The 60,948-nt window shown below is 40.3% G+C and overlaps 2 protein-coding genes across 2 annotated transcripts in view; one reads left to right on the top strand and one right to left on the bottom strand.

Moving 5' to 3' along the window:
• Window positions 1–6,734: 6,734 nt before the first annotated feature.
• Window positions 6,735–43,258, bottom strand: jph2 (junctophilin 2). Its single transcript, XM_042341721.1, has 6 exons — window positions 42,820–43,258; window positions 36,156–36,945; window positions 18,252–18,370; window positions 11,414–12,357; window positions 8,547–8,641; window positions 6,735–8,420 (listed from the first exon to the last, which is right to left on the bottom strand). Exons 1-5 carry the CDS (start codon window positions 43,196–43,198, stop codon window positions 8,561–8,563), a joined length of 2,313 nt encoding a protein of 770 aa, XP_042197655.1. The 5' UTR covers window positions 43,199–43,258; the 3' UTR covers window positions 6,735–8,420; window positions 8,547–8,560.
• Window positions 43,259–49,403: 6,145 nt separating this feature from the next.
• Window positions 49,404–60,948, top strand: part of gdap1l1 (ganglioside induced differentiation associated protein 1-like 1) — a 24,775-nt gene continuing 13,230 nt past the window's right edge. Inside the window, exons 1-2 of the mRNA XM_042341763.1 lie at window positions 49,404–49,450; window positions 54,871–55,063. Coding sequence (XP_042197697.1) covers window positions 54,958–55,063 — 106 coding nt within the window. The 5' untranslated portion in view covers window positions 49,404–49,450; window positions 54,871–54,957. The remainder of the gene's footprint in view (window positions 49,451–54,870; window positions 55,064–60,948) is intronic.

Here is a 60,948-nt window from a genome sequence, read left to right as displayed (position 1 = left end):
CAGTTACCTGTTTTGCCCAGAAAGTGGAGCAATGGCTAAGAAGTTATATGATATTCACCCACAAATATAGTCAATTCACTTTACAGTATATTCTGTGAAGCGTTTTGAGACATGATAAGGCGCTATATCAAATGCAAGGATTATTATTGTTATTAGATAGAAGTTGTGCTTGTGCAGACTGAACTGATATCCTCTGGAACCATTGCAATTTTTTGAATCTCTCACTGATACTAAAAGAACCAAATATTTTTGCATAATTTCAAGGCAAATTATTTTTAAAGAGAAATGCGTTTTTTTGTATATACACACACACGCAGCAATTTTTGTTTACTCTGACCCTAATTAAGATGCAAAGATTGACCGCCCAGTCTTTTGTGAGGTCGTAAAATGTTCCGAAATGCAATCTGAATTCACTTCAAGAAAGGAGAGATGGCGATCACCATCCATCAATCCAGGTGTTTATGTTGAGTTACACCAGCTATTTTAAAAAAATAATCTATTTAAGAAGAGCTAAGTATTTATTGGTATTTATTATAAACTTGAGATACAGATCAGCTACATCTTATAGTCTGGTGGAGCAGGCTCGAGGAGCTCAATGACCTCCTCCTGTGTTTCTAAGCGATGAACTGCTTTCAAGTCAGCGTGTATGCGATTCTGATCTATGAATTAGACTGGAATCTGAAGGCCATTGACAGGTGGAAATGAAAGGATGGGTGTGTGTTTAAAATAAAATAATCTCAGTATTGCTTTCCTTTTACAGAATGGAAATTTACAGCAAAATTAGAATCCATTTGACAGTAAAATTTTGCCAGTGTATGCATGCATCTCTCTCATATATATATATTAATTTCAAATAGTAATTGCAAATCCCACGCAGTAGTTCCTTTCTTTTATACGAGGAAGGATAATAATTCTCAAGGCACTATGTAAGGGCACCGGTATATCACTATTTTGTTAAAATTATAGCTATTTAAATCTCTCTTGCTGCCAAGTGTTAGCTGCCCAGCAGTGTTTTCTTGACAGATGGCAGCAGGTGGGATTGTGACCTCTTGTGGCTCGTTCTGCAAGAGCAGCTGCCTGTGCCGCCTCAGCTACTCCCCAAAAAACAGAGCTATTAATCTTTTTCAGTTAAGTTGTAAGACAAGACTGTCTGTCGCACATGTTAATCGCACATGTAACTGACATAACGCGAACTCTGGTGAAGTTTCAGCGCCTTGGGACGTCCTCCCGACGTGAAAGGCGCTCTATCAATGTAATTTTGTTGTTTTTGAAGCAATGCATCAAATTTGTGATTTTTTAAAAATATAGCTTGTGGACCTGGTAGTTTAGCACATAATCCCACTAATAATTCAGTGTTTCACTCATAAATCCAATTGCAAGGGACTCAGAAAGAAATATGGCATCCTGCACATAGTAACATTTTTCTAGTGTCTCTCTCTCTCTCTCACTGGTGATGCTGGTTGATTGAAGGCAAAGGAATAGCGAGAACCTAGTTTGGCAATTGGCAAATGACTAAACAAGGCATCATTAATGGTCAATATATCACAAACAACTAACAGCGGTGCTCAGGGAACTGTTTGTGGACAATGAGCACAATGGGAATTAAAAAAAATACCCTCCACTATAAACAAAGACCATTTCCATCCTTGCATGCTCTGTTGTAATTTAATGGGTACTGTAGGGTAGTGTATTCACCATGTTACAGTGGAATGTTTAGGTATCACATTGCAACATATAACGTCCTGCATCACACGCCCAATCTCTGCAGGCAGTTCCTCTTTTTCCATCTGGCGCATCCGATAATCCAAGGAAATGTAAAGAGCCCAAGGCAAGAAATGCCGCAGAGTATCATTGCCAAAGGGTCAATCCCCAGTACTGGCCGGAGGTGCCAAAAAGACATTAGCCACAGTCAGAGTTACCCAGGTAGGATTACAGGTTTGCTTGTATGCCAATGTTGTTTCTTTGACCTTGTCACAGCTGACTTGTACATGTTGAAAACTCCATTCATCAATCCTATTTATGTTTCAATGAGTCTTTTTTAAAAAATTACATAAACTTGTTATTGAAACAAAATCAAACTCATTGATCCAAGGCTCCAATTTCAGCTGCTAATACCCAAGATTAAAAAAGTCGTTAACTGATGTAAACATACATTAAACTTAAACATGACTTATAAGTTACTACTAATAATTTAGTAAAAACTGTTTTGCTTTTTGCTATCTACTAGAATGTACAATAGTGTTTTGCATAATTGAAATATATCAAAGTAAAAGTACTAAAAAGTTAATTGTCAATTGCAGTATTAATTCTGACCTTTTGTTTTAAAAAAAACTTTCAGAAACTATTTAAAATAAAACAATTTACCACTACCCTTAGACAGACTCTTGTAACTACATCATCCTCCATGTAGATATTTACATAGCCATCCTTTTCTTAAGGTAATGAGGTTTAAATTCTGCAAATACTACCATCTATTCAGAGGGTTCGAAAAGTCACTGCAATGGATTCACATGAAATAAGATGTCAAAACTTTATTTTCCTCACATCGATTCTCTTGTACCTTACCTCCTCTCCCCTGAATAGTCCTTGTTTTCATCTCCTTTGGGGTTGGTTTCCCAAGGTGTTGCACTGTCCTCTGTAACCACACCTAAATGCCTATTATTCACAGCTGAGTCTCAACAATGATTGCCTGCTGTGTTTTTTAAGACCAGAGAGAGTTGAAGTTAACCACTTCAATCCCAAATTGTTGCTCAGGCTCCATATTCGGTCTCAGCTCTGTGTTGTTTGTTCCCCCCACCAAAAAAAAGTTAGCAAGACTTCTTTTGAATACTGCAGAAAAATTGGTTTGACTTTTTAGGGATGCAGAATAAAAGCTTAAAAATTTGCCTCCTATTTTCCATCAGTCAGAAGGTCTCTCTTCCTTCCAAGTTGTTGAATGCCAAGCACATAATTTGTCTTGTAGAAAAGCCCCTTTTTTAATAGTTTACACATTCAATTACATATTAAAGGAAAAGCATTTTAACATTAGATCCCACATGCAGAAACATTCAGTGTTGAGTGACACAGGTGACATTTACTTTCATCCAGGTAACCTGTGACAGTGTTGCTTAACAAATGCTTCTATCAGTTCATCTCCAATAACTATTACTGACACTGAACATTCAAACAGTTCCTTAATTTTTGGGGGAATGGGGGGCAATCACTAATATTAAGTTGTGCTGTATTTTATTAAAGAAACCCATAATGGTAAAGAACACATCATAAATTAAATATATAAAGTGTCCAATTTATTTTTTTTAAAAAAAGCTTTCGGTAAGTGTGTATCTATGTTATAGCCTGATACTATTCCATCTCATTCGATATGGAGATGGACAAACTGAATATCTTTTTCCTGGTTCCCATATTCTTAATTCCTGTAACTTGAGACCCTAGAGAATGAATTACCTATCATCACGCCGTACTAATGAAACCGATAACATTGGGTGGATTCAGCTTTCAGTTTTCCCCCCCCCCCCCACTTCATTGGTTGCTCTGCGTAATAAATGTTCTGCACTGGCATTACATAATCAATCACTTGAGCGTTCTACCTTCAACATGAGCTCCCAGTCTTTCCACCAGGCTCACATGCTTAAGTCATGATAATAGTGGAGCATGTTTCAGTCGTACACTGTCACCTCCTGTAAAATCTAATGTATGACAGACCTAGATGTGACTATAATAAATAATAATCCTTGCATTTGATATTTTGCTCTTGATAAAATGTTATACTGATGATACCTATATTCCAGATTATATAAGCTATTTACTGTAAAACCTGATGTATGTCATGCCTAGTGCATATCAGATGTGAATACAGGATTTGACTGTAGACTGGAGCGAAATTGCAGTCAAAAATTGTACACTGCTTATGACCTATATACCAGATTTCGAATGCAGGAAACAAAAAGGATCAGCTGGATTTTATTTAAGGTGAATCATTAAATAATTTTGTTGTCTTAAAGAATACAAATTAGAAAATTAACCAAATTCATCTCATTAACAGGTGAATGAACTGACATCAAAATGTTTCTGAAACATTTTGCAATCCATTACTGTCTCACAACTCAAAACAATCAGAAAAGGGAAATAGATGAGTCTCACTTCTATATCATTTTTGCTTCGGAGACAATGTAGTCACAAAAGGTCAGGTTTATCAAGATGCTGACACAAATTATATTATAATTTATATCACACCAGGTTTGCTAGAGAAATTAAAGACACTGCAGGCAAATTTCATGTTTAAGATTAAAGCAAAACTTTTACAATATCGACAATGTAAGCAAAATGTCGCAAGTTCTCTTACAGGAGCAGGAATGAAGGATGGCAACTATTGAGTTACTCCAGAGCCTTGCAGCTATCTTTTACGTTTTAATATAAATACATTAAACCAAACTTCGAAAGTGTCACTTTCTCTCACAAGATCAAAAGCAACGAGGCACGGTGTTCAATTCATCATTCAAAAGAACTGTTGCTTCAGCGTTCAGCAAAGAAAACCAGTAAATACAGTATCGTGATACACAAAAATGATTTTAAAAAAGTACCCCTTGTGCTTTGTTAGAGTAAGAGGTGAAGTTAACTGACTAAAGAAATGCAGTCATGTTTTGGTATAATCTTTGGGGTCGGAGAGGGAATTTTAAGAAGACCACGAAATTGATGAAAAAACAAAAAAATGAAGAATTTTCCTATTGCAAATAAAAAAAATCATTCCTGCTGTGTTCAATGTTGGGAGTGAAATTGCTTTTTGCCAAGCAAAGAAAGTGGAGATGGAAACTTGTTTTCCATGTCCTCCTTCCACACTAATACTTTTCTTTCACGTCAAAGCTGTGGAACAAGTAACACCCTATTCTGTAGTTCTGCATTTACTGTACATCTTAATACAATCACAGAACACTCATACCCCTAGTCTTGACATTTATGATTGCTCAGAATTTTTGAAAATTTGACTAAAGAGTTTTTGGAAACTTCTGTATATCCGTCTTAATTTCCCCAGTTTTTTTTTCACAAAAAAAACCTTTTCTCAATGGTGACAAAAGATTTTTTTCTAAATTTTCTATAATGTATTTTTCTTTTCCTTTTAAGAATGGATATAACTGAACACTGATATGCTTATTAAGGCTAACTTATACGTTACCCGTCTAATCCAGTGCATCTGTTGTATTTTTTCCATGTTACTTTAAATTTAGAAGTTCATTTTTTGTGCATTGTGGACAATATCAACTTATCGCTTGAAACATAACTTCTCAAATAAACTTGCAGTTTATTGCTACACTCATGTCATTATATCTGAGATTTCTTTTCACAAGTAGGAATGATCCACAGGTGGCTGAAATACTAGTATGTAAATCTTTTAAAATGAAACATCCTTAATCCCCGGTGTGATGTCCAACCCATTTAAAAGTTACGATTTTAAGATGAATAAACTTTTCATACATCGCAAGAGAGGTATGAATGAACAAGATCCTTCAACCCATTTAATCTCATCTTTCCAGAATACCCAACGATCACCTTCCCATTACAACATCAAGCTTCTTCCTTAAACTATTCCAGCATCCGGCTGCTACCAGCCTCTATGAAAACATAGTCCAGCTGTTGCCAACCTCCATGTAAAACTGCAACTCATTACACGATTACGGGTATTATAGATTCTGCAATCTATTATATGTGTAGTTTAGAATATATCCCAGGTAGTGTATTTACTAATAAGCTACAACTGGAAGATGCTACAGATTCTGTTGTGTTCCCTAATGCAGCCTCAGGTCTAAAATCATAAAAATGCAATTCCACTTTGTCCAAATTGATTCAGATTTGAACCCTGGTAGCATCTGCATTATCTACTTTATCCCAGCAGCTCTAAGAAAAAAAATATTTTGAATAAAATCATTCCTTGGAAAATATTCTAAATAATAACACCTCCATTCCATCCACTTTGTTTTAATTCTCTCCCACTCCTGTCCTCAAAAAGCTGACACTTCTCCAGCGCCTTAGGACATCCTCCCGACGTGAAAGGCGCTGTACAAATGTAATTTGTTGTTTGTTGTTGTTGTTCTCTTGCCCGAGTCGATTTACCCGAGTAGCTTTTCTTCAGAAGTGAGTCCAGACAGAGTGTTGGCAGGGAGTGTGGAGAGGGAAAGGCATCCTAGTTGAGTCCAACCTTTCTCTCACTTGACATTCTCAGCCAAAGTCAAGGTCATTCGATCATGATTAGAAGCAGGAACCCTCCCCAGCTCAAGGACATGGAATACCAACTATAGCATCCCGAATACCAGCTTGAGATCAGCACAGTATAGAACACGGAAGCTTTCTGGTCTGTATTGCTCAGTTACACACTAGATGGTGCACTTACCAACTAAATCATCAGTGGAGTTTAATACCTACAATCTCAGAAGCATTCTATATCAGATATCCTGTAAAACAGCATCTAAGCTTTTCACATGTGATTTAGAAAGGCATCTAAAATTGCTTAATGGGACTATTGTTTGCCAATCACTTACCTGATAGCCGTTATTATCCATTAATTTAATTTCACTTCATTAATCCATCGCTAGACAGTGAAAGAAACTGCGTCCACCCCAAAATAATATATATTATATTATATATAATGCCTCGGAGTATTACATTTATGATATTTGTGGTTTTTTTTAAAAGAAACGTGGTACATTGTTGGTTACAAATACATTCTGCTTCTCTTAGTCGCATTCCTGAAAAAATGTTAATGCTTTGATCAGACAGCATTCAATAACACTTATAGAAATGAATAATTACCTGCACAGGAATTGTTCATCACTGGCTAAATGATTCACATTGTCATAAGACATAAAAAGACTAAATAAACATTTTCAATTCATATTTTGGAAAAGCATGCACTTGTGAGGTAATTTTATCTCTTTTTTGTATAAATCTTACAAAGCCAAAAAAAAACAGCCCTGAATATTTTTTTTAATCCCGTACAACAGCATCCATACCTGGTTATAGATAAAACAAGCTTTTTTAAAAAAAACTATGAAAACACTCTACAAAGTGCATACATGCAGAAAAAGAAGGAAAAACAGATCATCATTACCTCTTACATTGGCACACAAGAAAAGGAAAACACTACTTGTTGCAAGCAATTTATATTGTTAAACTCTATTGCATGATACCGTTGTTTTAAGCTGATTAACTCTTCAACTATGTTGGCAGAAATACTGTTTTTTTTTATGCTGGACATGAGGGGCTGAAATTCCATTGTTTATATGTGATCAGCAGCTCGAATGGCATACAGCTCCTCAAAATGCGGCCAATGTCCTTTTCAAAAATATATAGCTACAAAGTGTGGGTATAGAAATATCTGTCACTGTTCTGGCTTTCAAAACATAGAAAAAAGTTGCCGCAAGAAAGGGCCGGCCTTCGGGGAATTTTAAATGTTCCTCAACTAGTTTTAAAACTGTTTCCGAAAATTGTTTCAAAAAATTGTGCATTTCCTTTTCATCTCAGTTTATGACAAAGTTGCTAAATATGGGTTGAGTGCTCTTAAAGTACCATAAGATGGTAGAATAGGGTTAAAAACAGCTTATCTTAAAGCAAACATGCAACAAGCATGAATCATACCACCCTTCAGGTTAGTAATATACACTGAGAGTAAAATGTGTTAAAAATCCAATGCAGACCAATATTTTCCGAGCCAACATATAAAACCATCTATGAATGCACTAAAAGTTGAGCCATGGTTGAGTTTTAGGACAGAATCTCCAAACTTTGTTAGGCCACGGCGTAATGTATGTACATTAATATTATCCGTATTGGATTTTCTTTTCTTTTACTCAGTTTGACCCATCAAAAGAAATTCTCAGACTATAAAAATATGTGCCATAGATCACTATGAGCCGATTCGCAAGTCTTATTCTTTTTTCTCTTTACGAAATAAAACCATAAGAATCATATTTTTTTCGCTCTCTATTCGTCTCTTGTTAATCCCTTCGCCACACCCCCATCCCATCTCCAACCCCATTCCCCCTCACCACCACACACCCATCTCCAACGCCTGTCTATTTGTACAAATAGAATAATTCGAGAAACAAGCACAATCCTGTGCAGGATAAACACTGGCTAGCAAAATGTAAGGCAGCTGTTAGTTTAGATAAACACAATCATGTCAGTTCTACAACTTCCAATGTGTCTCATTGATGGAAGATGTAGGGCACAAACTGGTGATGGAAAACAGATCAGGGAGATCTAGCCTGCAGCACTGGATTCAGTCTTTGCACCGTTCTGCAGGTGACATCTTGCAGGATGAACGACAACTTTCCCCGAAGCCCTCTTCCTAGATTCCCAGCAGGAAAATTGTCGTGGGGGCTTCTCCCGTGACCGTAAAGAGTTTGTGCTGCATCACTCGTCTTCTCGGTCTTACACATGAAATTCAAAAGAAGCATTGATAGCAATGAAGGGTTAGATTTCGATTTATCGCTGTAATTAAATTAATATTATTTTTTAAAAAATCAGAGACCAACAGAACAAATTCTACCTCTTACCTTGGCCACATGTTTCATGTGAGAAAGTGTACGAACAGGATTGCTAGACCAATGTTCAGTAACATAACCATGGCAATCATAATGGTATTGGGTCCCTAAAAAGAGATACATCGGCTGTCAGGACTTTAACAGACGAACATTTTTACAGCAATTAGACGACAACATTATTTTCCCCAAAATTGTTGTTTTCCCAAATCAACAAAAAATATTGTTACATATTATAAAAATGTAATGGTTTATGCAAGTATTCCAGTAATTCTCAAGACCACGTTTTAATGATGTTTTTTTTTGTCCTGGTATGGAACAACCACAGTTTGTGCTGAAGGGATATTTTTTGAATGATGTTTGGCAATGGTTAAGATGGAGCTATTTATGAATAGACCTATGGATTGGAACCCGATCTATTTTAGTATGATTAAAAAAAAAATTTGGTCACTTCAATCCACGACTGTCTGTGGGACACTGTTGTGCGCAATTGGCTGCCGTGTTTCGCTCACAAAATATACGGTCAATTCCCTTCACAATATATTCTGTGAAGCGCTTTGGGAACGTCTCGAAGATGTGATAAGGCGTTACATCAAATGCAAGCATTCTTCTTATATTATTATCATATTATTATTATTTCGAGGACACAGAGGAGATAATTAACTCTTCACCAATGCTTTTTGAATTGCTATCATTGCTCACTTTTGGTTAGATGAAAATTTCTCACGTAAATGAAAACGAGCACAATCAAAGAAACATACAAAGAAACAAACAAATGCATTATTTTCATGAATCGCTCAGTATGATAGCACTGTGCAGTTGGTGTAACTGCTAGCTGTGCCGAGGGCTGCTAAGCAGGCCTTGCTCACATTTTCCTTTGCGAGTGAGTTCCTGTGAGCGGTCCGGCCATCGGTGAATGTCAGAGTGAAGTCGAGGCACTTTGGCTCAGGAAAGGGGAAGCAATTGGCAAAGAAAGTCAACCCCAGCTGCTCACACATATAGAGCAACAGACAGATAAGCAGCGGGACTGGCAGAGGGCTGGGTCAGATTGCCTGTCCACCCGTGGGTGGCTTGAAAGGAACTCAACAATAAAGACAGTCAGCAATGAAGCCTAAAGCAAAGCATCCTGATTGTGTATTCATTGTGTATCTTATATACTAAACACTTCGGTAACACTCTGCTTTAACACATGACAGGACTGAAGAGGGTCAGATTGGCCTCTTTCTGCTCTTTCTTTTCTCTCTCTCTTTCAGATGTACCATGAAAATTCCGTCAATAAAATGTCGTGAAATTATCGCAAATTACTTAGGACACTGAGCAATGCTACCCAAAATGCCCCCAAAGGAGAGGTCTGATTGAGGAAGTTTAGGAGCTCTTTCAAAAGACAAAATAAGCGAACGTTCACAACAGCAAGAAACTAGCTACAAATATTGTCGGACTTTGTTCTGTTTAGTTAACCTTTCATAACCCGACAACAGTTTATCTCAACAACCTCTGTGTTGCTGACTGAGGAAGAACTGGTAAGATTTTACTGCTGAATAAAGGGCCAAAAGCAGAGACTCACGCAGTTGATTTGTGGCCTCAGCTACTACATGCTCAAACTTTCTACAAAACAAAAGTTTTACTGAGATCAGTCCTATGTATAGCAAGGTCAATGTTTAACTTGAACCTTTCTTAATTCTTCATTGTAATCTCTAACCAACTGTATGCAATGAAAATAATGAGTTTTTTTTGGTATAACTAGTATTTCAAAACCTGCCCATTGGATCGACTTTAAGCTCCTACATCATTTCGTGCCTTAGTACCTCTCTGTGATCTTCTCCTACCCCAATTTCTCTGTCCATCCCTTTCACTTGGGGAAACTTTGATTTGCTGTGTAACCCCCTCCACACCATCAACAACAGCCGAGCTTTCAGCTACTATGCCCCAACCTCTGGAACTCCTTCCCTCCACGCCTCTGTCTCACCACCCTCTCTCTCTCTGTAAATCCCACCTGAAACCTAATCTCTGATATTGTCATCTCCCCTCGCCCTCCCTCTTTTCCCTTGCTCTTTGTTTGATCCTGTCTTTGTAAAGTGCAGTAAGATGTTTTCCAATGCGAAGGGTTCTACAAAAACGCAAGGTGTCTTTAATAATTTTTGTTCCCTCTTTCATTACCATTCCTAATTGCTGCTTTAAATATTACACAACTGAAATTGACGGTTTGAGATTTTGCCAGTAGGTTGCTAAAGGCTTTGTTTAACTGAATGCCTCATACTTACCATTATAGGAAATGGAGCATTTTACTTGGAATAGTACTGCATAATCTTTGTCAAAGTAGTTATGAAAAGAAGAAGAGTTATGCTTGCTTATATTGCCAAGTTGTTCCTACTAAATCAAAGAACTTGATTTTATGAGTAGCTACAGAGCAAGAAAAAAAACATTTTAGGTCCCAACCAGCATAATAGAATTAGTCATTGCAATTCCCCCCAATCCCGAAGCTACTTTGAAGTGCATGCATTGCCATAAAAGACAGCATTCAGCAGGCATGGGGATATGGAGAACGAGATTGTATGTGGGAGCTTGGCACTTTCGCTTCGAGACATTAAGCAGTCACAGTCTGCTTTGCATATCTGTCCCAGTCATTTCTGCCCTGGCCATCCTTTAAGCAATTTTTTCAGGATCTAACTTGGATCCAGTTCATCGCTATGTGGTTCTAAAAAAGGAGTTAAAAGAATTGACAAGATCAGGCATGGACCCATCTCAACTGAGGCCCCGCTGGTTTGTTGAGGGGAGTCCATCCTAATGTACACTTAGATGGATATTTATATAGATAATGAATTTGCCTGATCTTGACACAGAAGCAACAGATTGTATAACGCGTCCGTTTGTAAATCTCTCACCTGATCAAACTTCGATGCTTCTTCTAATTCTTTCCCAGTTGATGTCGGTTTGTGCACTGCTTTCGATAGTGGTTTAGTGACTGCTTTAGGCGCAGGCTTCAACTCGGCCTTGGGTTGTGGCTGCTTTTCCTGTTTGGGGCCCGGTGCAAACTCTTGCACCTCGGGCTCTGACTTTGGTTCCTTTACCTTACTGACCTCCGGTTTGGGCTCCGGGGTTGACGGTTTCACTGGCGTTTCAGGTTTTGCTGGCACTGGTGGAGCAGGGGTTTCGTCATCCATTAAATCTAGTGGCTGTGGCCCTGACTGCATCCGCACAGGGTAACTGTGGTAGTTTGAGTGGAGTTCAGCACCGTGCTGCAGCTGGTGGGGATGGTGGAGCAGAATGGGCTCTGGAACAGGCTCTCGTGATCTGCTAGTTTGATTTGTTCTCGATTTGCCTTCGATCCTCTCCAGGGGCTTTATGTCCAAATCATGGTTGTTCGCAAGCTGCTCCTCCAGTTTTGTGGGTGTCCTTCTGTTGCTCTGGTGACTCGAGCTCCTGGATGGAGTTCTGCTGTTCGTGGCTGATCTATTCTCGAACTGCACCGTCAGTACGCCAGAAGGGGTGGTGGGCCGGCTGTTAGGTCGACTGCCTGCACGGCTCCCGGCTTTACTCTGCTCCCCGTTCCAGTTGCCGGGGCTTAGGTGGCTGGAGCTGGAGACCTCCTTCTTGATGTTCGATTCTTTAACCTTTCTCACCTCCGGCGGCGTCTCAATCGGAGTTGGTGACGGGGTCCCTGCGGGGGACGACTCGATCGAGGTTGGGGCTTTCTCGTGCAGGCCAGGACTCTCTGGCGGGGTGGGAGGAGGCTCCTCTATTGACGGGGGTTCCTGGTCTGCTTGCTCCACGCTCGCTTCACTTTCCAACAGTTCCTGTAACAGTCGCCGCTTCTGATATTCAGGACCTAGAGGAGAATAGACTTGTGTTACCATGACAGCGAGCTAGAATAGAACAGGAATGTGATGCTGTAGTACAATTTCAAGGAATGACACAGCACCATATTCACGCCATCGAGATGTCTCAAAGCACTTCACAGGATATACTGTTAAGTGTAGTGACTGTGTATGTTATGAGCGAACGCAACAGTCATTTCGACTGTTAATAAGTATCCATCAGCAAATGACATTTACCCGTTTGAGAGGTTTCTCACCTTCTGGTTTAATATTATTTCATATAGTCGGACATCACACAGCGCTCGGTACACAACCAATAGTTTCCTCGCGGCTGTATCACGCAGACGTAAGAAAGAAGGGAACAGAGGGAGGCTTGGATGGGTGGAGGCTCATGTGGAGAATACACACCAATACACCAAGAGTCGTTGGAACAAATGGTTTGTTTTGGTACTGTAGATTCCACGTAATCATTTGATACAAGCCATCAGCAGACTACAGTGCCGTTGACCGATGGCTTGACTGTAAATCAGTGAGTTCGCACTGGATTTGCACAGTACAGAGAATCGGAAGTTCCTATTCTCGTTAAACCTGAACCTACATGTAAAATGCAGAACTGTTTAAAGCCAAGATATCAGCCGTGAAGTAAATCTTCTCATGGGTGTCATGGTAACTAACACATGCAATTTTGTTTTGCTCTCCCAGCTTCTTCTCCCCTGGAACAGTACTTAAACAGTCGGTGCTGACAGGAGCATGTTGTGACAACGCTTTGGCTCATATTGAAGAAGAAGAAGAAGAAGAAAAAAAACAACACCCAATAAACAAATACTGAAAATTCCAACAGAAGAGGATGGTGTGGAGAGACAATGAGAGCATTTTGTTTCAACCCGGATAAAGAAAGAAATACAAAGCGTTGTATTCCAAATAAGAGTCACCATTAAACTTATAAACATATAGGGGGTGGGGGGAGGGGGGTGGCGGGGGGCAAATTTGCAGTTTATGAAGTGATGATAACAAATGGTGATTATCACATCATGTGCCACAAACGTTCCCCCACCCCCCACCCAACATTGTAATGTTCTTTTGTTTCAGGCACCGCCTTCGCTTTTCAGTCAATCGGTGTGTGAGACGGAATTGCACCAACTTTCTTCTTTTTTTTAAAAAAACTGTCAAACTTTCAACCAATGCACAGCAACTGGGAGGGAACAAAAGCATTATGTGCTGTATACATGACACCTAATGCACTGCCAACAGCTATTATTACCATTCTATGTATAACCTAAAAGCAGCTTAAGAACTCTCGATTCACAAGCCGCTCAGTAACTCAAAAGCTTGATATCTTGACTCCCAATCAGGATCACAAGCTTGCCTGCCTCAATTGGATTAGGCGTGTCATTTTCCAACAGAGTCCTGCGCTGAAGGAAACTGTTCGCTGACATTCTCTGTATCGAGGCCGTGTGAACTCACACTACGCCACTGTCAAGTTCTCCGAGACGCTGCCCTGGGTGTGCGCAATCGCAAGAGAGGTACAGATGAAGAAAGCCTTCCGACCCATTAAGAAAGAGCAACGCGTCTTTTTCGAGATTGGTACTGCCGTGGCGATTTTAGTCTCAAACGTGCATTTGATACTGAAAATCATTAAATAATTATAATTAAACTCTTTGCTTTTGAGGATTTGTTACAATTAACATTGTTGGATTACTGGTGACACGACAGGTGTGTTGGAACTGAATTAGTATCCGAGCGAGTAAACTGACAAGACAATATTGTTTCAATTAATGACTCCAACTAGAGGATTAAAATGGCTCCCTCACACTATCGGGCTCAGCAAACCCTGCCATTCGAGTCCCCTAATAATGTAGTCAGCTCTCACCATTTCAACTATTCTTTTAGAAACAATCAGAGAGATGTACAGAGATAAAAGATAAACAATGTTAATGTTATTTACAGATCTTTGTAACCATCCTACAGTCAATACAATTTACAGTATATTCTGTTCGGACATCCTCCTGACGTGAAAGGCACTATACAAATGTAGTTTTGTTATTGTTGTGAAGCGCTTTGAGACGTCTCGAAGACATGATAAGGCGCTATATCAAAAGCAAGGATTATTATTATTATTGTTATTAAACAGGATAGTGGTTTGCATGATTTACTCTACGAGGAAAGATTTAACCTTTCATTTTTTGGTAATCTAACTCGATTAAATCTGGATATTTAAAACTGCTCAAATTTCCAAGCCTGTGATCTGTAATTACATCAAAGAAAGATCAAAGTGAGACTATTGATTTTCTTAATTATTATCGTAATTCACTAATCTTCCTAATCATAATTCCTGCAAGTTTTGCATCACCACAGTTGTCTGCAGCAGAAGTCAGCAACACATTCCTTATCTGAAGCCACTAAAAATTCTTAGCACAGCTTAGCAACAATTTCACCAGCACTATAAACTGAAAAATCTCTTTTCCAGTACGGATACTTACACTCTAATTCTAAAGCAAATTATTATGAAGAATAAGGTGATTTATTATCTTGTTACTCAATACATGTTTGCATACACTTCGAGTGTGGATTAGGCTTTGAGCAAGCTTTAGAGAAGTCAACGTTTCAAGCATTAACATAATAAAGAAGGGAAAGTGAGCTCAAACATTTTGTTTTCGTAGATAAGTGGTACTTGTTTTGGAGTAAAAGAAATGGGCCTTGTTCAACCAGTAACTATGGCACTGGGAACTCTTAAAGACTCCTTTCCTTGAAAAAAAACAGCCAATTTTCAACCCTTGGACATGTTGAACAATCCTTGCCAAGGTTACCCACTGATTCCAACAACAAATTACCTTTGCATAGCGCCTTTCACATCGGGGGGGACATCTCAAGGTGCCGGAAAATCAGGGATTTGAACTCAAGCAGGGGGCTGGGATCAGGAGGGGTGGAGGGCAGGGAGGGTAGGGGTAGGAGGGTGGCCATTGACCCTTCACTTGAGAACTGGATCAGTCTTTGCAGGGGAACAGCTGTAATACGCCACATTCCAGTTACAAAATGCCTAGGGTTTTAAAGTGTTAATGTCTAAATGCCCTGCCTGATATGCTGAACCATGCAGGACTGAAAGCTCCCAGGTTTGTACGCATGACACAGAGCAAACAAAAGTCAGCAAACATTGGAACAAAACAGAAAGATATCATCTCATTCCTCCAGGTAAATTAACTTAGTTTCCGCCTACCTCTGCCCACCTATCTCGCTTCCTGCTCAGGCTCCCATGCTGTGAAGCACTTTGAGGTGTTCTCCGATGTGAAAGGTGCTATATAAGTGCAAATTGTTGTTGTTGTTGTCGGTGAACTGGCCCTCTGAAGGTGCCAGAGAGAACCGGAGTTTTACACAAAGTTACTGGACTTCAGAAACAATTAAGCTCAGATTCATATGACTATTTCAATACTATTGTCAATAAAACCTAAGTGAAAGTTTTTGAAGTGTAAATTCTACATGAGATTTACATTTTTGGAGTAAAATAAACACATTTCACTGTGCAGGTGATCACACTTTTCCCCCCAGTTGCTCAACGACTGGAAATCTGATGTCAAATGCTATCACTGCTGTGGCAGATACAACAGCTAAATGTAGTTGATTTAAAATCAATACAGAATACGCTGGACATGGGTAGCCTGTCAGCATTCGAAGGAGAAACGAATGGTAAAATAGCGCTTCAGGTACCCTTCCTCGAGAACTGTTTGAGTTCTGATGAAAAGTTGTTGAGCGATGCCAATGTTGAGTGATGCCATAGATTCCCTCCAACACACTGTGTTCACCATCTCAGCCATGCATTGGAAAGATACTGAGCAGAAGAAGTTCACTGACTTTTATTGGCACAAGCTATGTTAATGACCTTTATTGACATGAGCTTTCCATGGTGAAATCCCATTTTAAACCAAGGCTGCTAACTTTGCCAACTAACAGAATTTCATCCTGTGGGCACCTCTTCACGGAGAAGTAGGCAAGTCTGACAGCTGAGCCATTCTTTCGTGTTTCTCCCTGAAGTCAGCTCAAGAGTGGCAGTGGCAGATGTTTGGGAGCAGGTCATTTGCGCTCGCACCATCAAACAGGTGGAAGGATAAATACAATTTAAAAAATGCGGCTAAAAATTTTTTTTTTTTTTTTAAAAAAGTATTAGACCGACAATTTGTAAACCGTACAAGTTACGATCGTCGCCTAGAAAGATGTTGGTGTGAAAGATTTCCTTTCGCGAGCCTCTGATATCTGCAGTGCGGTGTTTTTTTTTTTGCTGCTTGAAATTGACTGAACACAGATTGATTAATCAAACCCCAGTTTTCCAGTCAAGACTCTTTGTGAAACCAAGTGAAGCTCCAATACTGATACTGTTGAATGAGATGTCGTCTCTATTTCAGATGACTGTGTGCTTGGGATTCACATACATGCCAGTCATGAACAAACCATTTGGCCGCTGCTAAAATTGGCCACTCTAGATTATAAAGCTACTATTATTACACCAGCTGTCCGGAGCGCTCAAAGTGTAGCAAGCTGGCTGAAGATTGCAACTTTCTGTCTCTTTTAATTACTGTACTCGGAATTTTAATAGATATTGAATGCATCAAAGAATTCAGACTTCATTTACCCATCTGATTGATAGTTGATGTGAAATAATCTGATCTTTCATTGTGCTTCATGTTCACCCGTGGTGGGCTATCACAGTGATTCAGAACCAAAAATCAATGCAACACAACAAAACTCCGTTACTGTAGAATACTCAGAATTAAAATCTCAAGATTAATTAACGTGAAAAATAAAGTCACGATAAAAAGTCCTGCATCTGCCCTAGTGGCATAGATTTGGTCATATGATACTATGTGCCACTAACTACCTAGTTAAGTGTAACCCAGTAACTATCTGTATGGTTTTGTTTAAAGGGACCATATAATTTCCAGTGAAAGTATTGACGTCATAACAATCCCCCAGATAAAGCTGGTCAGTTACTTCATGTGCAAATTGCCATGTTTGCCAATACACAGTCACTGCACTTCACAGTAAAATCCAGGCCACTGAGAAGCAAATCTGCTTTTTTCATTTTCAAACAGAATTTGAAACAGATCTGAGTGGCTTTTTTCTGTTACAGTGCATGTTATTCCAAGGAAACAGCTTCTTAACAGCATCCGTTTCATAAACAGTCTACGTGTAGAGTAGATAGTTGAGTTAAGTGACTGCTCTTTGTTTTTAATGTTTTAACCTGCGTTTACTTTCCGTTTAATGGGCAAAACCTTAGGCAAGTTTCCTTAGTCCACACGCCTCAATTTACCTAGCTGTAAATATGAACTCGGTTGTTAGTCACTTTACCCGGGATAATAATCCCTTCAAAATTGTTTTTAAAAAATGATCATTTGATCACTCAATCCACGACTGTTTGTGGGACACTGCTACGCGCACTTTGCTGCCACGTTTTGCCCACCAAAATACGGTCGATTCACTTTACAGTAATTCTGTGAGGCGCTTTGAGACGTCTGGAAGACGTGATAAGCCTCTATATAATAATTCATTCCATTTGATCTAGCGCCTTATCACGTCTTCTAGACGTGTCAAAGCACTTCACAGAATATGCTGTAAAGTGAATTGACTGTATGTTCTGTGGGCGAACCGCGGCAGACAAATTGCGCACAGCAGCGTCCCCACAAACAGTCGTGGATTGAATGACCAAATAATTTTTTTTTTGGAGGGAGGATTATTACCCCTGGAAAAGCGATTCATCAATCGACTAACAACCGAATTCCTATTTACTGCTAGATAAACATAGGCATGTGGAGTAAGGAAACATGGCCAACTTTTCGCCCTATAATCAAATCCAAGGAATATTATTATTTTAGTTATGTTACTGATACAATAGCTCACCGCAGACTAATAAAAATACCTGGTTGGTAAAAGGTCGGTGACAATTCCCTGGCAATCGCTCTCGCAATACTGGACTCATTGCTTGCAGCTTGTGCGGCCTGGTCTGCTGTTTCAGCCTTGGTTTTTGCATGGGAACACCTGAAGGAGAATGTCAGAAATGCTTAGAAACTTGTTGGTATGACAAATTTCTCACAGTGTTTAAAACAAAACAGCCATTGGAAAGTTTCTGGAGATGTGTTAAGACCTCACTCTTCGACTCTTCGTGCTTTCAGGCATCTTTCCCTTCCCCTCCCCAGCCAACAACAACAACAACTTGCATTGATATAGCACCCCTCATGCAGGGTAGCGTCTCAGAGCGCTTGACAGTGCCGGAGCCCTCCAGTTCAGGCTACCAGTCACTGCTGTGAAGTGCTTTGAGATGTCCTCCTGACATAAAAGACAGACACTGCTGTTTTGTCAATGTTTAAACCTCTGAACTCTTACATGGATTGCTGCTGCACCTCGCTGCTGTGAGGAAAATCTCAATTTTTCATACAGTTTTCTGCCACCTTTTAAATTAAGTTTATTTATGGTCCCCGATAGCTTACGCCATTTCCCTGCCAAAAAGGCGAGCGCACAATCTGCTGCAAGGTCTCTGCCAATTCATCGACTTAAATAAATGCAACAGGAGGTACTTAATTCCATCCCAGGTTGACTGTGGTCAACACCAAATGCCCACACACACCCACACACTTTCCAGCAGGGGTCACTGAAGAGAAAGGACATCCCTGATAGATCGTTCCTCTCCCTGGCCAAACCCACAAAGAAATGAGCGTTGATTCAACTGCTGCCCTAGCTGAGATCAGCAAAGTCAGTGCAGATCTGAAATTAAACCTGAAATTCTGATCTTTATGGATTTGCGCTACACTAGGCAGTGGTTTTAACCACTGGGGCATCAGTGAGCTTAATATAACTTCAATTTATTCTGAAGGGCACATACCAATTCATCTAAAGATTTACTTACTGTTTAAACCTTCTGGATAAAGTTACTATTACACACAGACCAGTATTTTCTTTCATGGCGTCTTATCATTTTTAGTTTTTAAATAGGAAACCTAGTAGCCCATCGAAGCAGCCGAGGCAGACCTGGCTGTTGAGCTAATGAGAGGAGTAAGTTTCCATTCAGTTGGCTCGAGTCCACAGCCGAGCCTCTACTGACATCTAAACCCACTGCCCTAAAAAAAGACAGGATCACTTTCTATGTGAATGAAAAGATTTGAAAAACTCAATAGATGGGAGAATATGTGGACATTTTGCCCACAAAATATACAGTCAATTCACTTTACAGTATATTCTGTGAAGCGCTTTGAGACGTCTCGAAGACGTGATAAGGCGCTGTATCAAATAAGAGAATTATTATTATTATGATTAAGCAGAAAAAGGATTTGGATGATTCTCTGGAAAATTATAAATGAAAGCAAGATACTAATTGTTGCACTCAATCCCTCAAATAATTCAATGGTGTAAAACAGATTTTTCCGTGATGTTGGCCACCCAGTATATATTTGGCTGAAAGCAAAAGCCAGACATAAATTAGCTCGTATTGAATGTCAATGTTCAAGACTTCCTCCTTGTGAAAGTATTGCTAATCAAGTGGTGATTTTGCTTTCGTCATTACTGCATCCGCCAGTATTTGATCACCTACACGACCGTAAATGAATGGTGATGACTGAAGCAGCAACTTATGTTCCATTTTTATTTTGCATGACATCTGTCAGCACATAAGTACACCTCGAGGTCTCTCGGTTGACCATGGTGGTGACAATTATTTTCAGGACATACTGATCCTGACAGTGTCGACAGTAATGCGCGGCAATCCCACTGATGGTTGCAAATTAGAGAAGCGGTTTCACTGAGCTCTCTACTGGCTTCACTGTGAGGTTAAGAATCTGTGGTATCAACTCGCAGAGGTAGTGCCCAAAACTCCACTGTGTTGGAGTGGGCAAAAGGCAATAAAACCTTCTGCCTAACCAACGGGTAATGAGATCAGAAATGATTGGATTTCTACACTTAACAGGAACCCGAAAGAGCCAATTGACTCACACCACTAGTACGCTAGAAAGAAACTCAATGATCTGATCGTTGATGCTTTAAAATTGGACGTCGGTACTTATGCACACTCTGGAAAGTTGTATTGCTTTAATTCTGTTGCAAATAAGCAGTCCCGAAACATTCATGTTCCTTCACAGTACGATGATGTGCCCTTCACATCACCAGCACCGAAGGTAAATACCAACTCAGAGAGATCGCGGGCAGCTGATGTAGACAGTGATGAGGATGCACCGGTGAGCCTATTAGCAGAGGTAAAGATGTGGGAACAATGATGGAGGGAGCCAAAACGCTTGTCTTTCAAGGGAGGAGACTCGGCTATTGAAGTCAAGGAACACAGAGGAAACCCAGTAGCCCATTTATGCCCAGTTAATCCTCCCGCAAGTAATATTTTTTTTATTACTCTCAGATCATTTGTTATCCAACAACAAAGTGACATTTGTAGAACGCCTTCCACGTCAGGAGGGTGTCCCAAGGCGCTGGACAGTCAGTGTTTCGGATTCCGAGCTGGGGGTTGGGTTCGGGGGAGGGGGCGGAGGGCGTGACTATTAAGTATATATTTTTAAACAACAACAATTTACACTTATAGAACGCCTTTTGTGTCAGGAGGACGTCTCAAAGTGCTGCACACAGCCGGCAGTGGGGAAGGGTTTGAAGGTCAAAGAGCATCCTTTTTGGTCACCCTCCTACTCCTACCCTCCCTGCCCTCTACCCCTCCTGATCCCAATCACCAGCTCGGGTGAGATCCCTGACTGTCCAGCGCCTTCGGACGTCTTCCTGACATGAAAGGCGTTGTGTAAATGTAACTTGTTGTTGTTACTTGATGTTAGTGCTGTTGCCACATGGGAGCATTAACCTTTCTTTTGTGTAGTCTTGGAATTTTAAAGTTGCAGAGATTCAGAGCACTGGGGCTTAAAACAACAACAACATTGCATTTATACAGCGCCTTTCACGTCGATGTTTCTGAGTCATTTTGATTCCCCCTCACTAAATTGTGGCTTCGACTGCTTATCGTTGCGAGACTTGTGTATTTTGTCGCAGGTCCAAACGTTCATACCAGCTGCATTACTCAGAAGCATAAAACTTGATTCTTTATTTCCACTGAGCTGTATTTCAACATCACATTGGCTTGCAAGACTAAGCCTTCGCATCCCCAAAATATGTTTTGTTTTAAAAATTAAGAGCCTGTTCAAGATCCTAAAAATGTTTTTGAATAAAAGAGATAGAACCTGGGTAGTAAGATAATTAAAGTAGCTTTACGATTACCGCTCCGCTCTTTTGTATAATCTTCAAATAAGGGCCCCGAATGAAGATAGAATGCAGCAAATACTAGCACCAATGGCTGGCACCCTATTCACATACAGTTATACACCAGTTAAACTAGATTCGTCCTTGTGCATCAAATGAGGACCATATATGTATCGCTGCATGTAATGTGACAAGCTGACTTTTGGCACGTTTCACTTACATGTGGAAAGGTTCACTGTTCCAGCTGCACAAGAGCATTCCACTCACAGGCTCCAACAGTGTACATGGCTTTAACCTACGTACCTCCAAAAGTGACCGCATCTCTTGACTTTTTGAGCTGCTAATTCGGCTCAACCCTTTCACAACCCTGTTGCGATCAGTATAGCTGCTACGAGCCGATTTACAAGGCAGCCATACAAGAAAACAAAATGCAGGTTAGTCTTGCCTATAGTGCAATTTATTAAAATTGCAAATAAAGGTTTGCGCCAGTGAAAGAGTTAAAATGGTTATTCCCAGGGCTTGACTAATGGCAGCAGCCGTGCGTCAGTGTTTAAAGTACATCCGAGTCTTTACTATTTTTGTGCATATTTATCAGTAGGGTTATAAAAAGACATTCTGCAGTTCTGAGTTCTTCAAAGTTTCGGACTATTTCTGAGTTTCAAAGCTAGAATGTCTTTGCGCTCGGAGTCAGGGACCGTGAGAAGTTGGCTGGAGAAGTCTAGCAGAGCCAGGGGGATAAGAAGTCTGGCCACTAACAAATTCAGAAACTCAATGTAAGAAAATCCATGTCAGTTCCATGTCAATCAACTACATTTGCAAATGGAGAAGTGATAATTGGTGATTGTCACTATGACGTCCCCACATTTCTACATCATCTAATGTTCATGTATTTCTCAGGTTAGGTGTATATTAGAAGGAGATTTGTTCCCATATTTTTCCAGCCTTGATTTTGATACTCGACGTTAAAGTTACGCCTGTAGGTTTGGTCGGAGGACCCAAACACTGTGGTGTTTACCAGCTGAGAACAGAGTATGAGAGAGAGAGAGAGAGAGAGAGTGAGTGTGAAAGAGAGAAGGTAGAGAGCGAGCAAAAGAGAGAAAGTAGGAAAGTATGATGGCTCTTTACAATAATGATGTTTACCAGAGTATTAATGAAGCATCATGGCCTACGATGCAGTGACTTGATCTTGGGAGTGGCTAAACTAGACAGACAAGGAAGTTCTCAAGTTTGATCCCCATTTTATGCTGATTTAACTACTCTTAATTTGTGTGACATCAGCCAGAGATGTATGTGTGCATGGGAGGTGAGGGCAGAAGCAGCCATCTTGCTGACACTCACTGTCAGAGCTGATATATAAATAACGCACATTTGGAGGAAGTCACCAGAGGGCAAACTTAATGGTGGGACTGTATCCTTAGAAAGAAATGTGGAGAATATTGATAAGAAATGCAAAGTTGTAGAAATATGTAGAAAAGGCAGGTTCGTGTAATGGAGAAATTATTCAGCACAGCTCCCTGTATTAAACAAAACACTCCCGAGTCTGATAATAGATAGAGTCAGAATTAACATTAATATTCACAGCGTGAGCCAAAATGTCACTGATACAACTCCCTGACGTTTTTTTTTAAACTCAAATATTTTTAAGTTTGTGTTTAAATATAGTGGCGATTTTTTTGTATTTATTAGGTAGGTATTGTGATTATATTTAGCTTCATTCCATAAACAGCATTATATGTTGCAATAAGCAATAGCAAAAAATTAAACAGGTTTAAAATTGTATCTAAAAATAATTGCTATATAAAAATAAATTGCAATGTTTCGCAACTGTGCTTTAACAACAACATTATGGAAAAGGCTAAAGACACTGTTGAAATAATAGCAAACGTTTAAATAAGAACATTGCCCAAGAATTGGTACATGACACAGATACAATGAGTGACCAAATTCTGTGTTGGCTATTATTATATTTAATTATTTCAAAGACTATGATATGTTGCTCACTAAAATAAGGCATCAACGGCAACTGAGAATACAATATATTTGCAATTTCTACAACTGTTCTCATTTTAAACAAGAAAAATAAAGGTAAGACAGCTAGTAGTATATCTATCAGGCAGAACTTCTTTATGCAGAATGCAGTGAGCATGTGGAACTCAATGCCAGAAGATTTGGTTCAAGCGAAATGCATCAATGTCTTCAAGAGAAAGCTTAATGCATACACAAGGGAGAACGGAATAATAATAATCCTTGCATTTGATATAGCGCTTTTCACGTCTTCTAGACGTCCCAAAGTGCTTCACAGAATATACTGTAAAGTGACTGTATATTTGTGGGCGAACGCGGCAGCCAATTGCGCACAACAATGTCCCACAAACAGTCGTGGATTGAAAATGACCAATTTATTATTGTTTTGTTTTGGAGGGATTATTATTAGAAGAGTGTAGGAGAGTATATGGAGTATAAACACAGACTAGGTGGACCAAATGGCCTGAACCCATGCCGTGACCCTCCATTTAACTCAATGTAGTAAGTTATCAACATTTGCAATAAGCACGTTCAGTCCTTCCACTCAAAAAATGTTTCAATCCAAATCTGAGTTTCAACTGCAATTGCCCATCATGAAATGCTACCCTTTTAGCTTTTTTAAGAAGCCAGTTAAAGAGAAATACACAAACTTTAATTAAAATAAAGAAAATAAGATAGACAAAATACTTCAAAAGCAACAATTCTGGTTCTCAAAAGTGTTTTGCAATTTAAATTTTTCAGATTTCCCCCAAAAATGTGGCATTGTACACCCGAGCTAAATGTAGTCCATCTATTGGAGTTTAATATTTAAACCTCAGGAAAAGAGTAAAAAAGGATATTATGTTCAGGACTGATGGGTGTGATAAGACCAGAATTAAACACCACGGCTGAATTAGAGATATAAAGAAAAGAATTGCATTTAGCACAAGACAACAAGCTCAGTGTCTGAGAATTTTCACATTCTGAGATGTATGCAGCTGAAAGGTTTGTTTGAAGCAACAATTTCACATAAATAATACCCCGATGAGGACAATAAGCAGAACAATAAATCAAGCTGTTTAACAAATACAAGTGCATAGCTGTAAAGTGAGCAGAACTTTACTCTCCGAGGATAAACAGCAAATGTGCCAAAACATTCAACAGAATTGCAAGACCAAATTAGTCTAGTTATTTGTCTAACACAGAATACGATTACGTTTGTCTGGATTCCTGTTCTGTGCCTTTCCTGTTTGGAAGCATAATGTAATCAAATACTTTTACAGTTTCTTTTTTTTAAAAATACTGCACAAAATGGGATCCAGATTGCATGATTCCCAAACGTGTTCTGTTTCTTAATTATCCCGGGGAGTATTAAGAAACAGAGTTTAAGAATACCATCATTTTGAGTTCCTCGTGTCACTCAAGGAGGCAACAAACGTGCAATAATTAATTAACCTTAGTTAATCACCAATCAAAGCAGATTTTGAGTCGCAGTCACAAGAGGGCTTGAAAGAGGTAATCACCACTATCCATAGCACTGGTGCTTTGCCAGAAAACTGCCCCAGAGTAGGCCTCGTGACATGTCAATGTCATGATGTCATGGTCTGTACATGTGCTCACACATATGGGCAGGCAGTTTCCGGATCAGCTATTACAGTATGTCGTGAGGTACATCAAAGGGGTCAGTGGTGTTCGAAGGCTTTGAAATGGAATTGGCATCTCATTCCACCACATCGTTAGTTATATTGATTGCGAAGTTTCATTTTGTATTTCTTTGTAGAATTTTGTAAACAGTTTGCTTTCAAACCATGAGGGTGAATCGAAAGCTACGCAAAAGACAAATGAAACATACGTGACATAAGTTCACACTTTTTGTTCTTTCTCAGTGACACTCTTCTCAAATTTCACAGACACAACTAGTATACTGTATTGGGCATTAAATTTATTTGAGCAAAAGGAAATGTAAGCTATCAAAGAGCAGAGAGAGAGAGAGAGATGGTGCAAATTCATATTACTATCTCTTCACATGTTTCTTCCATTGAATTAAACATCTTTAAATTGTGTTACAATGAAACTGGATGATTAAAAAAAAGGTTCTCAGATGTGTTGTAACTGGAATGATTTGACCAGTGTAATACAGTCCAGAACAAACTAGAATCTGGCCAACTTTTACATCAAGAATTTACTTTTATTAGATTTGCCTCCAGTTGACTTTGCCTGTATGTTTTCAGATTTACGCTGTAATTCTCCTTAGCAGTACAGCTTCAAAATCCTATTCCTGTAATTTGCTTGGCCCACAATTCAGGTGGTAAGATACAAGTTAGTGCACATCACAAGGAGGAGAAAAAAAGGGCACATTGTATGTTTTGCGCATGAAATGGTATATCATTATTTTACCATAATGCAATCCTGAATATTTTCAATAAACCTATGAATAAGTGATGGTCAGCAAGGGATTGTGGATAACTAAAGTGGATCCACATTGAAATTTGGGGATTTTACCTGATTAAGTGTTTTTTTTAGCCCCAGTGTCATTACCAAATAACCCCCCTCCCCCAGTTAAGTACAGCAGAGTACAGCTGAATAGTAACCTTTCTTTATTCATGGTTTAAACATAGGGCGCTTCTCTCAATGTCATGGCCAACAATCTTCCTCACCCCAAATAAAATTTGTCATTCACTTCATGGCTGTTTGTGGGACATGGCTGTGCCCAATTATAATACCACATTCATTCATCTACAAAATACTGAAATCACAGTGGATCCTGTAAAGCACTTTGACATGATGTGATTATTATTATTATTATTATTTCTATTGGTCAAGTTTCAATGTTACCTTGATGCTTTGATTTCTGTTTGCTATATCAAGGATCGGCAACAATGCCCAACCATAAATAACCAGAAAACTTTGACTTGAATATTGTGTTAGAGTTCAATTTGTTTATTTTTTGTAATATAGTACATGCAATGGATAAACGTGAATTCCACAAAAAATTGCTTGTGATTACCCTGTAAATTGCTGAAATGTTGCAATTTCACACCCTTCCATAAATGGATGTGTTGACTTAGATCAGCACGTAAAAGATATATCCCAATGGAACAATTTGCAGGACTGTAATCCATATAGTTGTGAGTTAGCAACTACACTAGAGCTTTCCTACATTTTCTGACTGTATCTTTAACTCAGGAAAATATTATCGTTCAACCTACGAAAGGCAACATTGAGATCAACTGTTTAAATTGGAAACAAAAGCTAAAGAACCATCGAGACCCCATGTATTCTCTCCAGTGAAGATACTGCCAGAAACACCTAAAATGACTTTGAGCACAAAGGAAAATGATACAAAACAGCAGCTTCATTGACAACAAAAAACAAATCTATCAGTGACGTGTACATGTAGATAGATGTGCATGTAATGGAAGTAATAGGAGCCAAGTAAAAAGAATGCAATGTCCAGAATTCATATAATTAAGTACACCGTATCTTTTTCCATTTAAACAGGGGGAGGACAGGTTTGCAGGGTTATGGGGAGAGAGCGGGGGGAGTGGGATTGATTTGGGTAGCTCTTTCCAAAGAGCTGGCACAGGCACGGTGGGGCGAATGGCCTCCTTCTGGGCTGTATAATTCTATAATTCTATAGACAAAATTAACTGCGTCACGATTTGCATAAATAGGCTATGTAAGTCAGGTCATTGATGGCATGGGAATCTGTCCACGTGACCACAGAGACTGTGCTGAATGCGTTATGCTCTTAACTGCCACAAATGGATGGTGAATTATGTACTAATTTAGTTGCTCGTTTACTTCAACTTTACAAGCACTTGTAAACTTTAAAGCAACATGATTGCAAGTAATAGCAGCGCTATTTTGAAAATGCATCACTGGACAAAATGTTCGCAGTCCAAATTTTGTCAGCATGCAGTAAACTGTAAAATAAGACATTTTGGATGCAAACCCAGAATCCTGTAACCAGAGGTCATTGTGTCTTCACATTTTAGACACAGCTGACAAAAGCTTCAGCAAAATTCTCGGGTCACTTTCCTTACAAAAGAGAATTCTCAAAGTATTGAACGGAATATTGATGCCACTTATATATTGCTTACATCCATTTCCAATTGTTCTGTGCTAAGACTTGCACTGGCATCCTTGCCTATACAATCAAAATAATCAAATGATAATTTGGTTACTCAATCCACAACTGTTTGAGACGTCTCAATGACGTGAGGAGGTGCTGTATCAAATGCAAGGATTATTATTATTAAAATGCATTGATGCATTTAATGAGCTTGTATTGTTAACCTATAATTACAATTACTTTCCTAAGGGCAACTGTTCTATCTTACGCAACCTTGTTCAGACCGTCTACAAATACCCAGTTGCATTCTTATTAGAGTCAGGTTGAAACTGAAATGCGACACTGACTCATCAAGTATGTTGCATCCTCCCCTAAACCCCCACCCCACCCCCCACCCCACTACAAAAACAATGCATCATGTAACGGTCAGATGGAATTTGGATGAGAAATTAATCACATCATGTTCCAAAATTCATTCAGGGTGGGAAAGAAGAAAAATGAAAGAGCAAATCACTAAAGGTCAAATCCTCTTACATAATATCAAGCACCACTCTACCCTCTCACTCAAGATGATGTACAACAGAGGTCAGATCTAAAGAGGGTGTAAAGAAAGCGTGGTTGTCAATCTTAACGTCTGTACGTAATATGGACCAGGAACCAACTACCTTAATGACTAGGCAATAAATAAAGATATGGGAAGCTCAAATCTAAGCAAAACAATTTAGCACTTCCTTTATTTTTAATACCTCATCATCTGAATCTCTTAATTAATTGGCAAGAAGAGAGTGCTTACACATATACGGTATATCAATCATGCAAAAACATCCGTTAATTTTCAGACAAGTCAATCTTTTCAACATCCAAAATGATTGCTTCGACTGTCTATGGCTTAACTATATTATTTACGATGAAATAATAATGAGGTAAAATCATTCCAAAGTGAAGAGTAAAAATTAAACATCGCTTTGCTCACATTGCAATTTTTCACTGAAGTTTGTTCAGGCTTTCTGAAGAGCCTGAAGTCTATCCGCAAAGCACATTCTGCATTTCACGTCACTGGCATTTCCTAAAATGTCTCCTTTTCACAATTTCAGAATGTATTTGTAAAATTTAAACTTTAGATTTTTTCATTGAGATGATACATTAAAAAAAAGTGCATTTTTCTATAACAAAAAAAAACCAAGTGGCACGGTTACTCAGGGGGCTCTATAAATAAATTAATTCAGCAAAACACTTGGGCTTTCAACTCTATGAAGCAAGACCTTCGTCGAACAAAAAAAAACCCTGTCAAATTAGATGGAAATAATTAAGAAAGGGCTTTTGCTTATTCAGTGAGAAATGTGAAACCCTATGGACATGGTCCAAACATGAAAAAAAGTCAATAGTTTTATTTAGGCTGCTGCTTTTGGAAGATACAGCTCAATATATTCAACGAGTCTGGACGCTGGCATTATAGCATTACAATGGAACTGGAGGAGCTGAGTGTGTGTCGAAGTACCAATCGGGAATAGGAGCAGACCAGCTATCAGCTGTTGCATTCTCTTTCAGCAATGATAACTAGCTTGTGCATTGCCTTATTTAGTAAGGGTTCATTGCTGACTCTGGGAATCTTGTGCGTCATTTGCACCCTGTTTGTCTGGCCCAAAGAGACTCCCATTTCCAACGTATGGAGCATGTGTAAGCTCTGGGCAGGAGGCAGCTTATAATCAGAAAATCAAATGGACAGATGCCACAGTCTGCGATTTAAAAAGGGTAACAGAATCACAGTGTAAGGTGCTATTTCTGTTGGTCACACCAGCTCCTTCACTTTAGCTCTGAATTGGAATTCCCTTTCAAGCCTCGTTTAAAACCCCGTACCTAGCTGCCCGGAGCCTTGAGACATCCTCCCGACATGGAAGGCGCTATACAAATGTAACTTGCTGTTGTTTACCAGAGTTTGATTCAGGTTAAATTAGTAAAACTTTGCATAATGTTTGAGATTTGCCAGGCAGTTTACTGGCCTGAAGTCGGATCCGAATACAGTTCATTGGGCAGTGTTGACATGTTAGTCACAATAAGTGGTTTTACTCCGACAAAATACACGCAGACACCCAATCACTACACTTCACAGTAAAATAAATGCGGAGTGAACTATCTCAGTATTTTGTGGTCTGCGTTCCCTCAAATTGAGCAAGCTTCAGACTCCCAGTAGAACAGAGAAGACTAAGTGGGGATAGAAAGTGGGGTTTAAAATGTGGCATCCTGTTTTAGCCACACATAAATCTAACCTCCCAGCTGGGTGGGGGAAGAGGATGACTTTCAGTGCAGAGAAATTCTTGAGTCAATAGCTGTACCAAGGCTGCAGAGGAATAATCCTCAGCCCCCCCACCCACCCCACTGGCCTTGCCAAAATAGTTCTGCTCAAGGTAGTCTCCACAAGGAAAGCCAACCCAATTGTAGAGATTGACATTTGAGTGCAGATAACACTCAGCCAGTATTTTGAGAAACAGCACTCAAAGGGACCTCAGAAATGACCAAAGAATTTTGATGTTGGTTTCTAAACAAGAAACTCAGCAGGAAGAAGAAGAGTTTAAATGTTTGATCTCCTGATTTATTAGCAACATCAAGGTAGCCTCTTAGGAAACACCAGCAAGGAGATCTGTGTCAGGAAATAAAACATGAGCTGTGTGGCAATCTAGAGAGGGAAAAGGGTTGAGTTTCATTATGACACTGCCAAGAGAGAAATACTTGGCTGATTCCGAAAAAGTCAGATCACAAGCTGCACAGTTAAGTGTCCAGGAGATATGCAGCTATGTATTGGTGAGCTAATCAGCCCGCTGAAGGAAAAGTTAACTTTGATGCCAACTGTGACTGCCACTGAGATAGCCCAGGACAATATTGGTTCATTGCCATTCAGCCTTTGAAAAAAAAATCAATTCATCAAGGTTAAATGTAAGAACACATTGTTCTTTACTTACTGGTGTGCCAATTATACAACAAGGAATTAGCACAGATAAGTGTTAATCTTATATTGCCTTCATTCACATTTATGTTCACTTGATACAACTTCTATGGAAATCTGAAAATGAAAGGCTGCAACAAATTAGTTTATTATTCCCCCCTCCCATTGTGTGGACTATTTTTGAATTACCTCGTTTCAGCTTTCCTGCTGCTTCACACAATTCTACGACTAAGACAGAAGGCAAGCTACTTGTCGCCAGTCCTGCCAATACTGCTATGAGTCATCCATTGGAAAGTTATTTTTTCTTAAATTAGGTCCATAACAAGGTAGAGTTATAGGAGACGGGAATGCAGACTGATAGCACCCACAATTGGAGATAGTTGCTAAATGTACAAAAGAATTGGGCAAATCCAAATTAGTCAAATGCCTAAATGCAATCTCCATCAACAATGGTTCAATATGTGACCTGCCTCCTAACCGACCTCAGATCAACGGATTGATCACTGTAAAGCACTCTGAGATGTTATTCTACGTGAAGGGTGCTTTACAAAAATAAGTTCTTATCGTGTTGTCTTACATCTGCAGCCAACCACTACCATGTTTATTAACTGAACATTGCCACATGAGAACAACCTCCTATATAACGTAAATAAATTGACCCTCACTGACTATGGCCACAAACCCGTCATTGTTGTTAGATTTTCAAGTTATCTTTCAGACTCTTTGAAGTCAATAGGTCAGTTTACTGGAGCAGTTGGCTAAATAATCCTGCACAGACAAATCCCTAAATCATCTTCGTCTGAACTTCAAAATATCAGGAAATATTAGAAACATACAACAAAAGAACACTCCTATGTTGATCACAATCCCTTTCAATTATTGTGCAATTCTAACCTCACACTTCAAGAAAATCGACTACCAACACAAGCTTTTGAATAATAATTCTTGCACATGATATAGTGCCTTATCACGTCTTCCAGACGTCTCAAAGCGCTTCACAGAATATCCTGTAAAGTGAATTGGCCGTCTTTTGTGGGCGAAATCAGACAAATGAGTACAGCAGCTACTATTAATACTCTGAAATCTCCTGAGCTTTATGCCTTAAAGAACCCTGATATTATGTCTCTTACAGACAAGTGCTGGAGAGTCTTTCAGCAGTGCACTTCTGAAGAGAAATTGAAGCTTAACAGTTAATGGAACTCTCGAACGAGCAAATGGATCTAAATGAAAATAGGCCAGAACTTTAAAAATCTATTCAAGTCATCAACATTTTGATAAGATGTATCTGACATCATATCTAGAAGGATAAGCATGCTCTTTCTACACAGTTGCTGCATTATTAGCAGTAGAATATAGTTTTTGCTGCAAGCGCTAAGTAACAACCACTTATTTTTTGCCCATTAAAATAGTGCAGACAGCAATGTCCCTTTTTGGCCAATGCTACAGTACAAACACAAATATGCTTCCATAAATGTACAATGTATCAGACTTATTTATACTTTCCTCAATTGTTTATTTTCGCTCTCATTTTCCACAAGTCGCTTCATCAATATGATCATTATTCTCTCAAATACAACCTTGATGAATAATCACCAATAAAACGTGCTCTTCTCTGTGAACAGCGCTCTGTTTAGAAAACTGGGATAAATTATTTCACCCCTGAAATGAGGACTCAAAAAATGCTTGAAGCTATCTCTCCAGCTGGTACAGCATAACAATGAGCATAACAATGCTCACAAAACAAGTATACTATGCAGCCCTTCCACTTTAAATATATTCACAACAGTACAACAGTCCAATCTTGTCTAACAATACCAGTTTAAAATGTGTTCTGTATTAGCAAATGAAGAATTACGTGACAATTTATTGAGTGAGAATAGATTGGTTGTGTAATATACATTGTGTAGATTCTGTGCTCTCGCTTCGCTTACAAATTTTGAACTCTATAACTTGAATCCTGCTTTTGGTATCACTAAAGAAATGATTTACTTTAAGCAGAACACATCTCAAATGCAGTTAAAAATGCAACTGTCTGCCCAGGCACAGTTATTTTCCTTGTATTACTGGTGTTAACCATTTTCACCAGACACCAGTCTCCTACAACCATTTCATTTAAAGCCCCCAGCTGCGTCCATGGATAAACACCTCATCTTAATTTGGTAAATTAAGCCTGTGTCTTAAAAGAAGCACAAAAGAATTGTTACCAAAATAGACTAGATTAATTGTTCACTGATGTAGCTCACCACTTCATTTTTTAACTGCACACGTACCTCAGGCTCTTCTTAACACACCAGGATGGATACCTGTTGTGGAAACTCAAACTATCAGCATTGTATTAATTGCTACAAGAGGTATCAAGCAAAATTTTTCAGATTCCAAATAAAATCAGTGCCTGTGAATGAAACGTTCTCATCTATAGTCCGATGGTTTTATCAATAGTCCTGCGGTCACAACAGTGAGGTTATGAGTTCAAAGAGTAACCTTTGTACGTTGACTGAGTGAATTATACCAGCTCTCAGCACAGCTGATAGGTGGAACAGTCATGGCATCTGAGCTGCATCTCAGAGGAGGGCTGTTAATGGAAGGAATGGGGGAGTCTTGATCCACAAAAGCCCATCTCTTTTCACTGATCGTGCCTTGACAGTGACCACGCAGACATCCGTGGTTATGGCTCTGCCACTCAACCAGCTGAGAATCAATGGGAAAAGCCAACAGGAGGTCAAAAGAAGGAGAAAATAAGGGCAAACAGAGATTTGATACTTTTCCTCATTAATGCAGCATTTCAGTTTGGGATTTTTTGTCTGATTTTCAACACTTTCTACAATCACCTATTGCTTAAAATAAGACATACACTTATATATGGCCAAAAAAACTGATCAGATCAAAATATTTTTAGGAAACATTTTGGTGGAAGTAAATTATTTTCTATTCACGGTTACTAAATCTCATTTCACAATTACTTCCCCCCAACCGTCATTTACGGAAAACTTTATGATGCACTTTAAAATGTCTCAATGTTGATATGATAAGGCTCTATTATCGAATGCCAAAATTATTAAAATATTTCAAAAGACATTTGAAAACAGGTGTGCAATTTTTTTTACACTAGTAAAATCTATGTGAATTGAAGCCTTTTCTACAATTTTCTACCACAACAACAACCACCATTTATATAGCGCCCTTCATGCGAGGTAGCATCCCGGAGTGCTTAAGCAGCAGTTTTAGCTGCCGAGACATGAAACACACAATTCCTTTGCACACAAAACCAGTTTAGTGTGGATACAAAGGGTTAAAAAATACTGTAGCTGCAGAGATCACTTCAACATCAAAGTAGTAATGGCAGCTAGACCTTTAACTGAGCATCAAACGGTTGGCGAACAGAAGTTTAAACATCAAATATTGAAAGAAGGCAAAGGTTGCTCAGTAGCCTTATAAATCTTAATCTCCTTGTGTCTCATTAAACATGCAGCGTGGGGTTGGCAACAATTAACCAATAAAGCTTTGAAAATGTTTATGCTCATTGATAATAAAACACCTACAAGTTGTCATTCATGACATTTGATATTTAACTGGATGCCTTGATCGATTGCTATTGTACTGTAATTATTCCCCCTCTAACCTGAAAGTTCAGAATCCTACGATAAATGCTCAATTTTTGAGAATTTAAGGTGACATATTTAATATCTCAGGAAACAATCTGATTGTCTTCCGATATGTAATGCATGCTAGCAAGAGATTGCAGCTCTAAAGTCAGCCATCAAGCCTCATTCTGTCACTGTACTGTAAGTTACAGTCGTTATCCAATGCATTGCATCACCATTTTGCCCAGGCCTTAATATGTTTCAGCAGCTACACTGACTGAATATGATTAGGCAATCTTTATAAAGGGAAAGTCAAACACAAAAAGGAACAACAACAACTTGCATTTCTATAGCACCTTTCACGTAGACGTTGGGAGGAAAGAAATGGAATATACAAAGATGGACCAGACAAAAGGGAATGGACCGGGAGCATTTTGGAGAAAGATAATGAAGGAGACCTGGAGAACAAGATAAATAAATGAGAGGAACAAGGTTCTCAGACTGACAGTCGTGTGAAGAACAAATGGTTTCAGGTCCTTTGGTAGGAGAGATGGCCAGTGGATCAAAGAGTGATGTCAAATAGAATAATAAAAACTCAAGAAAGCACAAAACAATGACAACTGGAGATGGACATACAAGCGAGACAGACACATATTATACACGTTCAATGGTGCAGAGCAGTATAGCCTCATTGACTAACTGTCAAGAGTTTTATAAAGGTGAACGGGTGGCAGTGAGTGATGAAAAGCACTAAAGAGAGAGCTGAGAAAGAGAGAGAGGGGCAAACTCGGTGATGAGGAGCAACAGCAAAATAAGTGTCTGCAATACGAAAGAAACAAGTGGATAAGAGAGACATCAAGAGAAGATGGGAAATGGATGAGACATTGCGTTACCTAACAGAAAGGTGTAGGAAATTGCAACAGGAGAAGGGACACCCAAGTGTTAACCACACAGAGGAAACAAGGTGTCTGTGTGTGGGGAGGGGGATCCAGATGTGACTCGTAACAGTAAAAATACCACAAAAGGATGCAGAGAGCTACAAGAACGTGTTATGATAGTGGACATAGGAACAGGAGTAGGCCATTCAGCCCCTTGAGCCTGTTCCGCCATTCTATAAGACATGATTCTGTAAGATCATGGCTGATCTGTACCTCAACTCAATTGGACAGGTGGATACGAAGGACACAACATTCTGGAGAAGGAAGTCAAGTAAGAAGACATAGCAGTAAAAAAAGAGAGATGTAGACATAAAAAAGTAAAGGGTAACTGCATAATCCAGCACTTTTCATTAAAGCACGTCCTTTATATTAAATGACGAACGTAAAAAAAATTTTTTGGCAAATTAATCGAAAAAGGCTCCCATTAAACTCAGAGATATAAAGTAATGAATTTTGGATGAGAAAGGTGAAAAATCGCCTTCAATGTTCTTGTCAAACCAAAAATTCCACCATTATATATGCACTGTTCTATTAATGACACAAGATTACACTTTGACTTCCTGCCTTGGTCCCTACGTGATCTGATTCACTTGTGATATTACTTAATGAAACAAGCTAAACCCAAACGATGGTGCAATGCAATCGTGACTATAGAATTCAAAAACTTTTGACCATCAACACATTGAAAAACCAAGGGCTGAGGGCTCATTTTTTTTGCTTTATGAGCAAGACAACACTATAGCACTGATCTGAGTGATAGAAATTGAATTAGTTTATGAATTTAGTTTCGTCCACTTCCGGCATTAATAAAATCGGCATTAAAATATAAATGGCTTTCATGACCACAGATGCGAGTTCACAAAGACATGTAACGTGACAGTCCACCTATGAGAGTACAGGATTGGGAGTCTGCTAGGTATTATACAGTACTTCTGTCCTCTGAAGACTTGTCACTTATATTCAGTGACATTCAGAGTTTTTTTGATGGGGGAGAAATACACATTCAGAATAAAAACAGGAGGTATGACTGACTTCCGGTGCTGCTTACCTGGACAGTGCAATCTCAGACTTCTGCCTGGCAATAGCTGCTGCTCTTTGTGCTCCTTCCATGCTCCTCTCCACCTTCTCCCGCAGCTTGTTGGTCCTCAGGGGCATCAAATGCTTCTTCTTCCCTTTGACCAATAAGTTGTTCTTGTATTTGCCTTCCTCCTTCTTGCCGTCCAGGAAAGTGGTGCATCCATAGCCGTGCCTCAGGTTATCGTGCCACTCCCCCTCGTACTTGAGCCCGCTGGATCTCTCACTGATCCCGTAACCCGAGCGCTTGTCGTTCTTCCACTCGCCCATGTAGCTCTCGGTGGTGGTGGCATCGATGTCCGCCTCGATGGGTGGGAAGTCCTCACCACCATCGCCCAGGCTGACGGTGGAGTTGGCATCGCTTGCGGCTGAGCTGAGCCCTGCATCGCTCTTGAGGAAACTCAGCTTGCTCCTCTGGCTGGACAGGGAAGTCTTAGACTCGCTCTTCCTCAGTTTGCCCAGCAGCGAGCCTCGTCGGAACAACCCCTTCTTCTTGGGTTTCTGCTGAGCCTCTCCCGTGTGGTGGAGACTGAGGGCGAAGCCACCACGGCTCGGACCAGAGATGGGGGTGGCCACGGGTACGACGGCAGGGGAATCGGCCAAGACATCTTGCTGCAGGACCGTCCCGTTACTGTGCTCGCTGCGGAGAGAGGTCAAGGAGGTGCGCAAAGGCGAGCGGATCAATGTGGCCATCCCATAGGGCACACTCTGCCGCACTCCGTAGCCATGCCGCATTCCTCCTGTAAACTGGCCCTGATACGTACCTTAAAAAGAAATGAACAATATAATAATAATAATCCTTGCATATGATACAGCGCCTTATCAAGTCTTCGAGACGTCTCTCAAAGCGCTTCGCAGAACATACTGTAAAGTGAATTTGACTGTATATTTTGTGGGCGAAACTCGGCAGCCAATTGCTCACAGCAGCGTCCCCACAAACATTCGTGGATTGAGTGACCAATTATTTTTTTTGAAGGAATTATTATCCCCGGAAAAGCGATCTGCCTATCGACTAACAACCAGGTTCCTACTTACTGCTAGGTAAACAGAGGCGTGCGGAGTAAGGAAACTTGGCCAACGTTTCGCCCGGGAATAATACCCATTAAAGGAGCAAAGTCACCTTTGACTTATCTCATCACTTGCAAAGAGTCCTCATTGGGACATTTAAATGGATAACCCACTGATGAGACAAGATACTTTAAAATTAAAATAGCCTTTGGTTCTTATGAGCAGAAAATTATCATTTAAAATAGAATGACGGAAAGGCTGGCAACGTTACCTACATTTAATATTAAAATGTTACAAATTATTCATTTGACATCAGGAACCAGAGGATGAAATGGATGATTAAAATATGTGTAGGGCAGCAAGAGAGAAGGATGGACTAATGTGAATCATTGTCATATTACTGGATTTAAATAAGATTTTTAAAGTTATCTTCATTTACTGACTGCGATTATTTCGATCGCCAGTACCTCCGAAAGATTTCAATACAGCTGAGAGGAAGGTTCTGAGACTGACTGAACCAGGACCATAGATTTATGGAGACAAAGTTATTATCCTTTTATGTGAGTTACAAGTTCTTCAGCAAATATGAACTCTTTGTAGCCTTCAGCAGAAACTAAGACTGATTGCAACATGCACTATTGGATCCCTAGGGTGTTTATTGGGGTTGCTTATTGAATTTTTCAGCATTATTAAAATATTTACTGAATAAATCCATCAGAGATGTACTGCAATGCTTATAATGTGGATCCGTAGGTAATTGTTTCACAAGGCAAAGTGAGGTCCTGGGTCACTATGGAAACAAACCAACAGCTCTGCCAGACACACTTTGATCGCGAGATATCCAGGTTTGTTATGTAAGAAACAATGGCTCGCTAAATATAAAACAGATTTCCCCTCATATTAAAAAATAATGCTTTGTCCATAATACAGATGATTACTGTATAATCCTTGCATTTGATATAGAGCCTTATCACATCTTCTGGATGTCTCAAAGCGCTTCACGGAATATACTGTCCAGTGAATTGACTTAGATTTTGTGGGTGAAATGCAGCAGCGAATTGTGCACAGCATTTTATGCTTATGGTGGATATTACCCCTAGCAATGGTGCAGTGTTTTAGTGGAAATGATATGAAACTCAATTACTTTAATTGCAGAAATCCAAACAAATGGGAATTGTACACTGGGACATTCTACGATCAGGAAATGTTTTAATTATGAAAGAGGGCAGAAGATGGAATATTATTTATCGTGCAAATGTAATGGGGGGGGGGAAAAAAAACACTCGGGATTTGATCAGTGCCTTTGATCCCAATTATAGCATGTTGCTTTTCATGCTTTTATGTCGCATTTAGAAAATGGAAAATAAATAAAGCTATTCCAAAAAAAATAAAAAATCTGGCTTTCAGTATTTCCCATTGCCTGTAAAGTTTTGACGGGCGCTTTTGGTTGAAGTGCTTAGGCTTGAGAATGTCAAGTATTTCCAGTCTAAATGCAAAACTCAAATTACAGAGGGGAATTTACAGCTCCACTTTCTAAGACAGAGATCATTGTGACGGTCTTAATTTTTGTTTTACTTGCACATAAACCTGAAGGATGAATTTCTACGATATCAAGGTAATTTCCAACCCCCCCCCCCCCCACAAAAAAAAGGATCCAGTTTCAAGCAGAAGGAAACATCTGTGATAATGCTTGACCAACCCAAGTGACATTCTGGGATGAAGTTTCCTGTTTTATTAGCAATCTCAACCCGGTTATGTGTGAAACCTGCATGGATCAGGTCGTTTTCTGAAGGGAGGGTTTCCTAGGCTATGTTACATTTGCATTGCATTGCATAACCGTGTCTCATAATAAGGAGCTCAGAAAGAGAGAGAGAAAAAAAAGTGGAAAGGAAGTCGACAATGCACAGGAAAAACACCTACAGTTAATGTAAATCAAGAGATTTGCCAATTCCACGCTCAGTCTATTAGCCCAGCCGCTACCAGTGACTGTTGCAGTATTGTGACAGCCTTTTGGGGCTATAATAGTTTTACTAATGGGAGTGTGGGGGAGGGAGAGAGAAAGAGAGAGGGAGAGGAAATGCCAGTGGAAAATTGAGAGTCTGTCTGTCTGTCTGTCTGTCTGAGTTGTTTTGATCATTTTTTTGTAAGCTACACACACACACAAAAAAATACTTGCGGTCTCTAGGCTCCCACATAGCCTGGAGTGTAATAGACAGACAATCTTGTAAGGGATACATGTTCTTTATGCGCACCCAGCTGTGTGTGTGTGTGTGTGTGTGTTGTGTGTTTGTGGATATGTTAGTTCGGCAAAGGAAAACCAGATCATTCCAGCAAACTTCACACAAGTCGTATGTATCAGTGTGGAACCAGACACTTAATACGACTTAGGCAAAGTACCAGCGATGCGAAACTTGAAGAAGTTGCAGGAACCAAATCGACGGGACTTGGGCAGATGGTACGATTTGAGCGATTTATATGATTTATACAGATCAGAACTTATGTGAGTTTTACTGTACATTTAAGCCCTGGATTTCAGAAGGGGGGCCAGCAGGTTAGGGGATGTGGGGATGTGTGTGTGTGTGTGTGTGTGGGCAGGCGGCGAAATTAACTGGGGAAAACATCCACAAATAGAGAGAACTCTAAGCAAGTCTTTAAAAAGTGAATTTTTAAGAGCTCCAGAGTTTAAGGGTTGAAGAGGGAGGAGGGTTATAATGACTCATCTGTCTCCGTTAGCTAACACACACACCACACACACACGTACACACACACACTGGCAATTTCCCAACTCAAAGCCAACTGTATTTTCCCAGATAAATGATTCATTATTTCCCAGCAATGTAGGAACCTTTTTTTGGGGGGTGGGGTGGAGGGGGGGAAATAGAAGGACTTTTTTTTGAACACTGATTCCAGTTTTTTCTCCCCCTCCTCCCCCCACCAACACACCCACACACACACACACACATACACACACACCACCATCTCTTAGAGAGAGAGAAAGACAGAGAAGAAGAGTCCTGTAGCTCAGTGGTTAGAGCACTCGCTTTGCAAGCGAGAGACCTGAGTTCAATTCCAGGCAGAGGGCGAAACCTTGGGCAAGTTTCCTTACTCCACACACCTAATAATAATCCCTCCAAAACCCAAAAACAATAATAAATTGGTCATTTTCAATCTACGACTGTTTGTGGGACATTGCTGTGCGCAATTGGCTGCCGCGTTCGCCCACAAATATACAGTCAATTCACTTTACAGTATATTCTGTGAAGCGCTTTGGGAACGTCCTCCCGACGTGAAAAGCGCTATATCAAATGCAAGGATTATTATTATTATAAGATGGGGAGGGTGTGTGGTGGGGGGGGGGGGGGGGGTTAAAAAAAAATCACTCCTAGTCTGATCTGCTCCCTCCTGAGACCAGTATAAAAATAATAGGTTTCTTTCCACCAACCCCAACACAGGGACCAGGTTAATGACCCAAAAGTGAGAGAGAGAGAGAAAAAAACACTCCTTGTGGTTTAACATTCAGTTCTGCACTCGTGGGTACATGTTGATGCAGTTACTATGGGAACCGTAATATCACAAATAACGTTGATCAGAGGCCAGGGAACGATTCAAAACAGCTGATGCTCAAATAATAATAATAATAAATAATAATAATTACAATAATTAAAAAGTAGGAGGTGAGGGAGGTGAAGGGGGGGGGGGGGGAGTACATGTTGGGGGGTGGGGGAGGGATTTTTTTTTAAAAAGGAAACTAGATAAGATTTTAAAGTTTAAACAACACACTACACACAGTTAAACCCCTGAACTTTTCAATCCAGTTATTACAGTTAAGTAATTACAGTTGGAGGAATCTTCAGGCAAGACAGCAAACAATTACCCCTTTCATCGTTGATTTATAGAGATATGGATATATATAATACATAATAAAATAGATATTTTTTTTAAAAAAACTTTGGGGTTGGTTGCAGAACTCACTGAATCATTAACTTATTATTAGCAATAGTATTTTTGGGGGTAAAAGATCAGATCCATGTGATTCCTTTTGAATTCGAAAGGCTTGAAGGATAGAGGCACAGACATCTGTGGAGTTACCTACATATATATACACATACACACACACATAAATATATATATGGTCACTAAAACATCATGGTACCACTTAATGTTAATAATAATAACTAATAATTAATCAGCATCATTTCCTTAAGACTTATTAGACACTGCAATGGTATCAGGACGTTTTTTTTTTGATGGTACCCCTGTACAGATATATATATATACACACATAGAGAGAGGGGGAGAGAAGAGAGAGTGTGAGAGACAGTAAAAGAAAGAGATAGGAGAGTAAAGAGAGAGTGTGAGAGACAGAGATAGAGAGAGAGCGACAGGAGAGTGAAGAGATAGAGAGTGAAGAGTGAGAGAGATGGGAGAGTAAAGAGAGAGTGAGAGAGAGAGTTAGAGAGATAGGAGAGCAAAGAGAGAGTGTGAGAGACAGAGATAGAGAGAGAGAGCGACAGGAGAGTGAAGAGATAGAGAGAGAGTGAAGAGAGAGTGTGAGAGACAGGAGAGAGTAAAGAGATAGTGAGAGAGAGACAGGAGAGAGTAAAGAGAGAGTGAGAGAGACAGGAGAGAGTAAAGAGAGAGTGAGAGAGACAGGAGAGAGATGGGAGAGAGTGAGAGAGAGACAGGAGAGAGTGAAGAGAGAGTGAGAAGAGAGAGACAGGGGAGAGATGGGAGAGTGAGTGAGTGAGAGAGTAAAGAGAGAGTGAGTGAGAGAGTAAAGAGAGAATGAAGAGAGAGAGACAGGAGAGAGATGGGAGAGAGTGAGACAGGAGAGAGATGGGAGAGAGTGAGTGAGACAGGAGAGAGATGGGAGAGAGTGAGACAGGAGAGAGATGGGAGAGAGTGAGTGAGACAGGAGAGAGATGGGAGAGAGTGAGACAGGAGAGAGATGGGAGAGAGTGAGTGAGACAGGAGAGAGATGGGAGAGAGTGAGAGAGAGAGAGAGACGGGAGAGAGACGGGAGAGTGAGAGAGTAAAGAGAGAGTGAGAGAGAGAGTGAAGAGAGAGAGACAGGAGAGAGATGGGAGAGAGTGAGAGTGAGAGAGTAAAGAGAGAGTGAGAGAGTGAGATAGAGAGTGAAGAGAGAGAGAGAGACGGGAGAGAGATGGGAGAGTGGGAGAGTGAGAGAGTAAAGAGAGAGTGAGAGAGTGAGATAGAGAGTGAAGAGAGAGAGATAGGAGAGAGATGGGAGAGAGTGAGAGAGAGACAGGAGAGAGATGGGAGAGTGCGAGAGTGCGAGAGTAAAGAGAGAGTGGGAGAGTGAGAGAGTAAAGAGAGAGTGAGAGAGAGAGTGAGAGAGAGAGAGGGAGAGAGAGAGAGTGAAGAGAGAGAGAGAGAGTGAGATAGAGAGTGAAGAGAGAGAGACAGGAGAGAGATGGGAGAGAGTGAGAGAGAGACAGGGGAGAGATGGGAGAGTGAGTGACTGAGAGAGTAAAGAGAGAGTGAGATAGAGAGTGAAGAGAGAGAGAGAGAGATGGGAGAGAGAGATGGGAGAGAGAGTGGGGACGGGGTGAGTGGGTGAGTGGGGGAGTGGTGCTGTGGGGAGTGGTGTCGCGGCGCACGGGACTCACCTCCATCGGCGTAGGTCTCCGCCCCGTAGCCGTCCTGGAGGCCGTTGTTCCAGGTGCCCTGGTACCGGGCCCCGCTGGCCGGGCTCTGCCGGACCCCGTACCTGCCCTTGAAGCCGTGTGTCCACTCGCCCCGGTAGCCCCACCGGCCCTTGGTCTCCAGCCCCAGCCCGTGCCGCTTGCCCTGGGACCAGTAGCCCCGGTAGGTGTTGCCGCTCGGCCAAGTGTACACCCCGACCACCTCGAACCCGTAGTTCCAGGAGCCCGAGTACTCGCCCTGACCCCGGGGGCCGGTGCAGAGGCCGTGGCCGTGCGCCTTCCCCCCCTCCCACCCCCCGCAGTACGCGCCGCCATCGTCGAAGTCGAACCGTCCGCCGCTCATAGACGCGAGAACAGCGCACGACCACCGCCACCGCCACCGGAGCCACAGCCACACACACACACACACACAGGGGAGGGGGAGGGAGGGGATTTAATGGGTTAATTGATTGATTGATTAATTAATTAATTAATTAATGGATCGATCGGTCCATTCGTTCGTTCATTAATTACTTTGGTTGGTTTTTGATCGATCGATCGATTAACGGGGTTCGGTATTTCGGGGTTAAGTCGACGCGCACAGACGCCGACGGTCCCTCTCTCCCTCTCTCTCTCTCTCTGAGAGAGGCGTCTCTTTCTGTTCTGTCCCACACACAGCGGTCTCTGAGCGGATTAACAGCTCTCACCCCCACACACTGAGGGACACACACACACACACACCCACACCCACACCCACACACTGAGGGACACACACACACACACCCACACACTGAGGCACACACACACACACACACAGACACTAAAGGACACAGACTCAGACACCCACACACTGAGAGACACACACACACACTGAGGGACACAGACACAGAGGGAGACGCAGAGAGACACAGAGAGACACAGACAGAGACAGAGGGACTCTTGCAACTGAACAGCCAGACGTCATTGAGGGGGAAGAGAAGCAGCTGTTTGACCCCCCACACTCTCTCTATCCCTCCCTCTCCCTCTCTCTCTCTATCCCTCCCTCCCTCTCCCTTCCTCCCTCCCTCTCCCTCTCTCTCTATCCCTCCCTCTCCCTCCCTCCCTCTCCCTCTCTCTCTATCCCTCCCTCCCTCTCCCTTCCTCCCCCCCCCTCCCTCTCTCTCTCTATCCCTCCCTCCCTCTCCCTTCCTCCCCCCCTCTCCCTCTCTCTCTATCCCTCCCTCCCTCTCCCTTCCTCCCCCCCCCTCTCCCTCTCTCTCTCTTTCCCTCCTTCCCTCTCTCGCTCTCTCCCAGCAGAGAAGCTGAATGTTTCAACGTACCTAACAAGGCTATCAGATCCCACTCGGTTCCCAAAATAAAACCCAATCAACAGTCTCCACACACACACACACACTCTTTCTCTCTCTCACTCACTCTCTAACACACACACTCTTTCTCACTCACTCTCACACTCTCTAACACACACACTTTCTCTCACTCACTCTCACACTCTCTAACACACACACTTTCTCTCACTCACTCTCACACTCTCTAACACACACTCTTTCTCTCTCTCACTCACTCTCACACTCTAACACACACACACTCTCTCTCACTCACTCTCACACACACTCACTCTCACACACTCACTCACACTCACTCTCACACACACTCACACCCTTTATTAAAATCATTACCAACCATCCATTCTAGGATTGGGCATTTCTGTCACTGTGCCTGGGTTTTATTTTCAAATCACTGAAATGAATGAATGTCTGTCTGTGTGTCTGTCTGTGTGTCTGTCTCTATTTATTTATTTAGTTATTTTTACAATTATGTTTTTTAACAAAGAAAGTCACAGCGAACTCAGGTTTAAAAACTGTTGCTGAGTGTACGTGTCTGCACAGCAGATAAAGAGGAATCCAGGATTAATCATGTTCTAATAATAATGTAGTAATAATAATAATAATAATCCTTGCATTTGATGTAGAGCGTCTTTGAGACGTCTCAAAGCGCTTCACAGAATATACTGTTCAAGCGAATTGATTGTATGTTTTGTGGGCGAATGATTTATTTTTTGAGAAAAAAAGCATTAAACTTTCTCTCTCTCTCTCTACATGACCCATAACATAGGTTGATCTTTTAAATATTTTGCCGGGTAATGACAATAAGTTGTGCGGTTATCTGAACATAACATGTCAACCCCACCCCACCCCACCTCACCACTTCCCCCGTTCGAGAAACTTCACAGCTAAAGTCAAACATCCGAAGCAAAGTAAGAGCGATGCATCAGTGACTGGCTTGATTTCAAAGCGATGGTGTAATTTTTCCCCGGCTTGTCACTGAGAGCGTTATTGTTTGCTCCGAGCCTGTGCTGAAACGAACGCTCTCTTTGTTCTCCAGAGATGTGTTGGGGGGGGGCCACGGTTTGCCGACTCGATTGTTTCAGTCGCTGAATGGGTTATTTAGACAGTTTTCCCGAAAGGTTAAAGAAGGTAAACAAAGGTCTCGCCCGGTGGCCAAGCCGAGTGGTTGGTGCCCTTCGGTTCTTGTCACTTGGAGTGACGAAATGGGATCGTAAATAACTAAGATGTTCTGCGGCTTCTGACATGGTGACAGACTTGCGCCTTAGTCAAAATATCACAGTACCCAATAGCCATACAAGCTGCCCACTCGTACTCGTATTACATCCAACCTTTAATATTAGACTGGTTTACTTCTCCATTAGTATTTACCGTCCTGCCCATGTCGGTTCCCATCCGCGGTTTAGTTTTCAGACACTATGCCCCCAGTTCTCCACAGCTCCCTCCCCCTTCTTACCCCTCCTCTTCGACCGCGCCTTCGGCTATTCCTCCTACCCACCCCCCCACCCCACCCTCCCTGCCCTCCACCCCTCCTGATCCCAACCCCCTGCTCGGATCCAAATCCCTGATTGTCCAGCGCCTTGGGACTTCCTCCCGATGTGAAAGGCGCCGTGCAAATGTAATTTGTTGGTGTTGATGTTCTTGCAGATGTCCTCAAAGCTTTCAAATCTCTTCTAAATCCCTTCCACTTTAACTATGCCTTCCCCCGTACCCTCTTCCTTCCCACTTTCCTTGTGGTTCCTTAGTGTCGTTCAAGGCACCCTCCTGTGTGAAAAATGCTGTATAATGCCCTTTATATTCTGCTCAACTCCCAGATAATATTACTCATTCACGTTACGACTGTTTGTGGGACATTGATCTGTGCAAATTGGCTGCTGTGCACACCTACAAATATAGGGTCACTCTACTTTATAGTGAAGCTTCTGAAGCATTTCAAGACATTTCAACGATGTGATAAGATGTTATATGAAAGGCAAGGATGATGATGATGATGATGTTAATAACAATAATTTGTTGTTGTTGAAGATTCAACAAATTACACTTGTTTAGAGCCCTTCATGTCGGAAAGACATCCCAGGTCACTTCATTCTGTGATTTAGGAGGAATTTGGGACCTCAGCTGGTGAGAGATACCCAGCACCATCCTTTCCGTCAGTCACTGTAGTGCACCCCCTCTTGAAAAAGAATAACATTGCACTTGATCAGATTTTCGGAAATCCAGGATTAAAATGTAACACGGCAATTTGTCATTGAAGCAGAGCTCTTCAGCTAATAAGCTACTCACAAGCACTTCCACCATTGCATTAAAATCACAAGCAGGTGTGTGTTGTCTTTTCTCGGAGGACACAGTTAGACGAGGAAGCCATTCAACCTTTCAACCCTATTTCATTTTATTAGATCATGGCAGCTTTTGTAAAATCCTATTTCCCCACCTTTCCTCCAAATCCCTTAAAACCTTTGCTTCGCAAGTATCTACACGTCTCCTTTTTATTTAGACCGAAGTGCTTCACAGGATGTACTGTAAAGTGAAGTGACTATTTTGTGGGCATTATGTTTTTTTTAAAAAAAGTCCTTTGTTCTGCCAGTGCTTTAATAACAACAACAAAAGTACATTTGCAGAGCGCCTTTCGCGTCAGGAGGACGTCCCAAGGAGCAGGACAGTCAGTATTCGGACCTAATAAAGCTGGAAGTCTTGAAGTCTGCACTGTACAAATAGCCTGGGCATTCCCAAGTTTGCATCCACAGTCACGGAGTCACTGCATCTGTGCTCAGCCACACATCGTGTACATCAGCGCCCTCCAACTTTCGGAGAAAACAGGGGTCTCCATTGTGTGCATTCAGACAGCTCACAGTGGCTGAATTCCTTACTGGCATGACTTTTACAAACTCGAGCAGGTCAGATTCAGGCTGGAAAGTAAATAGGGTAATTTTTATGCGCGTCAGGTCCCAGTCTCTCAGTGGCTTTTGAAAATTACGACTCTCATACTTACGAAGAAATAGTTGTATTTGACTGATTGATATGCATCTCATTTACTGCTCGAGCTACATATCAAGATATATGATTTGAATAAATTCATATCTCAGCATTGCACTTTTAGCATTTCAGCATTGAACGGAATTAGTGACATCTATTTTTCAGAAAGCCAGTTCTTACTCACAGTTTAAGAGATCTGGTCAAGTCATTCCCTGACTGGGAGGGTGAGCAGGAAACCTGTTATTAGGGCTCTTTGATTGCCATTGTATAACTAACTTCCAGCACATGTACAAGAGCGAGGCTGATTGATTCATCCTCTGTTAAACAGTATTCTTCTTCCCTTGGAGAAGAGTTCTTCTCTTGGAGTCTTGTAACCCTAACCCCGATAATCCACTAAAACACTGAGATCTGATAGCCAGAATGCCTTCAGATACAATATTATCAGAAACATTTTTTCTTTACACTTATTTCTGAAAAAATAAAATCACATGAATATTTACATGGTATAATTTAATTATCTTTAAAGGCGGGTTTTTCTTGCATTTAGAAGGAAGAAAAATTATTCTCATTTGTTTATCTTCGTGTCTCGTCAAAATATCTCAATCATCAGGTGAAGTGGTAGTTTTTGTAGGCAATTTTATATAACAAGCTTTAGAGTAGAAAAAACAGATGGTACATAAGAGCTAATGAAGTGAAAAATAAAAACAAAGACTACAAAATATGAAGTACAAAAAGGTTGACTTTGCGGTGTTTCTACTTCTTAATGAAGAAATCAAATAAAAAATACAGTACCCCAAAATTGATCAACATATTTCTCAGGAAAACAGAAAATGTATTTAGAACTATAATAACATTAGCTGAATAACTAAAACTAATTACAAAGTATTTAGTTGCAGCACAAAGTTCAGTATATTTCCTGGCAATACAGATTATTGTTTATTGTTGACAATAAACAAAAGTTACATTTGTTTTAATGGATGGCAATCACAAGATTATTATAACATCAACAGTTTACATTGATGTATCACCTTTCACGTCACATTGGGAGGAAGCCTTAGCTGACTAGACATCACCTGAGCTGGGATGATTGAAATTGCGAGTGAACGTTTGAAAGAATCGTACTTGAGTTTAAAGTGCTGTGAAATTATAAAACCTAATTTTACAGTTTTAAATTAAAACTTAATTTAAGGTGGGTTAAAAAAAAAGGCCATTCAGCTCATCTAGACTTCTTAAAAATAAATACACAAAGAAAGAAATAATAATAATCCTTGCATTTGATAGAACGTCTTATCACGTCTTCGAGACGTCTCGAAGCGCTTCACAGAATAAACTGTAAAGTGAATGGACTGTATATTTCGTGGGCGGAATGTCCCACAAACAGGCGCGGATCGAGTGAGCAATTTTTTTTTATATAAGCGTCTGCTTATTCTGCCGATTGTGTATAAGTGTCTCGGCGATGCGATAAGGCGCTGTATCAAACGCAAAGATTATTATGGGATTACACAATCCCAATCACAGGCACAGATTTCAGTGTAGGATATTTAAGTCTGGTTACACACCATGCAATATTTCAACGTGTTGCAATTCAGTTGTGCTGCACAAAACACAAAACAAAAAACACACACACACACCTTGTGTATATTCCTACCTGTCGCACAAACCTGAGTCAGATCAGTGTGTATTAATCCTTGAATCCATGCAAATATCTAAATTGCTATCAGTACAAACCTGATGACAGGCAAATCATCTGAATCCCTATGGTGATGGCTACAGACGAAAAGATGGATCAGCAGATTGCAAAGCACATTGCAAAAGGATTCTTTACTTTCTTTCACACACACACACACACATATATATATATATATTTGCAGCCTCTTATGGTTTTTTTTGAGCCTGCATAAATTATTGCCTGTGGGCAAGGGAGGGAGGTTGTTGGGTCTCCCTTCCTGTTTGTGGTGCTGATGCGAGTGCTGATGCTTTCTCCTCTAGTCCTTCGCCCTCCCTCCCTCCCTCCTTCTCTCTCTCTCTCTCTCTCTCCCTCCCCTCCCTCCCTCCCTCCCCTCCTTCTCTCTTATCATGGCGTCTCAGAATTCTCCTGCTTCGAACTGCAGCTGGTGGCCCATCACAGCGACCGAGAGCGATGGGAAAGGCAACGAGAGAGACCCAGCTGGAGCCCCAGCCCAGGAAGAAGCTGGACTGCTCTCAGACAAGGACGAGAAGCCCATCACCACCACCACCACCACCAGCAGCAGCAGCAGCATCGTCTTGTATCACTGGACCCAGTCTTTCAGCTCCAGAAGGTAAACACTGGTCCTTATTTGCACTGGAGATGACCACAGTTACCAAAATGCAACCAGCCCCCCCACCCCCCACACACACACCACCCCCCCCCTCCCCACACACACACACACCCATCTCTAAATTAAATGATTATTGCCTGTGAGCTATATGTACCATCTATATATTTTTTGCCCCTTTCCTCCTCTGTTGCATTGTTTAATAGACTTATCTTTTGTTGCATTTGCTGGGATTTTTTTATTTTTTTTTTGGTGGGGGGAGGGCTAGGAAATCCTTTCATTCTCCCCCCAACCTGGCTTTTGTTGGCCATTTCCATCCATCTCACCCCCTCCCACCACCACCACCACCACCAATCGTTAATCGTGTCCTACTTTGCTGCTATCAGTTGTGGGATTAAAAAAGGGGGAGTCGAGGAAAATGCAACGAATTTCTTTGGTCGTCAGTAGAGAACGAACTCGAATAGCAATTAGTAATTGCTCAAAGGGAATTGCGTGGGGGGGTGGGGGGGAGGAAAATACTGCAGCGACGCCCTCCACCAAATTCACACACAAAACACACACATGAGATAATGTGAGATGGGTTGGATGTTGCCAGAGGAGGGATGGGGATGGAGGGATGGGGATGGAGGGGGGGGGGGGGGGGGGTGTATTCCCAATTTAAAGAGCAGAAAGTACACCCAGGATTGGTCTGGGGAGCAGAGAAACATTCAATTGGTGACTATCGAGAGGGTTGGTTGTTTTTTTGTGTGTGTGTGTGTGTGTGTGCTAGTGAAAGGGATAAATTATTAGGCAATGGCACCAGATCTCGTGTGTGTGTGTGTGTGTGTGTATAAAACACACACACAGACACCACACACTAATGTAGGGAATCTGTACTCTCACTGAGAGGCGATGGGCTATACTGTGTTGCATTGCTATGTGTTGTTCATGTTGAACCGTTTGCTTAACTGAACCTGGATTCGCTAAAGCACATTGGATTGAATTCACTTGCCTTCATCTCGACTGAGTCACTGGAATCCTGTGGTGTTTGTCAATCCCTTCTGTGCTTCTCATCACCTCTGGCATTTTTTTTGTCACAATAACTACAGCAGATAACAAGCCCTCTACAGCAACAAGATACAGTAGCACCAGAAGATAACATTGGTTTTACTGTAGAACTGGATTAAAACGCCAAAGCACTCATATATATATATATATATATATACACAGGGTGACCAAAAAGTCGTGATACAATTGCAATGTCTAATACAGTCTTAAATAAATGATTTTTTTAGGGTAGCTGAAAAATAAAACTTGTTGGGCCACCCTGTTAAAAAATATATACACATATATATACACACATATATATACACACACTGTCACTTAGTGTGCACTCAAAACAAACAAGAACCATTTCGATCTCCAATGCTGTTGTTCACTGGGATGTAAATCTCCCTTTGTGTTCAGTGTAGAAAACTGCTGGTGGTGCAGATTCCTGGATCATGAATCCAACCTGTGTCAGAAATCCGATAGATCTTCCGGATCTTGCTCTCTGTCTTATATCGCATGACTGGCTGCAAATAGGGATTGAAATGGAATCAGGCTCTTGCAAATATATATAAGGAATAAAAGCTTAAAATGAATTGCAGGATCTGTATCTTTTCTTAAATGAATAAAGCAGCAAATGTAATTCAACCTATGTATGAAGGTCTTGGGGAGACTCCTTACTATTCGACTTATTATGATTATGATTATTATTATTATTAATTGTCTCCAGGATGCCCAGTGATGTGCATTTGCCAGCTAATGATCTGTGGTACCAAAGTGATGCCATACACTGTATTTTAATCATGCTACTCAAAAGATCAGTATAGCTTTATTGCTGCAGGTTTGTCCTCAGACCATTAATAATAGAAAACAGCAGGATTTGACAACAACAGCAACAACAAATAGCTCAATGCGCCTGTAGGAACCTTGTGCTTTTATGAAACTTGCCCTTTTGTGACTCCCGACCTTCAGTTCACTTTGTTTGAGCAGTCACGTGTTTTGAACAGCCAGCTCTTCTTCCAAGACAGCAGGCTTCTAATTTAATTAAATAGATCCTGCATTTGCCTTTATTTGGCAGCTATCAATGTGCCTACAGCCACTAGAAAATAAACTGCAGGCCTGATAATATACACAAGCGGGCTCCAGATCTGACACTTAAAGTGTCATCATTTTGAACTAAGGATTTACGAAACCTAGTTCAGTCGTGAAAAGAATATAAGAAAATACTGTAAAGTGAATATGAGAAACAACTGCACTGCCCTGTATAACCTATAGAGCTGTAAGTTATTTTAAGCCTAGTTTTAAGCTAAAGAATGATTTTATTTGAGACACGCTCACTTGTTTGATTCTGAAACCAGTTTCAGGTGTGCATTTTAAGGTTATATTGATGCTGGTTGAGAGGAGTTATATGTCATTTTAATATTAACTTGAAGCAAAAGGCAGAATAATTTGCTATTAACTGCAAAGTACGATTGGGACATAGATGATTGGTGGTCGTTAGTATTACAAATAAGTAGAAATGTTAGAAAATGTGGAAAAGAGGGAATTTAAATAAGATATAGTAAAAAAAAATGAGTAGAGGATAAAGAGAAAACTAAATAAAAGAATGCTCACTTGGCAGTGTTAGTCAAGTTTTCAAATCTTTTAGTTTTATTTTAAATCAACAACAACAACAAATAGCTCGATGCGCTTATGGGAACCTTATACTTTTATGAAACATGCCTTTTTGTGACTCCCAGCCTTCAGTCCACTTTGTTTGAGCAGTCACCCGTTTTGAACAGCCAGCTCTTCTTCTTAAATTTGAAAAAAACATAGCTTTGGCCAATTTAATTGTAAAACTATCCTCAGAGCCTTTACATTGACACTACAGGACTGCATTGGTTGTTTATCTTCCATTTTGTTACTGCTGCACAAAATAAACAACGTTTCGCCCACAAAAATATACAGTCGATTCACTTTACAGTATTTTCTGTGCAGCGCTTTGAGACGTCTCGAAGACGTGATAGGACGCTATATCAAATGCCAGGATTATTACATAAAATATATATTAAAATATAAAGCACTGTAGAGGTATGCTGCCCCTAATAGTAAAACTTGTCCCTTGCAAGCTGGTTGAAGGAACTAACATTTTTCTTATAATTACAATTAACTAAGATAATGAGGCTGTGGAATCTCTTTGTTGACCCTCATCCATGGGGGGAGGAGGAGGGGGAGAAAGAATGCAGTGGTCCAGCACATTAATAGACCAATCATCGGACTTAAGCCATGGTATTACATGAGTTTTGTACGTGCCATTTCCTAATCAATCAGGAGCATTCTGTCAGCTTAGACACGGGTCACATATTGAATGCTTCCCCAATAGAATGGAGGAACGACATCCCTCACAGCCAGCCTGACATGGCAGTGGATTGACGCAGGTTTCCTCTTGCTATTTTTATTTTTAAAAATGTATTTTTTCTTATCACCAGGGCTCATTATTGATAATGAATGGTTTCCATAGGAACCAGACTAACCTTCACACTTCAAAACTGGTTCTGTTCTCTCCAAATGGTACATATATAAAAAAAAGCAGGAGCAAAGACATTCACTGGCGAAGGACCTAAACAGCTCAATAACAACACGGAATACTGCTGATGAAAAAAAAAGGAAATAAAATAAAATGCTAGGGGAACAAGGTTATAACCAGTGAGGTTATCTACATCCAGCCATCATGTGGGAAAGAAATCCATTAAATTCATCAATCTACCAGTGTCTCTATCAATTTGGGATGTCTAATTTGAACAATGTGTTCTCATTGTTGTGCAATGAACTGTCCCAAGGTGCCAATATCGTATCGATACTAGCTGTCATAGATTTAAAACAAATCTTATTTGTAATTTAAGCGGTATGTACCAACACAATTAAAAGCAATATCATTGTTTCCTATCTAAATACATTGTATTACAGATTACAGGACATTTTAAACGGTCAGCAATATTCATGTTGTATTCATATATTGCATGGTCACTCTCTGTCCATTGCATTTCACCAACATTCATTCCTGCTGATTTTATTTTTGGTGCAAAGCTAAAATATTACACAGGCAATTGTAAAGTATGTTTAAAATCTGCTGCTAGTATGTAAATCCATGGCATGTAATTGCAGTTCTGCAGCAATTGGAATGAGGTTTTTTTAATTCAGTTTTTGACTGATTAGTTGCATTCGTTCGGGATAGGAGATGAAGGAAGAAGAAGTGCTTTGAATTAAAAGTGATCACAGCCACTCTTGGCTTTGTTTTGTTTTTCTCAAATCACAATTTGAATTCTTTGCTATAGGATTCTTCCTAAATCTTCTTTACCTGGAGTCAATTCCTGTTTTGTTTAATTAACATGATGAACCTTTATAAAACACTGGTTAGGTCTCAGCTAGAGACTATGTTCAGTTCCGGGTACCACACTTTAGGAAGGATGTCAAGGCATTGGCGAGGGTGCAAAAGAGATTTACCAAGATGGTACCAGGAATGAGGGACTTCAGTTATCAGGAGAGGCTAGAGAAGCCGGGATTATTAATAATAATAATAATCCTTGCATTTGATATAGCGCTTTTTACGTCAGGAGGACGTCCCAAAGCGCTTCACAGAACACACTGTAAAGTGAATTGACTGTATATTTGTGGGCGAACGCGGCAGCCACTTGCGCACAGCAATGTCCCACAAACAGTTGTAGATTGAAAATGACCAATTTATTATTGTTTTTTTTTGGTTTTGGAGGGATTATTATTAGGTGTGTGGAGTAAGGAAACTTGCCCAAGGTTTCGCTCTGCCTGGAATTGAACTCAGGTCTCTCACTTGCAAAGCAAGTGCTCTAACCATTGAGCTACAGGACTCCACAATATTCTTGCAATGGATATTCTCCTCGGAGCAGAGAAGGTTAAGAGGAGATTTAATAGAAGTTTTCAAAATTATGAGGGGATTCAATAGCATGAATAAGGAGAAACTACTTCCACTGGCGGGTGGGTCGGTAACCCGAGGACAGTGACTTAAAATAATTGTTAAAAGAAATCTAGGGGTTTGCCTGGAAGGGTGATGGAAGTAGAGCGCGGGGGAGTGGGGTTGCATTGGATAGCTCTCTTCAAAGAGCCGGCACAGACAAGATTGGCCGAATGGCCTCCTTCTGTGCTGTATAATTCTATGATTCTAATATAAATCTCAAATAAACTAACACTCTCAGTCGTCTGGAGGAGCCCTTTAAAGACAGGCATGGCACTTAGCCTTTTGCATTTGTTATTGTTCAAGACTGTTGAACGGATTCAGCTTTCAACGTGGCAAGAGCAGAGGTGCATCTCTATAGGGAAAAGGGTAAAAACAAAGTGTCCTTTGTTTCCGGTTGAGATTTATGAAACTTACCTCTTTATTTCAGGTCCGTCTAGTGATTGCAGAAAAAGGTGTGCTGTGTGATGAGCGGGATGTTAGTTTGCCGTTGACTGAACACAAGGAACCCTGGTTCATGCGTCTCAACCTGGGTGAAGAAGTGCCGGTACTAATCCACGAGGACAATATTATCAGTGATTACAATCAAATCATTGATTATTTAGAGAAAAGCTTTGTGGGAGGTAAGCCTTTATTACACCTCTTATATCACAAAGATGACAAATTATTATCTTGATTGGTACTTGGATAAATTCAGCACCAGTTAAGCTAGACCTGAAATGTCTAATTTAACACTAGAATTAAGTAGGATTTTCCTTTGTGGCCAAAATGCATGAACATGAAAAAAAAATGTTGGATTTTTCCAAGATCTGGAATCACTTCGAGGCATATTTGGTTACAGTCCACAGAACAGTTAGGAAGCCAGGGACTTTACTTTGGTTTGATACCTTTGCTTCTTGGGCTTGTTTCATCCCTGAAAACTTCACTCATGTTTGTATTTGACGGCAATGTTGAAGCAATGTTTATTCGTTGTATTTAGAATCTGAAATGCAGCACTTGCAATGGAGTTAAGTCGTGATTCTGTGGGGAAATGTGGAAAAAAAACGGTTTGTAGGTAACATTGACAGTGTATGTGTCTGTTGAATAATTCTGCTATCAAAGTTGGAAGATGTTGGGCAAGGTTGCAACACTGGATTTTTTTTTAGCTGTGCCGCTGTAACTACTAGCTGTATCAAATGGAAGCTTTTGCCCAATATGACACTTTGATGATATTGCTCTTAACAGATTTTATAACTGTCCGTTTATATAAATTCCCAGCTCTTATCTCTCATCATTATTTATGCGATAGTAACAGGTTTCTACACCTATGATGGCGAGGGGGAAAATAGCCTTCTGTCTGCTAATCATAGCAGAAATGTGGAGATCATTAATCAGGAGTGGATTATTGGGAGATTGTATCAACAGATGAAACGAGTGCAGTGAATGTTACCTTTAGTGTTCTTACCCGGAGACCTGAGTGTGAGGACTAAAAGGCATAGAGATAGGGAGAATAAAGCTCAGCTTGTTAATTACCATTGGGGAAGAAGTCTTGAATCGTTCTGGAGCTCAGAATGTAAACCATTCTGGAGAGGTCGTTTGTCCAACTGTGTCCAAGGGTAGAAGAGAGAGAGGAAGCTTTGGTGCGTTATTTGGCACAAGTCGAAAGGAGATATTCTAATCTTGTAAAGATCACCGGTGAGACCACATTTGACATTTTGGACACAATCTACAAAAAAAGATATCAAAATGCTGGAGAGGATTCGAAGAGCAACGAAGATGATTCCGGTGTAGTTTGAGTTTTACGTTAAAATAACAATAAACCTTGCATTTTGATACAGCGCCTTATCACGTCTTTGAGACGTCTCAAAGCATTCACAGAATATACCATAAAGTGAATCGACTCTTTTTGTGTGTATTTTGTGGGCGAGAGAGAGGTTCACATAGAGGAACTTGATCTATCAGAAAGGAAGGGGAATGGAATTTGTTTTCCACCAAGAATGACTGTTGTACTTTTTAACCAAACTTGCAGTTTTCCAGAATTTTTAAATATATTTCACACAACTCCTGCCTTATTATGTGCTCTGTGGATCTACTTTGTTTTGGATGCTTTGTTTAAAGTCTACATCCCAAAGAGAATTTATTAAGGTTTTAACGCGACTCCAACACATGCGTGAATTTAAGCTCCTCAGACTATTCACTTGTGTTTTGCAAAATATTTGGATTGAAAGGGGTCCAATGGGTTCAGAATTCACATAGTAATCTGCCTAAAAAGGTTATTCCAAAACAGATATGCACTCGCTTCTTCCCTTATCCCAAAACAAGACCTGTCTAAGTGTTACTGAATTACGATTTCAATTTGCATCAGTTAATTCATTGTTACATGTTTACTATGGCATTAACTCTGTATACATGTTAGTGCGTGGATGGATGTGTGTGTGTGTGTGTGTGTGTGTGCGTGCGTGCGTGTGTATATGTGCATCTTCAAAGATGTAATTTTAAAAAGTGCAACTACATTTGAGGTGGTTTGGGCCAGCAGTTTCCACTGTAGTTCTCTTCGACACCTAACATTGTTTTTTTTTAATTCATGTTTTCCGCGTCGATTGTTGTGATTTTCTTGTTGAATTGGTGTGGTGAGTGCAGTGTAATGGGTATGAGATTGCTAGGACAGGCTGGTTTAAAAGGCTGCCACAAATGATTTTTGCCCTGTTTTTGTGAGGTGGGTATACAGTTGGCTCTGTGTGACTGTGGAAGGAACAGGCCGAGTAGGCTGAATGCTCTTTCTCACAATCCTGTAGGTAAACAGAAAGCACCTGATGAGTGTATCAATTATTTTATGAGAACAAGGACTGGCATCAAGGATAATGGGGACAATTACATTTAAAAATCCAGAATATATTAAGGAGTAAGGTCCTTGCATTCAAAGTACAGTATATAGACATAGTAAACATCACCAAAATAATTACCTCAAAATTATGTCTTAGCCAATAAATTCTAAAAAGCAAGTGTGACTTTAACAGTCGAGATCTAACTATGACTTCTTTACTATTTCATTAAAGTAAAGTGAATACCAGAGAAAACGCTTTGACTTACTGAGAGCAGTTTACGATTTTAAATGAGATCTGTAGTGGCCAGATAACAATATCAAAATGTTGAATTCTTCTAAACGCAAGGAAAAAAAAGGAAAAGAACAAGAGTTTTCAGAAGGGGGTGGAGGGAGTTGATCTATATTTAAGATGTAAAACCTAGGTTCTAAGTAGTATTAAACAGATGAAGTTTTATGTCTTAACAGATACCCTACTCTCCAACCCAGAGAGCTACAGGATTTCAATGTCATTTCAGCAGGCAGTGAGCTTTGTGGCAACATTAAGTGGTAGCGAAAGGCAGCCAAGGATCAAAGGCTGCTCTCGAAACGTAGGCAACATCCACTTTAAAAGGTTAAGGTTGTGTGTACATGAAATAATAAAAGTAAATTAGAACTGGGATCCACCAGGCCAGCAGTTTCAGTGTGTTATAATTGGCTTCCGTGCCCTTGGGATCTGTAGAACCAGAAACTGTGAAAGCGTGGACATCAGGTGAAGAGAAAACTGGACACAATCGTGTTGCATCTACACCAAGGTCGAATGACCTGCTCCAACACTCACTCTCCGAGGATCACACGGGAAAAATAGCCATTTGGGCAAGATGTTGGAGGACCGTGGCTCTGGTGAAACTTTACCCGCAGTGGAAGGGGGAAAGAAATAAATCAAACACCTTCAAGAGGAGAGGAGAAAGATTGGAATAAAAATGTATCCGTGTTGAAGCTTAGTATTTTTGGTATACACACCATTTCGTAATTTCCAACTGCAGACTGGTGATCGATAAGAACTATGACAAATGCAATTGTACTTTGGTAATAATAGACAGGCTAGATGTCAGCTCAGCTCAGGTGGTGCTATTCTCATTTCTAGGTCAGAAGAGTGTGGGTCCAAGCCCCACATTGGCACTGTGAGCTCATACTTGATGCTTCTTAATGCAGTGCTGGGATGCCCTACATTGTCAGTGGTGCCATCTTTCAAATGAGATGTTTTGAGCTGTCCTCGCAATGTGAAAAGCGCTAAAGAAATGTAATCTGTAGTGTATTTGACCCATCTTGCTGGCGCGAGCTCCACGTAAGAGTTCTCTGTTTAGTCCCATTCTCTTGCCTTTTCTCTATACCCTTTACCAGTTGTTTATTCAATTGCCTTTTCAGAAGCTATTGTGGATTTTTTGTTATTACTATAATTCAGTCGAAATGAACCAAGTAAATTCCATTACTGTAAATTGAAAGCCATGTTGCGGCATGAAGATGGTACAGAAAATTTTATTCATAATGTTTACAAATAATAGATGTACAACCAGATATGGCCCAAATAAATCATGAATTCACATCCATTTATGGCTAAGAATTTAGTGCATTCAAATTCCTAAAGATTTGTGGGTGACAGTATTTTCTAAATTCTAAATTGGAAGAGGAAAATGTTACTTCCAAAGGATACGCTTTTCTTTTTTAAAATAAAGATAGCCAGAACGATGGCCATTTTCCTCGGATGACGTACGATCATTAAAATGCTCGTAGAAAAGTTTTTTTTTTAAAAAAACAACTTTTGTATTATGCGTTCAATATGGAAAGGAAAGCTCCTTTGGCTGGTATCTAGACAGGGCAAGACTTTAACCATATTAATTACCTATTATTTGGTAACATATTCCCAATCTGTGATTTGTGAGGGTACCAGATGTCCCTTCATTAACATTCTGAACTGGTTTCATTTCTCAGACATTAATAATCTAACCTACAAGCCAACCTGACAATAAGTGGGCGAAGGGAGGTGATGGGGTGGAGGAGAGAGGACTCTGTTTATTTTCATTGGGTTGCAAGTTCTTACCTGATCAACTGAACATAAGGCTCATAAAGACAGTACAAATAAAATATTTATTGCAAGTAAGAACTATATTTAGACAGTTAATTGAATGGTCAGTAAAAGTAATAATTCTTCTTCTCGTTCCTCATGCACCACATAGATAGAAGTCATCAGTGATTTCAAATTTAAGATGTTTCTATCAGCATGCGTCATTCTTATAATCCGTTAACTACTTATAGCTAATTGTAAAGGTGGGGGAAATGCAGTGACTTTCATCGTACCGAATAAGAAATTGAGTTAATTAGAAGAATTAGTGGTTCTGTAACAAATTATTTAATCAGTTCTTTAATTAACAACTGGAGGCTGGAAATCTGTCAAAGCAATGGCAGTAATTCGTTATCCTAACCATTCACGTCCTGTTTGGAGACTGGATTGCGCTGAGGGTTGAATTACTGACCTGTCACCGCTTGAGACGTGTTGAAGAAACGTCGTTTGAAATGAATTGGGAGTTCATTCAGACTCAACCCAGTTTGAAAAGGGCACAAACCCACAATACCATAGTGCCCACAATCCAGTTCAAATTGAGGGTAATTGCAAACCAGTTCGTTGTACAGTACCTGACCCCCGAGTACAATTCTGTATAGTGGACTCACGAGGTCATGGTTATATCTTGGCCATCGGAGGGAGCCACTGAGGAGACTCGAGTGAAATTTCCTCATCGCAAGGGCAGAACAATGTCAAAAGATCGGTATTGGATGAGGTAGGGAACTGCCTTGATCTCTATCCTTTCAGAACACCAATCCCATCTTTCCATTACAGCAGCGAGCCATTTCTTATACGACTCCAGTGTCCTGGATCTTAACCGAGCAAGGCAAGCCAGGGTAAATGTGTCTGCTTCCTAGTTGATCGTTCCAGTGAGACACTGGTGGCAGTTTCGGAGCAAGTGTCTCTAGATCGTTTTTCACTAGAAACTCATACATGACCAGAGACCTGAGATACAAGGGGTGACGGGGTGGAAATGTCCAGCAGCATCGGTATCTTATTTCCGTGTGGGTTTCACAAACTGAGTGAAGTACAGTAAGGGTCACTTGTGCAGAATGAATGTGAGAGCAATCGGACAAGTGGGTAATGGATTCAAGATCCATGTCAGGACTTTGAACTCACATAGTCTAGGCCGATACTTCAATGCTGAGGAGATTCTGTCCTTTTGATGAAACGTTATATTGAGGTCCAAGTGGATGTTAAAGATCCTGTGGCTCTATTCAAAAAGAGAAGGGAGTTTCCCATGCTTGTTCTGGCCATCAAATCCCGCAAATAAAATTGATCATTCACTTCATGGCTGTTTGTAGGAGAAAATACACGTTTACTATGTTTATTACACGTTGCAGTAAATCCTGTGAAGCGCTTCGAGACCCCATCCTGATGTGAAAGGAGCTACCAAATTCAATCATTATTATTATTATAATAAATGGCTAAGAAATTATGCTACATGAAGGGAAATCAAATATCATAACTGTAATAAACTTGCTAAGTGCAAGACCATAAAACTGCAGTAAAAGATACTTTGTTAGGTAAAACAGCACCGTCAAACTCAAAGTGTACTTTGAAACCATTTGAGTACAAAAATGGGATCAGTTTTATAGAGTTTTTAA

The sequence above is a fragment of the Callorhinchus milii genome, unplaced genomic scaffold (genome assembly GCF_018977255.1).
Source record: "Callorhinchus milii isolate IMCB2004 unplaced genomic scaffold, IMCB_Cmil_1.0 Scaffold18, whole genome shotgun sequence".
In the NCBI taxonomy this organism is placed as follows: Eukaryota; Metazoa; Chordata; class Chondrichthyes; order Chimaeriformes; family Callorhinchidae; genus Callorhinchus; species Callorhinchus milii.
The sequence above is the reverse complement of the archived record's forward strand: the minus strand, read 5'-3'. Positions and strand labels throughout refer to the sequence as shown.

What these genes read in the sequence shown, in the direction of transcription:
- jph2 (XM_042341721.1), bottom strand. Translation starts at nt 43,198, where the DNA reads ATGAGCGGCGGACGGTTCGACTTCGACGATGGCGGCGCGTACTGCGGG. An exon ending in TCTGAGATTGCACTGTCCAG is followed by an intron (nt 18,371 to 36,155) that starts GTAAGCAGCACC and finishes ATTCTCCTTCAG; the next exon opens with GTGTTCCCATGCAAAAACCA. An exon ending in AAGCATCGAAGTTTGATCAG is followed by an intron (nt 8,642 to 11,413) that starts GTGAGAGATTTA and finishes ATCTCTTTTTAG; the next exon opens with GGACCCAATACCATTATGAT.